Here is a 72,089-nt window from a genome sequence, read left to right as displayed (position 1 = left end):
TTTGAGCTGGATGGTTGTCTCTACTGCAAGATGTACAAGGCCTTCTAAGGTGGAAAGATTAGGATCTTTCTTTAAAATATTTTCTACATGGGCCACTTCTTTATGTAGTACTTCTAGATGTGGGGTGATAATAGACTATATTTGTATCAATTTGGCCTTAACATTAGCCTCTTCTGCTATTAATACAACTAACTCCTTCTAAGTGTGAAGCGTTGTAGCAAAATGCTTCTCACTTTGAGCTGGATCCTTAGGTAGCTGCATGTTAGATATCTTAAGGTTCCTTTCCAAGCTTAGTATTATCTGGCTAGTCTCTTGTGTGAAATATAAAGAGTCACACCGTTTTGAGTACAATGAGAATATGTTCTCAAGTACTATTTTCACCTTTTCTATCTTCTTGGCTAGTTCTACTTGTGATAGTGCTATCTCACTAGATATCTTCTCATTAACCTTCATTTGAAATTTCTTTTCAGACCATTCTAATAATTTAACATTAGTATCCAGGTCTTCATTTTGTACTTGGTCCACTATGTTAGACAGTTGCTCCATGATGGGCTTTGTTTCATTAGGTACTAGCAATCTAAATGCATCAAGGAATATGTCTTTGATTTCTACTAATGCTTGCCTCTGTCTATACTTATTTCTGAGTATCTCCTACTTCTTCTTTCTCTCCAGTGCCTCTTGCACTTCATTTATCTATGCTAGGTTCATTGTCTTGTAGTCATAACTTGGTATGACTATTTCTTCATCAAGTGTAGGGTCTCCATAGTAAAGTACCCTTGCCACCTTGGTGGATTTTGAGCCTAGTGCTGAAACTTGCAGTGGTACTACATCAGTGCTCGACTACTTGGTAGGAGTCCCTAAGGTAGGCAAATTCACCAATGTTTGTATTGCCTCTTGCCTCTTGCTCTCTTTCCTTAGGGGTTTTCTCCTCTTCCTTGTCCTCTTCTCTTATGCCTTGATCAATTATGATGATTTGAGGAGGTGCACCTTGGCTTTTTGCTATAGGAACCTTTTGTCCTATCTACTCCTTTGCTGACTCCTTGGTAGTTGTTGTTACAATCACTGTGGAATCAACCTTAGTAGTTGTGTCTTGTGTTGCTTTCTCTTTTGGTTGATCATCTATAGCTATGGGAGGTTGTGAAGGTGGTTCTTGTGTGTTCACCTTCTCCTTGGTAATTTCAACTACAGCCTTTTGTAACTCCTCTACACTCACCAAAATAGGATTTGTGCACAACTATGATTGCAATGTTGTTTGGTGAAGGATCTTTTTGAGATCCTCTATAGTTAATGGATTGGTGTTCTAACCTAAGGTGTTAAGAACATCCTTTACAATTATAGTTTTCACAGATGTAGGTGTTGTAGATGGAGGACTGGGTGGTGGCAATTGGGTGTCTTGGACACTCTATTCTTGTTGTTGCTCCTTAGTTATTGCCTCATCACTTTTATGTGTCTGTTCCTCCACTGTAACCTCTTCCTTCTCTTTCTCTCCTTCTTCATCCTTTTCATTCTCCTCTTCTTCCTCGTCATTTCTTCCCTCAAAGGGATCTTCTTGTCCTTCTTTGACTATTTGGAGTCCATATATAACTTTCCACATAAGAGTGGATTTCTTCACAACATCCTCAATTTGATTTTGTAGAATGCTAAAGGCTTTGTATTTGGGTGCAAATTTGTCCCCATATTTCTTGTTAACCTTGCTTATTTTACCTTTTGTAAGGTTTGGCATTACATGAGCTAGTGTTGACTCCCTTATTTCCTTCTCCATTATTAGGCAATAATGCCATTTATTTTCAACTATTGAGGTTAGCTCCTTAGGCATAGAATTATCTAGTTCAAGTGGAGTAGTCTTGAACTTGGCCATTATAGTGTAGATAGAATCTTCCACTATGTTTTTCTCTTCTCTACTTAACTTGTTAAAATCAATGCCTTTAAATCCAGTCAAATCTGCATTATCCCTAATGTTGTCACTAATGTTTTCAAGATCAAATTTGGTAGTGTGACTTACCACTTTGAATTTCTCATTGTCAGATTCTGTCCTTTCTTCATCTGACTCTGGGGGTGCAACATACTTTCTTCTTTTCTTTCCTTTTGGCCCTTCTTTCTCTATGGATTTTTTCTTTTCCTATCCTTTGCCGCTATTTTTTTAGCCCTTGTGTATGCCCTTGTAGTAGGCTTAGCTAGGCTCAGCTTTGTTATTGTTTTCTTCTTCCCTTTGGGCCATGCAGCAGGCTATTTTTGTGCCTTTCTCTTCTTAGGCTCTAGCTTCAATGCTTCCTACTCTACTCCTTCTTCTTCTACATCCTCACCCATACCTTGGGTTAATTTAGGTGGCCCTTGTGCTTGTTCATCTTCATCATCTTCTGCTTCTTCACCTTCTTCTTTAGCAGTTCCTTCACCAAATTTGGCCTTTACCTTCTTTACAAGTTTTTCCTTTTCCTTTAATGTGGAGGTAGTCTTCAACTCCATATCCACCTTTGATCTTACCACATCAAATGTCCCAAAATGTGGTGCACTTTTGTCCACTTCCTCTACTAATAGTGCACTTATAGCTGCAGATGCCTCATCTATATTTATTTCATAGCCAAGAGGTCTTAGCCATCTAACTCTTGGTGTAGCAGCTTGAATATAAGTATAGTCAATATCTACAAGAAAACATACATCATTTACATGTTGTTCTACTAATGAAACTAATATCCTTAGCCTTTGCTTCATGGTCTTCTTGAAATCTTCAAAATGACTTGTCAAAAGAGTTTCAAAATTAGCTCCCATTTGTTCTATATACTCATTGACTTGAGCTACTATGGACCTATTTTCTTTCCAGACAACTTTTCCAAAAGATTGAAATTCATTCTGTACATGGAAAAATATGCAAATCAAAATTGCTCCAAATTTGCATTGGGCTCCCTTGGTTCTCCTTATTGCTCCTAAGTTTTCATTAATTTGTTGCAATTGCAATTCTACAAGATCATAAGTATGATCCTTTTTCACTAGTTTGTAACCAACATCTACTACAATGCATGGTACATTGTTAAGTCTGCTAGATTGATAAAAGTTATGTGAAAAGACTCTAACAGAAAAGTCAACAAGAGGTCTTGGATAGTATCTATAGTCATTCCTCTCTTGTTCCATTTTTCACCTATGTTTTTCTCAATTGCTTCCTTAGAGTCACTTCTAAGGGTCTTTGGCCGATCTAGTAGTACCCTGTTACTATGTGCACGATCCTTTTTGTTATTTTTACTAGACCATCCTCTAGCCACAAATTTCCATCATGAATCTTGCTAAACACTATCTTGATCCATTCAGTTTTGAAAACAGTGGGGAATTCTAGGGCACGAGTCAAACCCTTCTTCTCAACAATTTGGTACTGTTCTTTTAAAACTCCATTTTCATACAATCTCTCATAGGCTTCCCTCATCTCCATATCTCCTATGGCTCCAATTTTGCAGTTGCAAAATCTCTTAACATCTTGGACCATAACTACTTTAGGTGGAATGACAGATAGGGCTCCGGCTGGGTCATTTTTATATGCTACTTCTGGGATTGGCTAGAAATCTGGTTATTTCACTTCATTTAACACAAGTTGGACCTCAAACAACTCTTTCTCTTGTAGTTTCCTAGAACTGGAAGCCATTTGTGCTAACTAGGGTTTTAAACACGATGAAATTTAAAACTGTGTAGCTCAGCACTAGTGTAAATACCTTTGAATCAATGAAGTCATTCTACACTCTTTTTCATCTTTGCTCTTTTTTTACGATGAAGAAAAATGGTTCAAAATGTGATAATAGACCCTATTTTCATAGCATTTAATGCTTAGTGCATTTACAGCTATCCACTCGGCTTCTTAAGCTTTTTTGCATTACTCGTCTTCCATTATTTTTCCACCACTTAGCATCCACTAAAGTATCCTTCACTTAGCTTCCAATACCAACTCGGCTACAACTAATCATTCGACTTTCATTGATTTTGGCAATCAACTCGGCATGTATTGGGATTTTACTTGGAATCTAAAGGCAACTTTTTCTAACTTAGCAACATTGATGAAAACTTGAAGTTTTAGCTTTGCATCTCCATTCATGTTGATCTTTCCTCTTTAGTACTTGCTTTCTTAGGAAGTGATGTATGATAAAGCTTTGTATATCAGTTCCATATGCCTTCTTGTGCTTAGTTAGATGAAGTCTGACCACTTGACCTTTTATGTGAAGTGATCTCTTCATCTGATGTGTTGCTCCCATCTTTCTTCTTCCATGTCTTATTCATTTCTCCTTTGATGTGTTCAACATCCACCTTTTCTTTTCCTTCGTTGGACTCTGGATTGGGTGCCTTTGACCTTGTTGGGAAATTTCTACTAATATGTATAGTCTTCAAACAATTGAAGCATGTAGTTTGGTTGAACCATCTACTATAGTTCCCACTGAAATATGCTCTTATGCAATTTTCAAGAATGTGTCCATATTCCTGATAGTAATGGTAGCTATACCTAGTGTTGTAGTCCCAATTATAGTGATGTCCATGATTATTTCCCTTTGCTAGCTGATTAGGTGTCCACATAGGTTTTGATTTGCACTCAAAAGCTCTATGTCCATACTACTTGCAATTATAGCAGTGACCTTCAAATCTTGGTGTTTTGATAGTCCTAGTCATGCAGGCATGTGCTTGATGTCCTTGCTTTTTGCACTTATGATAGTAACCCATGTTCTTAGGTTTGTCATGCTAATGGGAATTCTTGCTTCTGCATACATTAGAGATATGTCCCTTTTTACCATAGAAATGACAAGTAGGTTTAGTGTTCCTACCTTTGTTACTTCTTTCTTCTACAGTCTTGGATCACTCTCCTTGTTTAGTGGTGGTGTAACCTAGTCCTGAAGTATCATTGCTAGCTCCTGGTGATTTCAGTAGTTGTTCAAAGTACTTAATAGCATCATTGGGTTTGTTGAAGCTTTCTGCAATCTCCTTCTCTCTTTTTAGGTCATTTTTTAGTTGTTCATTTTGCATCTTCAATGTGGAGATCTCAATGTCTTTAACATTCAGTTCATGATGTGCATTCATCATCTGACTTAGGGTGTCTAGTTGCATGTTTAAAATTCTTGCAAGCTCAATTGACTTTTATTCTAGTTTGTTGGCAAGATTCCTCTTATCTTCTTCAAGCATAGCCTTATCTTCAATGGCTCTTTTCTTTTGTTCAGTTACTTCACAAAGCATCATGGCTTGTGATTCTTGTCTAATCTTGAGTGTTCTGATCTCTTCTACTTGGGCTCTATTCTTCTCCATTAGGTCTACTATTGCTACATCAAACTCTTTGGAATCTCCATTTGCAAATAATTTTGAGGTGTTAATCTCCTTGTATTGTGAATCATTCTCAGCTATGGTGATGTCTTTTCTTCTCTTCAAGGATTTTCTCTGTTCTTCTCTAGCTTCTTCCAAAGTTTGTAGAGCAATTTGTACATCAATCACCTAATTTTCTATGATCTTCCCAAGTTTGTTGTCTTCAATTTCTAGATCTTTTATCTAAGCTATAAATCTCCTCCTTGTGAGAACTTGGCTCTGATACCAATTGTTCGAATTTACAAGTGGGAAGGTTTACTTCTTGGGGGGGTGAATAAGAAGTAACTAACTTTAAACCTTTTAAAACTTTTAGCTGAGATCATTCACATGCATCTAACATATCTACTTAACATTAAAAATAAAGACATGCATGCAAATAGATGACACAAGATTTTGGTAACCTAGAAACCCTCCAAAATGAGAAGGTAAAACTAGGGTGGGGATGGCACCCACAAAGTATCACTGTAGCAATATGTAACTGTTTAAGGTTACAAAGTTTGACCACTTCCAGTGGTCTACCCTATGAAAGGCCTATCTTGTTAAAGACTTTACACCCTGTTAAAAGTTACTTGGTTAAAGGATTTACAAACACTCACTTGGAATGTTACCTTGTTAAAGATTTAGCACCTTGTTTAAAGGCTTACAACATGGCTATTAGACCAACCTATCATCATAGGATTTTCATTCCTAATATAATGGATAGAGAGTATTAGAAAGTCTTGACTTGATGACTTGCAATCTTCAATTACTTATTCTAGATCCTTGTTCTACTCTATCTATTATGACCTTTCCTTGATCTGATATGTCTCTCCTCGAAATGTTGATGCTCTATTCTAACTAACTGGATTCTGCAATATTTCTCTTCCCTCTAAGTCCTTATACCCCTTTGCATTTCTCTAGCATTCTCCCGTGAACTCTCACACATGCATGAATAATGGGGTTTCATTCTCCTTTTAAAGGTTTTGAAGACTTAGGGTTAGGTATGAATCTATGATCAGTATTCATTCTTCTTTTCCTGCTCAATTCTTTCACTTTTCCTATTGGTCACATGCTTTCTCCATTTTTCTTATTGGTTGCATAGGGAATGTAAAATATTCAATCTTATCTTCAAGATCCTTCAAGATTCATCCTGAGTTGTCTCAAAAATGGTTTACATCTGAGTTTGTGAAGGCACAAACTCATATGTTGATTATGTTACTTGACACTTACTAATTGTTGATGCTCGACACATATAGGAATTCTATCTCACTCGGCTCCTATAGTAATTATATTTAGCTAAGCATCTATACTTTTCTCAGCACCTATGGTGACTTGGCATCACTTATCACTCTACACTTGAATCTTGTTTGACACTTGAAGTTCATATGATACCTATTGAATGTTTGGCTTGACACATACTATGACTCGACATCTATATTATACTCAGCATCATCTTGAGAATTGGTTAAGTGTGTTGACACTCAATTGTCAAAACCAATCTAAGACAAACATAAAGGAAATCAAATAATTCTAACATCTAATGTAATCATGTGGAAAGCAACATCACAATGAGCATACATGAGCATAAATCAAATATCACAAGGAAAGCACAAGCAATGAAGCACCAAACTAAAAAATAACCATACTCGTTTCCTCCCAACCATAATGGCATCATGAGACCTCAAAGGCCCTAGCCATCCCCCAAGCATGAATCTCAAATTTCCAACAAGATAGTTGGAGTTGTCTTATGAGAACATTCTTACCAATAATCATCAACTAACATCATAAAAACAAGTACATCCAACATGCTAATCTACCAATGACATCACTAATCCAAAGTAGTGGTAAGAAACATCATCTAGTAATATGATACAATATAATAATAAAGGAATGCATCAAGTAACATACTAATCATCATCTAAACATGATATCAAATGCATCCAAAGTAAAACATAAATCACTAGAGAACTTACTCTGGATACACCAAGGTATCAAGTGAATATCCAACATCAGCCTCAAATTGGAAATAGACCATCTATGTACACTGGTCCATAGCAATGGTATAGGTAGCTATGCCTCCCAACCATGTGATATATGTAGGTCCACTCTTTCTATGTTGATGGAGATAATGATCTGACCACAATCACACAATACAGTCATCCATGGCTAAAACTCATGCCAAATAGTATAGAGGATTGAAACCAAGATCATGAGACAATGCAATACAACAGGTCCTGGTCAAATGCTTTATGGGTCTATTATGTAGGGACTCTGGTGGAGAGTAGATCACTTGGCATTGTGGAGCCCAAGCTAAACACTGTATGGAAAATCTCCCTCGAGAGGCCATCACACTATGTCCTCGGGTCAAACCTTACAAGTACTCACATTTTAATTATCTTAGTTTTATTACCCATAATTCATTTAGTTATCACTTATTTAGAAACTTATTCATGTCAACCTTGTCAGGAACATGACCTAGGGCTATGAGAGAAGCCCCTCCACTGGTCTACCCTACATACCCATGCTCATCACATGATGAGTGCTTGTAGGAAATGCAATTTCCCAACCTAGCCCCAATGAACATAACTCAACCGAAAGCAATTGAGAGTTTGGGTCTCGCAAGAACCCGAAAAATGTATGCTCATGTGCTCATGTGTGGGCACATGAACTACACAAAGATCATAAACAACAAGGGTTGGATGAGAAACAATCAAAATACCAAGCATAACAAGATCACTCAGCCGATCTAAATTTGAGAGTATGGATTGTACACAAATCCCAATGAACAATAAATCACCAAACATTGTGAACTTGCTCAACTAGCCTAAATTCAAGAATATGGATTCTACACGAATCCAAATGTCCATTAAGGGGAAACATAACATACAAGGAAACATGGAATACAATCCATTTCCACCATCCAAGGAGACAATGCCAAAATCCCAATAAAATATGGGCAACACACAAACTGGGGCAATAAAAAAAAGTCAAAAACTCAAAGTTATCAGATAACAATGAAACTGAAACCTTAATTCAATAATAGGGTCATAAAATGAAGGATCCAATAAAATTCACCACATAAGCATAGATTCCCAATTTCGAAATTTTGGCAAAGGACACAAGTCCACAAAATCCATTATGGAAGCACGAGTTTGGATCGGGAAATAAAATACTCTAGAATGTCCCATAACTATTCTTATTCCACAATCATAATCATTAAGGCAAGGGCTACAAGATCAAAACTCTAAATAAGCCAAACAAAGAAATGAGCTAAAATCCTGATGGCATGCAAAATGAGAAAATGCCAAAACTAAAACATCTTAGAATTTGACAGAATAAAAAACCCACTGATCAAATCTACCCAACATACACTTTTCAAATAAAATCATGGACCTAGACACTTCACAAAAATCCAGCAGTATAACAACGCCTAAACTTGCGTTTCTAATTTCCTATGAAATAGAAATGCTCACCCTCATCCAACAGGGTGATATGAATGGATAAAAATGGAGGGGAACACTAGTTCTCCACTCCTTAACATTTAGCAACATGAAGTAGAAGCTGAAACAGAGTAAAACCATTAAAACTCAAAATCCCTACCTCGCAACCAAGCAGGCAAAATGAGAAATACCACTGTAAAATAATGGGAATGTTGAATTGGATGAAACTTTTGGCATAGTGGAGCAATCCTGATACGAATCAAATGAGATTGACCTCGCAATGATTCATAGAGCCAAACTCCTGCAATGAGAAAAACATTGATTTCTCACAAGAGGATTTGGAGGGATTTTCTCCAAAATCCTCAAATAAAAAAGTGAGAAGTGAGAATAAACTCACTTTTAGCCAATATATGCACTTTTTTAAAGTGACATATAAATTAGATTATTTCAATTAAATAATATAATTGGCTCCCTTAACCCAAATTAAATCAAGTGATTCCAATTGAATTGGAATCCAACTATGACAAATTAACCGAAAATAAAATAAAGATTACATCAAATAATTAATCCCTTCAACCCATTAAACAACATTTAATTTAATATTTTATGTGACTATTGTGAAATCCTAAATGCATAAACATGTTCACAGGTCTAATCACATAATGCATGATGAATTCTGATTTACCAATACATAGAGGATTAAAATGATCGCCCTTACAAGGATGATATTGGCTCAACATGAAAGGTCTGATCAATAACTCCATGTGTCACTACTAGGAATATAATTCTTGCACAATAAATGAACACAATCAAGTGTAGATGCATGATAATAATAGCTGAAGCGACAATTATGTGAAATCATGTAATTAAAGAATTTAATTAATTTTATTTAAATAATCATTTAAATAGCCCATTTTGCATAAATTTTTGAAAAGAATAAGGTACTTATCCATAACACTATAACCAATGATCCAACATGGACAATTCATTTCTAATTATTTAAGCATTTGATCATGAAATTAATAACAGTTGTTAAACAATATAAAGAGGCACTTAACACATAAGTGAACATGGTCAAATACATGACTAACCACTACTATAGGAACCTCGTCAAGTGTAGCAGGATAATAATACATAGTGCAATCTCAACACACATCTTAGGGTAATCACGAAACAACATCATGATACCACATCAATCTTGGTAACCATTGGCACAAACCTCAGTGAAACCATCTAACACATCATAATCTCATAAATCAGTCATAAGCATAACCAATCCAACTAATACAATAATATTAATCTAATCACCTCTAGGGTGTAGACCACTCATGATCACTCACAAAGAAAGATCATCAAGGTTGCATCCATCAAGATGACTTACATAAATCGAATGGGAGAGGCACTACACACTAGTTTCTCATTGCATGTCTGATTTTAGGCCCTAACAGAAGGATAGTAAACTAGTTCCAAAGTTTCAAAATCATGAAGACAAAATACTACTTTAACTTATTGTCTAAATATAGTGATTTTTCTGTGGTGGAGTTGTGGTTAGAGAAGAGGGAGAGTTGAAGACTTTTAGAGGTACAACTTTGGTATAATCCCTAGCAAACTTATGAATGCACATCATCTATTGATCATAATGATGATGTGAAAGACTAATTCTTGACATGGTTTCACTTTTCAATGTGAATGAAGAGAATCTTTTAGTTTTTAACTAGTTCCTTTTAATGCAGAGAAATAAATTTTGAATCAACAAACTCAATCTCCTACCTTTTGTAATGCCCCCACTTTCTGATTAGGTTCAAATGTTGTAACTTGCAACCATTTGTTAGTACAATATCAAAAATTATATGTAAAACATATTAGAAATATTGGATTTAAGTAAATATTAATCTAAATACTACCCAAGCTACCCTTCCCAATCCTCTCCAATCACCTAACCCTCTGGTGAGAATTTAATCTCGATTAGGTAATTGTCATAGAGGGAGCTTCTCCCTTAGGCCTCTTTGGAATCTCTGGTAACACTACTTGGTAGAGATCTCACCTCTACCAAGTCTCTTATCTTTGACAATGCATATTTTTGACCACTATAATTTTAATATATATATATATAGTCTCTAAGAGATTCTCTACAAATCTCTCTCTAGGGTTCCCATTTGAAATCCTGACATTGGATTATGAATGCCCTTTAATCTCTGAGTTCTCTTTATAAGAACTCAACATTCCATAATTAGATGCCCTCTACCAAGATTAACTTGGTCTCTATAAGAACTATAAAGTTCTCTCATACATATAATTGGTAATCATTCTCTACATTGGGTATGTTAAGTTTGTATATATTAAATATTGCATTCCCCTTCAAGTTTGCAACCATGTATGCCCCTTCAATGTATATAGTCCCCTATCTTTAGATATTAATTATCAACTTTGTGGATTATTGAAACACATCTTGTAGGTGTACCTACTAAATATGAATTTGGTCTTTGGAGTCTTCTTCTCACTATATCTTTTATCACTTAACTGAAACCTATGTTTGGCTATCATTTAGGTTTTATTGTTTCTACTTAGAGGACTTGTTAGGTTGACATTGCCTTATTCCTTATCGAGTTCCCTCTTTCTTGAATCATTATTTGTTCCTCCAATCATCATGTATAGTTTTGAAGTAATTTTGATGTACTGAGGTCAATATGCTAATGAGCTATCTGTTTAATGTTTTTATTGAGACTTTACTATCATTATTCTTGTATTCAAATAGGGTTTATTGACAAGTTTAATGGTATATTGGGAATGTTGCCTCATGTTTTTTGTTGACCATGATAGTTATGTGACTTATGGTTCTTCCTTGTGACTGGTATCACTTAGTGCCTTTGCTAATTATTACCATTCCACTATTGTCGTCAACGACGAGTCTTGCATTATATTAGGTGAGGCCGCTAGAGTTTTCCAACTTCTTCTTTCTTTTCGTGAACACTGATATTGGATTATTTATTATAGTCTTGTCTTTCTTGAAGACCACCTTCTTTACTTGCCCATGGCTTAGTCCCAACATTGATAATTTTTATTCTTGTCATTTTTCTCTACCTATGTGATTGAAGGTCTAATGATAATATTCGAATCTTAATATCCACCTAGCAGGATCGAAGGTTTGTTTCACTATTTGTGTTGGGTTGTGAGGATGTATCTCCTCTTTGTTTTTGGTAATTATCCAATGAATTTCCTTCCACTTTCAATGATTGTCTCTTCATATCATCTGATGTTGTATAAGTCATTTTTGTCATATTGGCTCGTCACTAGAGTTGATTGGATTACAAGTTTATTTATTGCATAGGAGTGTCTGTCTATTTAACGATGTTTAGTACATTCGATACCTTTCGATGCAATTATTTCTTCTTTCATATGTGCCATTGAGTTTATTAAAAAAATTATTTGCCTTGTTCCATAATGTTTTAATCGATTGAATATATATCCCTTTTATGCTTTTTTTATTCCTCCTTTTTATATGCATGGGCTCGTGCATGCTAATTCTCTTTCATGGAGAGGGACGTGACTCTTAATTGGGTCCTTCCATTAATTTGATGTTAGTTTTTTATATATTAAAATATAATAATATTATTCTATATTATCATGTTTATTCCATGTATAATTTATATATATAATACAATTATCAATTATTTAAATAATATATGATATCATCAATATCAATCAATTAAATATTGTCTCTTACAAATAGATTTATATGTTTATATTTTGACTACTATGATAAAATTTCATTATTACAAGGGATATCACACCCTCTCAGACACAACGATTCACTTGGTGGAATAGGAGGTCACCTTTTTAGACTCCTTGTCAATCAATTGTCTTGAAGGAAACCAAAATGCCACTTCCAACTCGTGTAGATCTATGGGCACTACTTTCTCAATACATGTCTAAATTGAGGCCCTCAAAAAATAATAGTAAACTAGCTCCAAAAACACAAATCCAAATGTAGACTAAAAGTCACTTTAAGTTTTGGTACAACTCTAGTGATTTGCTATGGTGGGTTTGCAATTAGAGAAGGGGGAGAGGTGAAGACTTTTACAGGTACAAATATGTTATTAGACCTACTAAACTTTTGAAGTCACATCAATTTCTCTTTGTCATCATGATATGAATACTAGATTTGTTCTTGGCATGATTTCACTTTGTAATGTGAATGAAGAGAAAATGTTAGTTTTTAGCTAGTTGATGTAGAGGAAGCAATGTTGAATTAAAAAACTTAATCTCATACCCTCCTAGACACATAGATTCACTTGGTGGAATAGGTGGTCACCTTTTCCCACTCCTTATCAATCAATTATCTCAAAGGTAGTCAAAATGTCACTTCCATCTCATGTGGATCTATAAGCACTACTTTCTCACTATATATTTGAATTCAAGCCCTCACAAAAGGATAGTAAACTTTTCCTAAAGCTACAAACCCAAATACAAAAAAAATGCTAATTTAATTTATTTTATGACTCAGGTGTTCCTGTGGTGATAAATATTATCCCTGGTAAACTTATAAATGCACATTAGTTGTTGATCGTAATGATGATATGAAGACTAAATTTGTTCTTGACATGCTTTCACTTTGTAATGTGAATGAAAAGAAGTTGTTAGTTTTTAGCTAGTTCCTTTTGATGTAGAGTAAGAAATATTGAATAAACAAACTCAATATCCTTCCTTCCTAGACACATTTTCTAGCTTCAACAAAACTTCATACCATGTAGCATTTGGAGACTTGTGCTCTATGCATGGAACCCTATCTTTTTTGTGCATTGTTAAAAAATTTCCCTGCAACATGAATAAATTAGCCTTAGTAAGCTTGTGAAGGCATATTAGTTGTATAAATAATGTCTTTTGGGATTGTTATTATTTTTTATTGAATAAATATGTATGTGTGTGTGTGTGTGTGTGTGTGTGTGTGTGTGTGTATATATATCTACATATACATATACATATATATCTACATATACATATACATATACATATACATATACATATACATATGTATATGTATGTATGTATACATACATATGTATGTATGTATGTATGTATGTATGTATACATTATATATATATATATATATATATATATATATATATATATATATATATATATATATATATATATATACATATACATATATATATGTATATATGTATGTATGTATATATATATTATATATATGTATGTATGTATGTATGTATATATATTATATATATGTATGTATGTATGTATGTATATATATATATATATATGTATGTATATCTATGTATATATATATGTATGTATATATGTATATATATATATATATATATATATGTATGTATATATATATGTATGTATATATATATGTGTGTGTGTATATGTGTATATATGTATATATATATATATATATATATATATATATATATATATATATATATATATATATATATATATATGTATGTATGTATGTATGTATGTATGTATGTATGTATGTATGTATGTATGTATGTGTGTGTGTGTGTATATATATGTGTGTGTGTATATATATATGTGTGTGTGTGTGTGTGTGTGCACTATAACGAACACACACTATAGTCTGTTACCTCTATGGTGCATGCAAACTATGACTTGGCTTAGGCTTAAGAAATCTAAGCCATAGCAGTGCATGTTATAGTGCGCTCATGCTTTTTGTGGATCAAAAATATTTTTGGTATCATTTAGTCCCCCATCTTTGTACACATGCTCACAAATATGGTATATACTTGTGTCTTCCTTGTTTTTATTTATTGTGTGTTTTCTATTCTAAAGTATGTATGTTGTCTTGCAATTGTGTTATTTTGTTTTCCATATCAAATTTTAAAACTTCTCAATCCTACCAAGCCTTTCATCTATCATCCACATCACTATTATATTTGTTACAATTTTGACTTGCCCTTACAAAGATATGCTAACTACTTAACATTGATGACCTAACATATAGTTTGAATCTTTTGACATAACCAGTTCCCAACACTTGATATTTCTACTTGTGTTTTCACTTCACTCCTAATTTACCAATATATGTCATATTAGTTTTAGTAGCATTATTTCAGAATTGGTCCACTTTTAAAGTGTAATATTATTAGTATGGTCGTTATTTAAATTTTAAGTTGTGGGTGTATGCAATGGCCAACTTATTCCATTGAAGAATAATATAAATGAGAAAATGTTTGTGTTCATGATGATGATCTATAGTTAACTAAATACTTCTTCAAATTTGAGGATGAATAGTAGTGTTTGAGCACGAATATTGAAAGACAAATAACCTAGTGATTTCAAAGGGTGAAATCTTATAAATAGTATATTTGAACTTCTTTGAATGTGAACTTCAACCATTAATTGTACCCATTTGATTTTTCATTATTTTCAGCATGAATTCATATTCTTTCAAGATCATTTCAATATAATACCATCATTATTGTATTACATAAGAGAATGCAGATTACATTTGTGTTTGTTATTCATTACAATAAAAATGTTAGTTTGTTGTGACTGATCAAGAAAGTATTGTACATACTCCATAAGTATTATCTTTATCAAAATGATTTATGGCGGCCATTAGAAGGAAAATCCAAGAAACATGGAACGAACTTTGATAGATGAAAAGTGGGAAGTTTTGAATAGAAAGGTAATTGGAAGTATTTGAGTATGCCTAGCACAATCGGTGACATTTAACATTATATAAGCGAAGATGACATAAGAGTTTATTCAAATCCTAGCAAAGCTGTATGAAAAGCCCTCCACTTCAAATAAGATATTTCTCGTGAAGTGTTTATTTAATTTAAAGATGGAAAAAGGTGGATCTATTGCAGATCATTTAAATGAGTTTAATATAGTTACTACTCAATTATCTTCTATAAATGTTGATTTCGATGATGAAATTAGGGCTCTCTTGATTTTGAGTTCTTTGCTTGAAAGTTGGAATGGCTTGGTAATGGTTGTGAGTAATTTTGTTTCTAGATCTAATATCCTAAAATTTGATGATGTGATTGGTGTTATTCTTAGTGAGGAAACTTGTAGGAAAACCTTGGGTGGATTTGCATCAAGAAGTGCTTTGAATGCACAAAGTAGAGGTAAAATGATTGAGAGAGGAAGTAATTTTGGAAATTGTGGAAAATTAAAGGGGAAGAGGTCTCAATCTAGAGGACCAAGAGATTGTTGGTATTGTGGAAAACTAGGGGATAAGAAGAAATATTTTTAGACTCGAAAGAACAATGAAGGAGATAAACCAAAAGGGAACAAGGAGGAAAATGTAGTAAGTTACAAATCCAAAGAGCATGCTTTGCTTCTTTCCTTAGAAAGTATTGATGATTCTTGGGTTTTAGATTTAGGGGCTTCATTTCATGCTACCCCCCATAGAGGTTATTTCCTAGATTATGTCCAAGGAGATTTTGGGCTTGTTTATTTGTGGGATAATGAACCCTGTTAGATTGTTGGAAAGGGAAATATTAACATTAAGTTTAAGAAAGGGAATCATTGGCTAGTGCAAGAGGTAAGACACATTCCAAGGCTAAGTAAGAACTTAATTTCAGTAGGGAAACTGGATGACGATGGTTGTGTGGTTACTTTTAATGAAAAAAATTTGGAAGGTTTCAAAAGGTTCCCTTGTAGTAGCAAGAGGTATGAAAGTAGGCAACTTATATCTTTGTATAGGTCATATTATTCCTTCTACTTTTATTTTTTCAGAGAAAAATGAATGTTTAGGAACATTTACTATAGTTGAGCAGGGAGAACAAACATTTTTTGTAGATTCTAATACTGACACAGGCAATGGATGAGTAACTAAGGGCCAAAGGCTCACCCAGCTATCCAAACCATCCTGTAAGAGTTAACACAATGGAAGCCAACACAAAGAACAACAACCAAAGGAGGAAGAGGAGTGAAATACTTTTATTGATTTGTCAAAATATCTTCATACATGCCCAACTATAAGGCTTTCTGGGTTACGACCAAATACAAATACATTCACATTCAAAGATCCAACAAATTTGCACTTTCTAGTTCTGCTCTCAGAATTCCTCTTCTCCAAAAACTTGCCTAACTTTAAGCCTAAACACTCTATATATACTTGCCAAAATGGCTTACAGATCATTCTAGAACATTACATAAGAGGAAGGTCAACCCAACAATGGTTTGGACACATCCCAAGAAAAGATCTTAACATAAATGTCACGATCGAAATAAATCCCACAAGTCGGCTCATAGGAATTACATCCAAATGCTAACACTCGACATAAATAGGAAAACTCGACACATGAAGGGTCACTCGGCATACACTGGGTAACTCAGCATAGGTGAAGAGTCGCGTGGCATACACTGGGTAACTTGGCATCCACTAAGTGCTACAATAACATGAAAACTTGACACATGAAGGGTCACTTGGCATACACTGGGTAACTTGCCACAGGTGAAGAGTCACTCGGCATACACTGGGTAACTTGGCATCCACTAAGTGCTACAGTAACAAGAAAACTTGACACATGAAGGGTCACTCGGCATACACTGGGTAACTCGGCATAGGTGAAGAGTCACTTGGCATACACTAGGTAACTCGGCACCAACTAAGTGCCATAGTAACTCAGCACCAACTGAGTGCCATAGTAACTCAACGCCAACTGAGTGCTATAGTAACTCAACACCAACTGAGTGCTACAATAACTCAACACCAACTAAGTGCTACAGTAACTCGGCACCAATTGAGTGCTACAGTAACTTGGCTCCAACTGAGTGCTATAGTAACTTGACTCCAACTGAGTGCTACAATAACTCAACTCCAACTAAGTGCTATAGTAACTCAACATCAACTAAGTGCTATAGTAACTTGGCACCAACTGAGTGCTATAGTAACTCGACACCAACTAAGTGCTACAGTAACTTGGCACCAACTAGCAGAATGAACAAAAATGAGCAAGATAACAAGGTAACCCAGGATGCTCCTACATCAGACAATCGAGGTTGAAAGAAATGATTCTCCTGAATCATTGAGATGCCACAACCTGAGCTGAATCCAACTCAAATTGAGAAATCCATGAAGCATCTTCAATAGGTCTGTTCTTCCACTTCACCAAATATTCATAGTAATCTTTTACTCTTCTGCTCTTGCAAACTCTCTGATCCAATATTTGTTCAACTTCTTCAATCTGCTTCTTAGGATAATTATCTGATGCAACAACTTCATCATCTGACTCATGATACTTATATAAATCAGAAATATTGAATATAGAAGATATATTCATGTCATCAGGTAACTCAACTTCATAAGCATTACCACTGTCAAACTTTTTAAAGATCTTACAAGGTCCAAATTTCTTCATCTTCAACTTACTATATGTTCCAACTGAGAATCTTCCTTTCTTCAGATGAACCATCACCTCATCACCAACTTGAAAGTCATGGTGTCTTCTAGACTAATCAGCATTCTCCTTATACTTCTGATTACTTTGTTCCAACCTCAACTTCACTTCCTTATGCAAAGACTCCATAAAATCAGCAAATTCTTCTCTTGCAATGCTTCTCTTTTCTTCACTAGCAACATCTCTCAAATCTAATATACCTCTAGGATGCATTTTAGTAACAATCTCAAAAGGTGTCTTCCCTATACTCCTATTCACAGAATTATTATATGCAAATTTAGCTTGTGCCAATACCATCTCCCAATTACTTGGCTTATTCCTACCTAAACATCTTAGAAAATTATCCAAGCTTCTACTCACAACCTCTATTTGTTCATCTGTTTGTGGATGGAATGTAGAACTAAACTTTAATTCAGTACCCATCTTCTTCCATAAAGTCTTCCAAAAGTAACCAACAAACCTACTATCTCTATCAAAAATAATACTTCATGGTAATCCATGCAATCTCACAATCTCTTTAAAGAAAAGTTCAACAACATGCTCAACATTTGATATCTTCTTACATGGTATGAAATGAGCCATCTTAGAAAATTTGTCCACTACAACAAATATGGAATCATACCCTTTCATTGTCTTAGGCAGTCCAAGAACAAAATCCATACTGATGTAAGTCCAAGATTTCTCAGGAACACTAATAGTTGTATACAAACTAGTATTTTGACTCATCCCTTTTGCAACTTGACAAACTTCACAACTCTTTACAAATTTCTAAACATCCTTATACATTTGTGGCCAGTAATACTTCTCTTTCAACAAACTCAATGTCTTATCAATTGTAAAATTTCCAGCTAATCCATCACTATGTTTTTCCTTAATCAGAGTCAACCTCATAGAACTTCTAGGAATACACAACTGAATACCTTTGAACAACATACCTTCTTGAATGAAATACTCATCATACTTACTTATGTGATCTGTCAGATTTGGTGCTTTGCACTCTCTCCACGCCTCAAAAGAATTAGGATCAACATCATACAACTCTTTCATTTCATCAAAAGCAAGAACTTCAACCTTCATTTTAGTCAACAAAGAATGTCTTCTACTCAATGCATCAGCAACTCTGTTAATAACTCCACTCTTATGCTTGATCACAAATGTAAAACTCTGCAAATACTCAACCCACTTCATTTGTCTTTGATTCAATTTATGTTGACTTCTCAAGTATTGTAAAGATTTATCATCAATATACAACACAAACTCCTTAGGAATCAAATAATGTCTCCACTTCTTCAATGCTTGAACAATAGCATAAAACTCTTGATCATGCACAGAATACTTCCTTTTAACATCATTCAACTTTTCACTAAAGAAAGCAACATGCTTACCTTCTTGATTTAATATAGCTTCTATTGCATTACCACTTGCATCATATTCAACTTGAAATGTTTTGTTGAAATTAGGCAAAGCCAGTATAGGTAATTCAATAATTTTTTGTTTCAAAGTCTCAAAACTCTTATCAACTCCATGTGTCCACTTGAATTCCTTTTTATCTCCCCTCATTGTTTCAGTCATAGCATTACAAACAACACTAAAATTCTTTATAAACTTTTTGTATAAACTAGCCAAACCATGAAATGATCTTACCTCACCCATATTCTCAGGTGTAGGCTATTCCAAAATTGCTTTAACCTTCTCAGGATCCATCTTCAATCCATCAACTGAAATCACAAATCCAAAATACGTAAACTCCTCTTGCATAAAAGAACACTTTTTTAGATTAATCAGCAACTTTTCATCTTTCAACCTCTTCCATACTTGTCTAATATGCTCAAGATGTTCTTCCTTAGTTTTATTGAATATCTGAATATCATCCAAATAAACAATCATAAACTTACCCAAATATCTTGTCAGAACTTCATTCATCAACCTCATGAAAGTACTAGGTGCATTAGTCAAACCAAAAGGCATAACCAACCATTCATACAAACCATGTTTTGTCTTGAAAGTAGTCTTCCATTCATCACCTTCTCTAATTCTAACCTGATGATAGCCGCTCTTCAAATCAATCTTGGTAAAATACTTTGCTCCACTCAAACAATCCATTATGTCATCCATCCTCGGCATAGGAAACCTATATTTCACTTTGATCTTGTTAATAACTCTGGAATCAGTACATATTCTCCATTCTCCATTCTTTTTAGGTGCTAATACAACAGGTACAACACATGGACTCAAGATTTCTCTGATCAAACCTTTTTGCAACAACTCATGCACTTGTCTATTAAGTTCTTCATTCTTTGTAGGTGTTAACCTATATGGTGCTTTGTTCGAAAAACTAGCTCTAGGAATCAAATCCATACAATGACTTATGTTTCTCATTGGTAGTAAACCCTCAAGAATATCATTAGTAATAATGTCTTTATACTTATTCAGTAATTCAGTAATTTCTACTAGTATTCGGCTATCACTATCTGTTGTCACTCGATCATTACCAGCTTCTGCTACTCAGTCATTACTACCAACACTTAGTCCTCTAGGAACTATGACAAAATAGACTTGATTCTTCTTCACTTCCTTTTCAAATTGTTGCCCATTAACCATGCAAACTTTAATTGTAGTACAACTGACTTCATTTGGACTTTCAATCAAAGGCAACAATATTTGTTTCTTCCCATTTACCCAAAGAGTAAATTGATTCAATCTTCCATCATGCATAGCATATCTATCATATTGCCAAGGTCTACCCAACAAAATATGACAATAATCCATAGGCATAATATCACACAAAACTTCATCAAAGTAATGTCCAATCTTGAACTTTACAAGGCATTGCACACTTACCAGTATCTTATGCTCATCTTTGATCCATGAAACATGATAGGGTTTAGGATGTTTCAGCGTCTGCAATTACAACTTTTTAACTAGCTTGTCTAATGCCAAATTTTTAGAACTTCCACTATCAATGATTACTTTGCAGCCATCTTACATCTTGTCTTGAAAAGATTTCTCCTTAAAATAGGTTCCTAATCACTTCCCTTATTACATAAGGTTCTTCTCACCATCAGATTTTCTCCAACCTTAGGTCCACTTGGTGAACCCTCATCATCTCCTTGAATCACAACACTTTTGTTACCTTGCCCACGTTTAAAGGATCTACATTCAAAAGATCTATGTCCCTCTTTACCACATTTGAAACAATTACCATGAAATCCACCTCTAGAATAAGAATTACCTCTTCCTCGGTAAGAATTAGTACCTCCTTGGTAAAAATTACCACTTTTCCATTTGGTCTTGCCTTTTTCATCATTCCTCCATTCATATTTGCCTTTATCCTACACAAAACTTTCAGATCTACCACTTTCACCATAAGATCTACCTCTGCCTCTCTGGAATCTACCACCTTTACCTCTTTCTCTTTGTTCATGCTTCTTTGCTAAGAGCTCCTCAGCTTTCAAGGCATATTGGTATGCTTCTTCTACACTTTCCAACTTCACAAAACTTATTTCATCTTGAATTCTAGATATCAATCCATTTATGTACCTTGCAATTTTCTCAACATCATCATCCACATGTCCAGATTTGATGTCCAATCTATAGAATTCTTTAGTATACTCTTTCACAATCATGTCTTTTTGTTTCAAATTTTGCATTTTTCTCAACAAGCTAACTTGGTAATCAGTAGGAAGGAATTTGTTCTTTACCTTGTTCACCATCTTAGGCCAAGTTTTGATCTTCTCCTTTCCTCTCCTTTGTCTATCAGTTTGCAAGTGCTCCCACCATAGTGATGCATGACCTTTCAACCTAGTAACTGCAATCTTCACCTTTCTATTATTAGGAGTGTTTTCATACTCAAAGAATATCTCCATATCAGAGATCCAATCCAACACAACATTGGTATCCAATTTTTCGTCATAAGGAACAACTTCTACAACAAGCTTTGAATTTTTCCTAGACAACACTTGCAACAATCTTTCCTCATCTTGATCTTCTTTAGGTTCTGGACTATGGTTTGGTGTTGCTGCTTCATCATCACTTACATCATCAAGCTGTGCTCCTCTCCTCTTGACTATCACTATAGCATCTAATCTGGCTGTAATTTGTCTCAACTGATCCAATATAGCATTATCAACATTATTTCCTCTATCACAAACCATCTTTACAAATTAGGTTCCTGCAAGATCATAACCCTTTGCAAGTTATAGCTCAAATCCGCAGATCTACAACCCTACAACCAAATCTGAATTAGAGTTCTACATGATCCAATCTTCACAAGGACGAACCTCAAGCTTTGATACCAACTGACATAGGCAATGGATGAGTAACTAAGGGCCAAAGGCTCACCCAACTATCCAAACCACCCTGCAAGAGTTAACAAAATGGAAGCCAACACAAAGGACAACAACCAAAGGAAGAAGAGGAGTGAAATACTTTTATTAATTTGTCAAAAAATCTTCATACATGCCCAGCTGTAGGGCCTTCTAGGTTACGACCAAATACAAATGGTATTGCTCCACCAATAGTATTTGCAGATAGAAAACTATTTCAAGGAATCCATATGAAAATGGAGTGGTTGAATGCATAAACATGGCAATAATTGAGTGTGCAAGAAGCATTAGGTTGCATACTAGGCTGCCCCTAAACACGTGGGTGGAGGTTGTCAATACTACTATATATTTGATTAATAGAGGTCCCTCTACTCCTTTGGGTTGTGGTATTCTAGAGGAAGCATAGACTTGTAAGAAGGCGAGTCACTCTTTTCTCAAAACCTTTGGTTGAGAAGCTTTTGCACATATAGATTTTGAAAGTAGAACCAAGCTAGAAGCTAAGTCAAAGAAATATATATTTGTTGAGTATGACATTGATGAATTTGGTTATAGGCTTGGGATTTTGAAAATCATAAAATTGTAAGAAGTAGGGATGTCATATTCAATGAGAAAGTGTTATGCAAATATATGTTGCAGTAGCATGAGAATAAAGAAAATGATTATGTAGTATTGGATTAAACTCCAAAAGACAATGTTCTAGTTGTTCCTCATGCTCTGCAACAAATACCACACACCCCAATGAATGTTTGATGGCCAACAAGGCTAAGTAGACCTCCAAAAATATTTTCTCCCTCTTTGTACTCTATTTTACTAACCAATGTTGGTGAACTTGAATGTTATGATGAAGCTATGCAGGTGGATACTAAGATTCAGTGGGAGTATGTGATGATAGAAGAAATGGACTCCTTGTTGAGAAATTGGACTTGAGATTTATGTAAGTTGCCTATAGGTAAAAGGTCTTTATAAAATAAACGGGTTTACATGTTGAAAGAAGAGGATAAAGGTAAGAAATGATTTAAAGCCAAGTTAGTTGTAAAAGGATTTACATGGAAAAGGGCATTGATTTTGATGAGATATTCTCTCCTGTTATTAAAGTGATTTCTATTCACATATTTTTAAGTATTGTGATTGTTGAAAATTTGCATTTGGAGTAGCTTTCAATGTTAAAACAACCTTTCTTCATGGTGATTTAGATGAAGAGATATATATGACACAACCACATGGATTTGAGGTCAAAGGTAAGGAACATTTAGTGTGCGGATTGAAGAAAAGTTCATATGGCTTGAACCAAGCACCTCAGAAATGGTATCTAAAATTTGAAGGTTTTATCCATGAGCATGGTTAAACTCGATGTCATTCAAACCACTATGTTTATTTTAAGAGGTTGGATGAGATAGCTACATTATTTTATGTTTATATGTCGATGATATGCTTGTACTTGGGTTTAACATGGATCACATTAAGGGGTTAAAACAACAGTTAGCACATTCATTTACTATGAAGGATTTTGAGGTGGGAAAACAAATCCTTGGCATGAAAATTTGCAGAGATAGAAAAATCATAAATTGACATTATCTCAAGCTGATTATATTGAGAAGGTGTTGCAATATTTCTCTGTGGAGAATGCTAAAGTTGCCAGCACACCTTTAGCTGGTAATTTAAAGTTGACTAAGGAGCTATGTCCAAAGACACTAGAAGAGGAGGATATGATGTCCAAGGTACCTTACGCTTCAACTATAGTAAGCTTGATGTATGCTATGGTATGTACGAGGCCAGGTATTGCCCATGTAGTGGGAGTTGTTAGCAAGTATATGAGTCATCCTAGAATTGAGCATTGGAATGCAGTCAAATGGATTCTCAGATATTTGAGAGGAACATGTAGTAAGTGTTCACATTTTGGGGGCTCTACTACTAACTTATAGGGTTATGTTGCCTCAGATTTGACAGGGGATATTGATACCGAGTGGAGTACTACAAGTTATGTATTTTTTCTTGGTGGGGCAGTAGTGAGTTGGGTTTCTCGGTTATAGAAGATGAATGATTTATCCACTACAGAGGTAGAGAATGTTGATGCTACATAGGTAGCCAATGAGATGATATGGCTTCAATTCTTCTTGGAAGAATTGGGACACCCACAGAGGGATAATTATTTGTTTACAGATAGCCAGAGTGTCATTCATCTTGCAAAGAAATTTTCTTGCATTCAAAGAAAAATATATGTAGTTGCGATACCATTTCATTTGGTCAATTTTGGATGATGGATAGTTAAAGATGGATACGATACATATAGATGACAATCTAGAAAATATGTTTACAAAGGTAGTGACAAGGGAGAAGTTGAACTCCTCTTCAACTTCACTTGGTCTTCTTGATTGAACATAATAAAGGTACGACTGAGTCTAGGATTGTTTAATCTAGTGGGAGTCTCATGGAGTAGCGACATTGCTACAAGACTAGTCTCCAAGTGGGAGATTGTTGTTCATTGTAGAGGCTAATCAATCCTCAAGTGGGAGATTGTTAGTTTGTGGTGATTGATTAGGGAAGTATTGTACATACTCCATAATTCCTTGGTGGGGTTTGGGGCTAGGTTGGGCCCCAAGCGGGGGTTTGGGGGTGGCAACCCCCAATATAGTTGTGGTCAATAAGCCATGACTATTGGGGGTTCGGGGTTGTAGCCATTGAGAAATTTTTTGTGGGGGCTATTTTATTGACTTTTTGGGCCAGAATGTTATAACTAATTTTAACCCTAAAGCGGAAAAAAAACTTGTATAAAATGGCTTAGGGTTAGGGATTTCATAAGGTGTGATGCAATAATTGCTTCTTGTGGTAGTATTGAGCTATAAGGGATTATAAATTGTAATCAGGTTGTAATCACTAGATAATAATAATATTGGACTCAATGTTTGGTGGACATAGCCCAGTCATTGGGTGAACCACGTTAAATCTTTGTGTCTTGTGTTCTCTTCTGTGTGATTTATTATTTTCTAATATTCTTGATATTTGCATGTAAATGTTAATTATTGTCTATGGTTAATCCTAATAAAGAAGATTAAGTGCCATTGTCTATTATACTATGATATAAAAATTAATATATTATATTGGTTCAATTCTAATTTTCCTAAGATCTTATTAAAAAATAGGGCTTAATAGTGTTGATATTCAAGAAAGTATTATTTCTAAAAGGTTAAGAATCAAATTTAGATTATTGTTTTGACCCAAGACACTATCAACATTATTTGGGAACTTACTAGACAATGTTTTATCTTCTTTTGCTAAAATGCTTGAATCAATCTTTTTAAAACAACATTGATTAAAATATAGTCGACAAGCATGTAATATACCTAAGATATTTCTAATAATGTAATTAAGATGATCTATGATGTTTTTTATTGAAGATAATAACAATTAATTCCAAAAAAATCTTAAATACTCTGTGTGCTAGCATGCAATTAAAACCAGTTCAAATTTTAGCTAGTTCATGATGGATAATAAGGGAAGAAAAGATCAACTCAATTAAAACATTTGAAATTAAAAGTTTAAGTTTCAAATCTATACTTCTAGAAGTGATTCATGCCAATTCCACCCTTGTAGAGAGATACAAAACAAGGTAATGACGGTGGAGATATAAAGTCAAATTTGAATCCTAGAGAGGAGTAATAAGCATAGACTAGGATAATTTTATTTGTGACGTGGTGTCATGACAATGTGATGGTTAATTTGTGACATTGTTATTCTTGGCACTCAATAATACCCAAATGTTGAATTTGACTAGAGTGTTATTGTATAGTGTTCATATTGAAAGAATAATAAATACATTCCCAAAAATATAAAAAAGAGTAACATATTTTTTCCACTTACCTTTTCTATAATTTTTTGTAATATTATTCTTTACAATTAATAATAAAGACACTTGTTAATAAAAATACATCTTTACCAATTAATCTTTTTTTACAACTACAACACTATTCAATTAATCATTTATAACAATATGTCATACCACAAAATGACATACATAACTATCATAATTCAATTAATCAAATATACAAATATTATATTCTTAAATCAATATACAAAATCTTAAATCAAACAAATAAAAAAACTAAAGAAATAATCTCAAATCATAATTATATTAAAACTATCCTATTTAAATAAACCAACTTTCATAAATCTTACAACTTTGCTAGTTTTAAATATCACACAAATTAATGTTTTAAAATTTAGGTTTCAAATTATGGTTGCAAAATGATATGAGCCAATTCAATATTTAAAATATAAACCAAGGAAACTAGGATAAGTAACCAGAATGAATTTGAATAGCATTATTTGTAAACTTTTACACAAAAATATATCAATTTATATAATCATCAATTTATAAAATAGTTACTAATGTCATTAGATTACCAATCCATTCAAAATCACGGCTAAAAATTTCACAGTCCATAAAGAATAGTAACTAGTGTTTGTCAAACTAAAAATATTATTAATAATTTTTTATATTACACTTACTCATTAATCTAATATAATAAAAATATTCCCCTATATAGTATTTTAATCAAACATCAAAGAAAAGAAAAAGGAGCCTAACATAAAAAATAAATCAGCGAACCCTATCAATTCCCAAAACAATACGCTTTTCAACAACAATAATCAATTCTTACCAATTTTCTTTGGCAGGGGAGAATAATCTTGTTAAATATGATGAAGATGACTTGTGCCTAATATATGCTGTCTTCTTTTTAGATGTTAATTCTGCTTTTGGGAAAAAAAAGCAGCAGCTTATTTAGTCTACCCATAAAGGAGATGAAGAAAAAAAAAATGCGCAAGTTTGGCATATTCTTGTCTTACATAAGTGGTAACACAGATTTTTCTTGCTCACTGCACCATCATTTCAGGTCTATTTTGAGATGCAAATATACTTGAGGTGGGTAATATATTATATCACATTGTTTGCCTTGTGAGATGAGGAACATTCATGTCAGAAATCTTTAAGCCATCTCAACTTAAATGCTTTAAGAATTTCAGAAAATTGGTTAGTATGCTTTACAAAACTAAAGATGATTTCATTATTAAATGCTAAAATGCAAAACTATATGATCCAAATCATTTTCCCAACTATCTTGAATCTGTCATTGCAAGGCTGTAAGATTTATAAGATCTTGACGAGTCAGGGATTACATGCATCCATGTATATTTATGTAAAGCTCTCTGACTTTGTCTCTCTTGCTGCTTAAAAAAATTCTCTGTACTCCCATGGAAGATAACATGGTTATTATAATAAACCAGCAACCCATCCCAACAAAAGCTTGAAAATATAAGCTTCATTAAAAATATGACAAGACTGATGATATGCACTAAAACTAAAGCTAAAGAATGGGATCTGTGCATAGCAAACTATTTTCTCATTATTTTAAAATATCTGGATGGTAAGGATTATTATTCTCAGGCCTGCAGCTAATTCAATATTGCTTCAAGATATCTTCTTAGATCTCCTATAAATCTTCCTCAATAAAATAAGAAGAGAAAGACAACCATGAATATCTAGAAAATAATGCAGCGAGGACATCCACAAATTATAATTTTCTTTTACAAATGGTTTTAACAAATTCTGTTGGCCTGTAGAATCTTGAAGTATGCAAACTGCCATGTAAAATATAATCTGCTAACTGTCATGTAAAATTTAATCTATAGATATTATGATAAATATGAGATGAGTATGATGATAATTGCAGGTGTATGAGATGAATATGGACGTTTAAGGAGGGTTATTAAAATAATTACAATTATAATAATATTTGAGCAGAAAGCATTTTTACATCAGATCTTTAATTTTGTTTCCCCTAAGCATGTGATGCTTTGTGGGCCCTTTTGGCTGGTGTTCTTAGCTTTGCAATCAAGATATAAATAGAAAGGGCAAATGACAGTCGCTGTCCGATATGACCGGGAGAATTATAATTATTATAGAATTAAGCAAAATTACAAGGAAACGTAGCTGCAACTAAATCGATCAAACGCTCTAGTAATACCAGCGGAAGATTTCTTTTCGATATCGTCTCATCGATTACCCCGTAAACCTTTTCTTACGTCAATCGCGAAGATGAAACGTTTTTCTTCATCTTATCGATTCGTTTAATACTGGAGTCTTGTGGAAGATATTTGTCTTTGGATTTGCGAGGAGAGAGGAATGTGTTTTGATTGCTCAGGCTGATCATCTGTAAGTTTTCTGCAGGGCCATATATGTCTTTTTCCTTCTCATTTTGGTGTGATTGTGCTTAAATCGTGTGTTTTTTTTATCTGGTTGACTAGATGCCATTAGTATTCTCTTAAGTTATTTCCCACATCAAGTCTGTTGCAGTATGAAGTATTACCCAGATGATGGTTCTAGTAAATTTTGAGCCCTAAGTCGAGTTGTGTGCATCTTGGTTGGTTTTATGAGAATACAGTTAAACGTTTACAGGCTTTAATGCGTTTTCGCTCGACTTTTTTAGTGGCCGTTAGGTATCAGTTTTAATTGTGGAGCGAAGGGTAATTGTTGTTTGATGAAGCCCAATTTGGCGGAAAATCATGGATTTATTTAGTGACGAGAACTTCTTGCAGTGATGATTCTTACAAGGCTATTTTGTTGGTTTTGGGGAAATTAGGTGGTATACATAATAGTGGAATCCAAGTTCTGTCCTGTGAAGTTGTGTATGCCTATGATATCTTGATGTCTGATGGTTTTTGGTGTTCAACGTTTGTTTTGTTCTTTTCGCTTCGCAGATTCTGGGCAAGTTTATTGCCTTATTTTTCAACATGGCGTGAGCAGGCTTGAGCTTATTCTTAATATTTGGAAACCTGTGTCACGCCATAATCTTGTTGCATAAATTATATTACCGTGGCAGTGAATTGAACTCGGGTCATCCTCTTACAAACGCACCTCGTTACCATTAGACCAGAGCTCCCTGGACGAATTTTACTGTTTTTTATTGTAGCCCATGTGGGCATTGAGGTTTTCCAGGTTGTCCCTCTGGATTTGAATACTTCGTTTAGCCCAATGAAATTTGTTCCAATTTAGTGTGCTTCACCCTGGCCAGAAATATCATTTACCATTCTATTTCCAAGATCTATTGATTTCAGATACCATTCCGTGTTTATTTAATTGTCTCGGTGGAGAAATTCCTTTGACAATCCCTGTAATTATGTCAGTAGAAAAACTTTCACAACACAGAATATGAAAGTGATGTTTTTTTCCCTTATGGATAAACAGAACTTTCCGTGCATCCGACAAGCTTGGGGATACAAACGGGGTTCTCTTTCCCTGGGTTTGTTGGAAAACATGCTTAAGACACACGAGGGTCTATTTTCTCACAGGGAGCTGTCCCAACACTTGTTATGTGGGATTTGAACCCTGGTCTTCAATGGTCATCATGATAATCAGTCTGTCTCACCAGTCATACCTACCGGGAAATTGATAGTAATAGTTATGTTCAAACAAGTTTAAGGAATCTTTAGAAATGGATAATGATTTGTAGAATAAATTCAAAACTCGTATGTTGACAGGCCTTTAACAGAACCTGATACAGATTCTGACAATTCAACTCGTTTTTTGTATTCACGACATGGTCATGTGTATTCAAGGACCTTTAATTAGATTCGGCAGGATGCTACAGTGAAACTTACGTTCCAGTATGCAGTCATATAAGATATAGAAAAATTTAAATCATTCACAGTGATAATGTACATATAGACTGCTGATTTGATATGGCATGGGAAACTAGAGTTGAAAATGTTAGTGATTGCCATTTGTTGCAACAAATTTTTTTGCTGCTTTTTATCTCTGATTTTTCTCGACATGTCAATTCTGTATTTAATCTCTGGGATGATCAAACATGGAGATTTAATCTCAGAAACAACTTTACCTACTGATGATCTAGTATTTGCCAGTATTGAACCATTTAGAATAAAGAACAACCCATACCTTGTTAGTATTGAACTGCCCCTGTAGAAAAACAAAACTGCAGCCTAGGAGTAAATTCACATTGCTATTCAGGACCTGTTATTGATAGAATGTTTGCTTCCCATAGGCTCTGGATTCCATCTGTCACTTCTACACAAACATGTTTAAAATATATCCCATCCATATGTACTTGTGATTACCCTTGTAAAACTACAAAGTCCAAACCATCTCACTTGACAAGTGAAATGGTTTAGCAAAGCCTGTGTAATTTTTGTTTGGAAGTTAAGGATGATGTATAAAGTTGCTAGTTTATAAACATCTCCGTCTTTTGGGGATAATTGAAATGTGGGCAGGTATACAACTTTTGACCCTTATATTGTTTACTTTGTTCAGGTGGCCCCTTCCATGATTTCGCAGTTATTGGATAGTCTCTCCATCTCATCTGTAATTTTGGCTCTTGTGGTTAGTTCAGTCCCTCTCATATGTTTTAGTCTCGTCTTTTAGCATTTGGCAAAAATGTCTTTTATCTTTATATAGGCAGCTTTGTACTTCCCCTGCCTCATTTGGAAAGAATTATGCTTACAGCTTACTATTTACTATATGGAGAAGTGTTTTGTAGTGTATCCTTGAATTTTATAAATTTATTGTGATTATTGCACTAATTTTGGCAAGTATTCTGCTTTAATTTTAGCAATACACACTTGGAGCATAATATTGACATCGCAGTGACTAAAGCTTTGTGAAATTTTGACAATCAATGCCCTCTTCCTTTTTCTTGACAATGTAAAATTCTATTTATTATAATGGGTTACTTTCCGTAGGGCTTAACAATCGTAGCCTGAAAGGCAATTGATCTTATGGAGGCTTCACATCACAAAAACATAGACATGAGCATCACTTCACCCAGCCAGGAAAAGCTTATGAAGCTGTTTGGCTTATAAGTTTATAACAAATAATCCCTCAACACGGTGCTTTCGAGGTTCTCATTTAGTGAGAATCTTCCCTTATGAAGCAATTTAAAGGAAGACCTTAGCTTTAGGAATGGTTTTATTTGTCCATAACCTGCTCCACAGTTTGGAGAGATGGAAAAATTGGGAAGCTTCAGGAGAAAATCACACATGCTAAATTTTCCCCCAATCCTTTCTGGGGCAACCTTAAGGAGTCATCTCTATCATTTAAAGGGACTCAAGCTTACTAGTCTACCAGAGTTTTTGGAACTTGGTTCAATTACTGGATTATATACAATGCTAAATATTTTACTTCAACACATATTTCTTTACCCTTATGTTCTGCCCTGTAACAAAATTACATCCAGATATAAGTCTAAAGTTGATGTAACTTCAGATGCTTGGAATGGGTAGCCTCTGATTGATGAATTTAATGAAGAATTAATTTTTCCCTGTTTACCATTTCTGGAACAGTGCCTGCCGAAGAAGGCATGTAACATACCACAAATTGTTACAAATGGTGGGACCCTTTGGGAGGTTGTATTTGCTAGAATTTCAAAATCCTTTCTGAGACATTGCTATCCAAATATTTCCTGCATTATTTCCAACTTCATCTTCTATTTCTTCCCTTCTAGATGTGCCATGGAACTTTCACATTGAGAGAAATATTTGTAAACTAGCAGGGAGGCAAATACCATTGGCATTCCAGGCTCACCAAAGGGAAGTTCTTTTGTTCATTTACCACTTAATGAAGGAAGGCACACCTGATATTTTTCATCTACTTCACAATCTTTGTGGGAGCATGGAGAGTTGAGAACTGAAAAAGTGTGAGAGAAATAGTCCATTGATTTCAGTGGCACAAAACTCTTCTGCCTGTGGACAGCCATCTACTTTTCAAGCTAAACTGCTTACTTTTTAATTTGTCATGCATATTAATTACATTAATCAAAATATATTACAAATAAATTCTCTCAAATTTACCTTATAAATTTCAAATTTTCCAGCATGCAATTTCAATATCAGAGGTGCAAACCAATAGTCACACTAATTCCTTTTATGTGGACTGTTCAACTTTTTCTGTTCAGGTTGGTTATCTTCTGTCCTGTGTGCTTAAAGTTAGGACACAAGATCATCCTTGGCACTCAGGCATGGGAATATATCTTAGCAGCCCAAAGACAGAAAAGGTGTCAGAAGATGGAGAAAATGATCGGATTAAATATGGTGTGTCAAATATGCAAGGGTGGCGTGCCAGCATGGAAGATGCGGTGAGGATTAATATCATACATGTTTGCTCATTGGCTTCTGGTTCTAACTTTTTATATGTCAGCTATGTTGCTTTTATGGCATGTTTTGGTGTTTGCATTTGTAATGAATATCATAAAAAAATTAAGTAGACAAAGTCATCTTATTGCAAACTATTGTTTGGGTGTAGAAATGCAAATTGTGTTAATTATAAACCCAAATCTCCATAGAAGGTATGTATTTTTTATTAGAACCTGCATGATTTATTAAATATCAGTCAATTCATTTTCCATGGCAAGAAATATTTTTTAGATTTTGAGTTGTTTATCTTGTTCTGATGAATAAATCTGACTATATGAACACATTTGTGCAACGGCATGTTGAAATGTATAGTCTGTTCTGTTTGTTCAATTGATATATGCTAGGGCAATAAAATGTATCAGTGCCTTGTAAATGGTTCATAAATTCCATCTTTGACCAATGGAGGTGCATTTGGCATTGGCTTAATTTATGTTTTGAATAGAATTTAAACAATGTGAAACCTGTTTCTTGCATAGCCAGAGAGGTGAAAAAGCACCCATTAGCATGGTAGTTTAAAAAGTGCGTAAAGAATAGTTCATTTGACAGTGGATGAAGGGAAAGAAGTGTTGTATGAGGTTGAATCCATTGTTAGCCTTGGAAGCCAAAGCCAATGAAGTTTCTTACTAAAAGGTAAATTGCACCTTTGACTGGAAGTGAAGAATCATTCTTGGCTTGTCACAAAGAAATGCTAAGATCCACCAACATCTGGCTGTTTACAAATTACAGAAGGACATTTTTGCCTACCAAGGTGGTTGGTTGGACACATCCAGATGTTAAAACTAGCATTCCCATGGCTCTGCATGCAAGCAATGTTTAATCATACCATATACTTTACGTGTCATAGTTTTATGTGTCAATAGTAAACTATTTGTGTCATTTGGATGTTTGGCAAATACAATTGCCTTTATGATATACAAGCTCTGTAGATCCTAAAACTACCTCATGTTGTATGATTTTGTCTTCTAATTTAAGGGTTTAAACCTTGCAGTAACATAGCATTTCAATACAAAGCTTTTATGAAATAGAATGTCCCATGAAAATAATATTTTATACATGTGCTGCTTTCTGGAAGTGCTGGCTGGCTGCAGGCCCCAGTTTACAATTTTTGTTTTACATAGGAGGCTACAAACCAGAAGAGGTGTAAATTTAACTGGTTGTTCTTATCGAGAATATGCATTGATAGGGAGACAAGGCATGGTGTGGATACTTTTCACCCATTCCTAGATGGGCATATCTACATAGTGGCTATGGGATGATACAGCTTGCAAATAAGCTAGATATCATGTATGGACGTATGTGAATACAAGCCCTTATCTGGGCTACATTCAACAAATCCAGATGTGGTATCAGGATATGGCAATTAGGAATTTTCAAAAAATGCAATAAAAAAGAAACGTTGATTTTTTTGGATATAAAAAATAAAATACAATCACTAAAAATATAAATAGTTGTTATGGAATAGAATAGATGTATATAATGATTATTTTTCTAATCTAATTCTATAACATTTATTTTTATAATTATTTACATTGTTTTCTCATCATCTATTGTGTGTGTGTGTGTTTTCTATGGCCCAAGATTAAACTTTTATGGATGCTGCATTGAATTGTAACTGTATAATAAATATTTAAAAAGTCATTATCCTGTATCTAATATCAAAGTTGTGTGAACATGCATATAGATACAGATATGGATATGGTATCAGATATGGATACAGCTATTTCTTAAAATCCCCCAATATGGATACAGATGGATACAATATTCATAAAAAACACATAAACAAATTTCTAAGTTATTAGAGGATTTTTCTTACTATAAAAGCAATATAGACACACAATTGCTACATAAATAAGTTGATTTAACAATTTACAATATGCAAAAATAGTAGAGTGTCATTAGAAGATGACTCAAAAAAATAGGTCACTGCAACAGAAAAATATTTCATGTCTTCCTTATTTGCTCTAGGCTTTGTTTGTACCAAACAAATTGCTTGACTGAAGCTTTTGAAATCAAGTTTAGGAACATTTACATCAAATTTTAAAAAGATAAATCAGTCTTTGACATGGTTGGAAAATCATGGTTTTTTGGGCATGTGGTTATGCTACCTGATATGTATCTGCACTATATTCATGTCAGATATGGAAGGCAGAGGAATCTCGGGCTACTCTGTCTTATATGGTGTCCATTTCCATGTAACCCTATGTAAATTATCTTTTACTATTTCTGAATTCTTCAGTTGCTGAAACTTGACAATTTCTGTGAGATTTTGTACCTCTTTTGGTTTCTAGTAACTATTGAAATATGTTTTGCAAAAAGTTGAATATATACTTTTTCCTCCAAGTGCTTTCCAAGCACATAATTTAACCATGTGAGCTTTTATTAATCGAGGGTGAACCCTAAACTGGAAAAATAAATTGTAGTGCAATTAAGGTGCGAAGGAAGATTGTCTAATCATATGAGTGCCTTGAACCACTTGTTAACACCTAAGAATGGCAGTTCTTTTGCTAACCCTAAACAGAAAAAGTCTATAATGCAATTTAGGTGTAAAGGAAGATTGTCTAATGACATCAGTGCCTTCAACACTTTGTTAGCCTCTAAAAATAGCATTTCTTTTGCTAGATATATATTTATTCATCAATATTGGTCTAGTACTTGCTAAGCACAGAAACATCCCAACTCTAGGGGTTGCTTGGAGCCACTCTAAGACCATTGCCCTTTGAGGCTCATGTATTGTTATTTTTTTCATATCATTCTTCTTTTCTGCATTTTCTTATATAAGCTTATAACCATTTCCTTCTGCTTTGCCTGATCTGTAATAGCCCTGATCCAACCAACTTCTTTGTTCTGGACGAAAAGTATCTCCGGGAAAATTAATTGAAAATGGTGTTATTGTAGCTATACCTTAAGGTACTTGATTTTACACAGACAGCTGTAATGAAGGCACAGAGCTGCTGGTCAGCATCCATTTCGACAATTATGATTTTAATTCTTATGTGTTCAGATCTCCAGTAATGAAGCCAAGTGCAAAATTGAAGCAAGATTGTGATTACATTTTATTAGCCATTATATCTTGTATATGTACAAAATCCTACATATATAATGTATTTGTTTTCTTAAATGCTGACTAATGTTTATAGGACAAGCAGACTCTGTCAAGTTTCCAAAAGTAGGTGGCAGATGCATAAAGGTCTAATTTTATCTCAGACTTCATACACCCATTGGTGACCAGGGAAGCACTGGAATAGTGTTGTTATCTGCTGTATAATTGTTTTGCTATGTTCCAGTTCAGGTTACATGATTGATAATCTCCATAAGAATAGGGGACAAACAAAAAATCTAGCATCTCTGTTAACTATCTCTTTTTAGCAGATGGAAATAAATGATTTTGTATCTGTAGTAATTTTTTGATAAATCTTTAATGACAGACATTACTAGACAGTACGGTTTATGGGTATTATATGCTGTAATTCTACTTATGTTAGTTTCTTGATGGGTGCCAGATCTTGCTTGAGAAAAGAAAATTCTTGTTAGGACTTTTATTGATTGTCGGTCACCGTAAAATATATATAATATATGAACTCTCTAATTAACATGAAATTTGTTTTGGATGCTTTTGTGCAGCATGCTGCTGTCCCAGATTTTGACGATGGCATGTCTTTCTTTGGTGTTTATGATGGTCATGGAGGTATTCAATTATTATTTTAACGCAATTTAATTGAAGTTTAATAAGTCAAATGAAATTTATTATTTGATTTTTAAAGATCACAATCATGGATCTCAATAACAAATAAGGATTTTACAGCTACAAATATAACTTAATAATCTTTACATTTTGTTGAACTTATAATTTGCTCCTCAATGGAATTCGTGCGCGTACTTTTTACTTAGGATGGCATATTGTTTCTGTTTTGGAATTGCAATCGTTCTTTATATTTCCCAAATGAAGGATATCCCAGCAATAGTTTGGCCTGAAATCTGACCTTGTTACTCATCTTTACTATTTTTTCATGCTCATTAAAGGTGTCCTTGTTGATGTGAGTTTTATTCCACTACAACAGGAAGAACTGAACACTTAATATTCCGAATGAAATACCAACTTTTCAACCCTCTCTTGAATAAAGACACCTTATATGCTAAAGATTGCAAAGAAAGATTACTATGGTAATCCAAGGTTCCTTCAAATGATGCACTCAGAAGTAATAATGTGATATGGTGGTATCTCGAGGGGACTTACATTGTTTATCAAAGTTTATCATCTTGACTTTGAATGTTATGGCTTCACAATGTGCAATGAAAATATAATGATTTCTCACTTGCTATGAATTTGAACTTACGAATCTAGACTATTTTCTACTTCTATGCTACGATGTGATGGTTTGTGAATATCTTCGCAACTCTATTAGGTGTATTCCTGTCTTCAACTCCACCCACCTAGTGCAATATTCTAAGGTATACTTGAAAGATGTTCAAATTACTATCATTTCATTGATTCCATCTATGAATGCAAATCAATGAGCGAAGAACTCTGAAATTAAGCTTATGGTTTTATTCCATTTGACCACGCAAGGTGTACTTACAAGCAGCAAATAGTTAGTGCTCTTGTCTAAACAAGTGCACCAAAGATGATTCCACAATAAGTTTTATCTAATCTAAACTAATTGAAGCAAATTCTAACTAAGTGTTTCAAAGAAAATCCTATTCTAATTGAGAGATGTAAAAGAACCATGCAATACTTTAAAATGATCATGGATATCCACCACGCAAATACAACAATGAATAAAGAGCAATTTCAGTAGTATTTTGGCAAGAATTCTCCAACATAATGCTTTTACAAATGAATAGAGCAATCTTTTATACAAGGAGCTCTATTACAACGAATGGCCGAGATTAAATCAGAGTCAATGGCTCAAATCAATCCACAAGAGACCTAATTAGGGTTCCCATAACCACTGCTAACAAATAATAAATGCTTACCCAATTACAATCAAGCAGCACCATGTGTGCCAATAGAAATATTATGTTGTTTTTTAAGTACCAATGAGAAAATAGAATAGGCATAACCATTAGATAAATTGCACCAATCAATGGGTTAATCAAAATGAAGCACCACCTTGTGGGCCAATGAGAAAATTACAATGCCTTTATTGGCCAATAAGAAAACAGATTAGGTAGAAGCTTGCGAGAGAAAGCAACCATCAATGGTCCAATGAAAAAATTACATGGCCTTTATCAAACAATCAAAAAAGAGTGTAGGTAGAAGCTTGTAGAAGAAGGAAAGCAGTAGGAGAAGGCACTATTTAATAAACCAATAAGATTGTGCCACTTGTATTTACACCACTTCATCTTTGAGAATATCCTTTCCTTATCTTTTTCTTCTTTGACATATTCAATGAATCTAGACATGATATGATGAAGCTCTTCCCTTGGGACACTTGGCACGTCTCAATTGGTTAAAGGTGGATCGGTTCCATCTCAGCATGTCCATTCCATAGACTTAATAAATACCTCTTGGTGATGAAACAATATCTCTTGATATTCAACATTATCAAGCCTTAGATCGATTTTGGATGCCCACATTATTTCCTCTTCATAAGCTTCTCCTCTTGAAAATCTTCTCATTCCCTTGTTTGAACTCACATTTGTTCTTGAAATCTTGATGTGTTCATGATGTCTTGTCCTGGGTATAACACTTGTAGAAGTGCTGTAAGTGTGGCACATGGTTGGACTACCCTATTGAACTTGGATTCTGAGGGAAATTCAAGTCTATGAAACTCCTGATTTGTTGGCTAGTTCATTTCCCTTGTTCCTTCCTCTTTGGATCCATCTTGACCTCCTACTTGAACTTGAAGTCTTCATGTTGTACTTGAATTTGTCCTATTTTTAGCCCCTTCAGTTTTCACTTTGAGCCTTTCACCTTACGAAAAAATATCCTTTTGTCAACTATCTGTGTTTCATATTTTTCAAACCAAAGGCTATTACTTAAAAATCCAAGCTTGATAAGGTTGTTCTCCTAGATAGTTGTTATGATCATTCTATTATTGAGATCTGATTTCACCTAAACAATGAAGATTTCAAACCTAAACAATTTAGCTCTTCATTCAAAATCTTGTTGAAAAAAATGCAAACACAAACCCTCTACTATCCATGGATTACCAGTTTTACCTTTCTGTGTATGATAAGTTCTGAATTTTGATGCCTGAATCTGGAAGTGTTTCAGATTCTGGGAGGACTGATTTATTTCCAGAATTATGGATTTTCAAAATAACTCTGTTATTTGAATGTTTGGGCCTGGTTTATTGGGATGAATTCTGGGCTTATTACAATGTGCGATCAGGATCCTTTGATGTCGCCAACTCTGAAATGTACTTGCTGTTATATTTGGATGCCTTCTTAGCAGCGTTGATTTGCCAAAAATAGCTCAATGCATTTGAACTTGACCTGCTACATTTTGATCTGCTGTTCAATATCTTTCAAACCTTAATTGCCTCTGTCCAAGTCACTGCCTTTGCTGAAGGGATTCACCCTGATATTCCTCTAATTCGATCTGCATTGGATCTTTGTTTAAAATTGGGTGTTGAAGTGGCTTTAACACCCAATCATATCTATGGCCATATATGACAAAAGGCGTGTCTTCCTAATAAGGCTGGTTTGGTCGCTTAGAGATAAAATTAAATTAATACTTCTCTTCATTCCATTCGTGGCCCTTCGTTTTAAATATTTGTTTGCCATTAATTGATATATGCACCTCAATAGAATTGATCTCCATTCAATGACTGTTTGTATGTTGACATTTAATGCTTGCTTTTCCTTCAAGGCCGACCCAGCCTCTTAAATTTTTCGTTGAATTTACTGGTCTGTGCAATGAAGGTTGAGGCCATACATTTGATTCTGAGGCCTTATCCTTAAATTAGCCCCCACAGGATGCACCTATCTTATGAATTTGGAATTGGACCAGATTTAGCCTTTAGGCCGTGCCTTATTAAGTTTGGAACCCACGAATTGAACTTTGGGCCATACCTTGGGGTAATGAGACAACATGGTTGGTTTTAGGCCATATGTTTGGATTTTGAGGCTTATATGACTACAGGGTCAGATGCTTCAGGTTTACTGCCCCATTTAGGCTTGATTTCATTGAGTTCATACCCAGATTTAGGTCTGCCTTACGGAATTAAGGTCCATATGTTACCCATTTAAGCCTTGAATTTTGAGTTTAAGACTCTATCTTTTAAATTAATGCAGATATATTTGAGATTTGAGGCCTGCTTATTCGTACCAAGGCCATACATCATCAATTATAGGCCCATGCGTTAGAGATGAAGGCCATGCTGATTGAATCCAAGGCCTGTTCGGTCGGCTTTAAGACCCCATGATTGGTTTTGGACCCCTTTATGAATAAATCCATTCCTCCATTTCAATTCATTTCCTGCTTTTATTAACTCATAACCTCTATTTTCAAATCAGCCCCCTCATTTAATTACGTTTTTCTCTCTTCATATAATTTGCACCATTGCCATTTGACTCTTGCTTTATTTAAAAAGTTGATTCCACCGTTGAGTTATGCTAAACCCCAGTCAACAAGTGGAAACCACTACCAAGTTAGGCGAACCTTCTATGCATGAAGTGGAAACCATCCATGACTTAGGCCAAATTACACAATTGCTTGGTGGAAATATATGCCAACTTAGGCAAGGTGCAACCATTGTGCAGTGGAAATCAATGGTGACTTAGGCAAGGAGCAACTGATGTGTATTGGAAATCAAGGGTGACTTAGGCAAGGTGCAACTAATGTGCAATGGAAATCAAGGGTGACTTAGGCAAGGACATGTATATTGAAGTGGAAATGGACATGGTCTTAGCCTCTTAGGTGAAGAACTTGAAGCATATGGTGGGAATCCATTTCAACTTAGGCAAAGTCCATCTCAGTTCAACATATCTTCCTCATGACAGAATTTTATATCCCTTCGCTGATTGTCACCAATTTTTCTGAAAATTTACATAATCAAGGTACTACCATGTCTGATTACACTTCGTTCAGCCTGATTTTACTAATACCATGTCTGATTACACTTTGTTAAGCCCGATTTCAGTAAGTTTGCTTTTGTCAATGCCCAGAATGTTTTTCAACCGACTTGCTAATACCTACTGAAAACTAAACTAGCACCTGCTAAAAGGCATGAAAAAAGAGGGGTTCCCAATGTTTCATGGGGCAAGCGAATACCTCACAATACTAACCATGCTGACTCAAACTTTCCAAGAACAAGAGGATAATCTGGCACAGCATAATCTTAACATTGTCTTTAGAAGTTGGAACTATCCCAAGGTAAAATCTTGCCTAAAAATGGCACAGATAGAAAATCTAATTATTCAGCTTATGACATTTCTTTAAATTGCTGCCGCAGTTTAAAAACTTGTTACTCAGTAAAACTCAGTAGATCCAAGTTCGACACTGATTCAGCAACTTGGTAAAACTTGGCGATAATTCCTAACATAAAAAACACATGTTTACAAGTTAATTTTCTGGAGTATAAGAGGATGTGAGAGGTAGTAACTGTACGACCTTCCCTTCTGATAAGAAATACCTACTGGATTTTCATTTGAGTCTTCCACTATTGACATTAATCTGGATAGTTTTAATTAATTTCTAGATATCTCTATTCATTAGTTGTGGTGGATCAACAATATGATTTCTATCATAGTTGAGTTTAATCCAGCCCATTTTCTAAATTTTGCCCCTTGAACAATATTCTGGAAGCTATCTTGTGCCTACTCCTTGTTTTGGAAGTTTATGACTCAAGATTGACCTATTCTTGGACCATTTTTTGGTTTTTGGTGTGTTTTGTCAGTGAATGCATAATAATATCTCTAAAGAAAGTATAGTGTATATTCGATTCAGTATTCATGGATAATTTTGGACATATTGAAACTTGGCGCTGTTTTGGCAAACTGATTATCTTCTGAATATTTTCAAGTGTATGATTATAACCTAATTTATGCATTCTGAATTAATGTTAAGGTACGATCATAGATAGCAAAGTTGCCTTTCAATAGCTTGTTTGTAGACAAATACACACAACTGCACCAATCCAGTAAAGATATGAGCTACCTATAAACCAGAAGATAAACTTTCTATAAGAGATGTGATAATATTACAATGAATTGTTTGCATAGAGGGGGTAAAGTCATAAATACATTAAGTCTGTATTGAATCTTGATATCGCAGAAACCACTTTTGTAACTACGTTTACTAGATTCAGTGAATTACTAGTAGCTTTTTACGTAAACTACCTAAGTAACAATATTAAGAGTGGTAGCCACCTACACAATTAGTTGTATTCCCTAATGGTGTGTCTTACCACCATTTTCATGAACACTTCCATGTGACAAACTATGAGTTGTATGCAAAGTAACTAATTTAGACTACATAAATTATTTCTTGTATTTGCTTGGTTCCAGTACTTGAGGAAAAAGCGCAAGCTCTCTCATTCATCATCTCCTATCTTTGGCTCTTTTTTCAATGTATCTTGATGATAATATCCAGCCACTTGTATGAGTAGAAACATTGAAATTAATCATTTTATTTTAATGTGGATATTTAAAATGTTATAAGGATCTATGGATGGTTCAAACAAAATATCATAAACCATCTTCAACATGTGAAACGCTTTGCAGAAAAATTACAGAGCTGTTACAAATGGGAGGACAAAATAAATATGATTATCAATTGAGACAAAATCCTTCAAAGGATAATTTTTGACACAGCGTCTTTTGCTTCTTATTATCGACTATTCTTAAGGATCTCTTCCTTAACATTTTTTATTATAAGATCTTATTTAGAAAGAAAACTTGACCCATTAGAGAAGAATTGCAGGATCTAATTCGTCTCTTGTGCATCATCTACAGAGTAAATTTATCATATTAAGGAATGTAATCACAATATATAGATGGCCAAAATAATTTTCAGCATAAGGGTCTATGAAAAAGAAGATCAAATAAATATCCTCATTTAATAAGAAAAGAACCACATATAGTTCAATGTTGTCATCCTCCAAATCTAGTCATGCATCTATTTGTTTTACATATTTCCATTTCATAGCTGAATTAATAATTAATTTTACATATTTCCATTTCATATCTGAATTAATAATTAATATATTAAAAAAGTAACCAAATGCATTCCACTCCCTTTTAGTACTTGGTTTCTAACCTTTTTTAAACTTTTGACTTTCTCCTTTTCTGCAACATTTTTTCTGGGCAGAGATTTGAGATTGAAAGTAAATCTAAGATTTCAGAGCTTGTTCATTAGAACACATAAATTTTTATTGTATCTGTTATCGAACCCACAAAAAGAAATACTGTACCTTGATTTAAACACTAGCTGCAAAGTTATCCTTGATGCAAGTTAGGATGCCAAAGAAACTGTTATTCAAAGCTGGCTAAGATCACTTAATTGCTTCAGTGTTGATGAGTACATCCTCTTCGGAAATATCCCATAGTTCACTTTTCAAAAACAAGATTAATGATTAATCTCAATTTGACACTCCATCAAAATGTTATGGGTCCTCTTCAATACAAGTCCTTTTTCCTCTGTGTATTGTCACTGAAGTAGAATGGCTGCAGCTACACAAAATGAATAAATATGTGCTCCCCTGTACACTAGAATTGTATTACACTCACCCTTTCAAGTCTCCATGAGAGGAAAAATTCTCTCACTGTAAGATGTAATAGAGACATAAGATTATGTTAAAATGAAAATGGTTTCTTAACTAGGAAGAATTAACCTTTGTTTATATCAAATCCTGTAGCTTCTCACACAAACCACCTACATAACTACATCAGTAGATTCAGTGTGTAGCATTTTGCACAAGCCACATCTACATAGAAACATTGTAAATTTGCAAGTGAACCTACATGAAGTAATTAGTAATCGATACCACTACTTACCATCATTTATATGAATTAAATCATGTGACAAAATACAGGCTTAATAGCACAGTATATCATTTATATTACATAGCAAATCATCATGTTGAGGAACACTATATATTTTTCAAAAAGCTTTTGATTGCAACAAATGGAAGTTCAAAAATTTACAATATTACCAACTCTTTTGAGAATCTTGTGCATAAGTGTGTTCTTTTGTTAAACAATCAATCCTCGGATTAGTTCCCTCAGTGTCTTACCTCAACATTGAGAGGCTTTTAGATCTTTCTTATGACAATTAATAATCTCCACTGTTTTTAAAATCAAGTAATCTATTGTTTCAGGAAAAACGTTCTTGAATCATAAACAAGAATTCTGATTCTTATTTGAAAATTATGTTGCTTCTATATATTAAAATTGTTTGTAAATTTTCTCCTTTTTTAATATTGTTTCCTCACTGGGCTTCATTTAGATTGCTTGTGAGAACCTTTTTCTGACATGAGTTATTGTGCAGGTAAAGTTGTGTCTAAGTTTTGTGCCAAGTTTCTACATCAAGTTGTGAAAGCTGAGAATCATAAAAAGGGCGATACATGTGAAAGCCTTCAAGCAGCATTTTTCAGGTTCTTTACTTTTCATCATTCTGCAATTAATTGATAACACAAGTTTTTGTATAGTAGAATTGGAGAGAGATTTTTCATTTCTTGATATGCTTTTATTCAGATCTGAACTGCTTAAGGTTATGATGGTTTGATCATCCAAATTCAACTTCTCTACAGTGAAAAGTGTATAAACTGAATTTCATTGATAGTATCTTTTAATTATTGTTTGGACTGTGGTGTGGAGACTCCTAGGTTAAAACCTCTACCAGCTTAGCCGAAATTGCAATTCAACCAAGCTCCTATGTCCTAATCTACTCCACCAGTGTTTGCCAAACCAGAAGATTTTTATTTGTTCAGGCCGATCTTATGCATTTCTCTATTTGGAGCTTCTATATATAGCGCATTAAAAATATTAAGAATCAAAACTTTCAATGTGGCAAATCTAGAAGCTCCTGATCTAAAAAATTATATTGTGAGCTACAAATAAGGGCAAATGCTAAATGATGCAGACAAGATTGGGGTATCTTATCAAAGTACGCAATCTTGCAGCCTTAACATATTGTTCAACCTAGTATATAAAAACAAAACAAAAATGTATCTTGATTAAAACTTTTATTTGTACATTTATACAACATGGTACCTGAAGAACGATTGCACACATCAAGGATTTACATAAGAAACAAATTGCAGAATTTTTACAAAGGTTTCTAGACATCTCATACCTGGATGTCTTTAAATCCTCGTGCCTTCAAACCTTCTTGACTTCAATCATCTTTTCAAATTTGATTTTTTTCTTTATCCTATAACTCTCATGGCTGTCTTGAACATCTGCAACACACCTGCAAAACACTTTTTCTTCTTCTATTTCTCTTCTCCTCACAAGCTGATTTACTACACTCTTCCTTATGAAACTCACAAGATAAATCTGCAATTTCTCTCTCCAACCTTGCTGCCATTGGTTGCTGCTTCTTAACACCATGAAAGGCCTCATTTTATAGAGGTTAAAATGTTTGTGAGACAAAGAGAGACGACAATCTGCTCCTTCATTTCCCATAATATGGCCTTTGAATCTTTCAAAAACAATGACATAAAAATATAGTTTTCTTCCAAAATGTGTGTTATGTTGCTTCATATCAAATTCCTTACTGCTGTAGATGCCCTTAGAAAATGAACAAAATACTAGACCAAGTTGTGCTACTTTGGTAATGGAAGAGTCATTAATTATTTTGCCTAAAATCAGTATCTTTTCCTTCCTTTTTAAGCATCCAAATTGAATGAATAAGACAAGAATTGAATGCCAAAATTCACTTGTCTCATGAACACTTTTATAGGCATCAAAATTGAGAAAATCATAAAAACAAATATTAAGTCTTCTTTACAAGTTTCCTCTAACTTGCCAATGGACCCCTATAGCCTTTCAAATCTTGAAATTGTGTAATATATTCACGTTAAACAACCTAGTTGCCTTTGATTTTTGAGATGGAAAGCCAAGTTTTGTCAAAAAGAAGATTTTGTCCTTACAACACTCCACAAGATGCTCTTGAAATCACAACCTATACAAAAGATGCAAAACATGAACATGAGAAGAAAATTGTTTTTTGGTGATGTAGGATTGCTTGCCAGCCCGGACTCTCTTGCATCACTAAACAATACTAACATATTTCATGTATTGGTATCAACTACAAGGAGTTAAAGAAAGTGGGTGAAAATGAGTTGGGTTAGTTTTGGTTAAGTTATTTGTGTTTTTGCTACAGATTAATGCTTAAAATGCCAAGTTCTGCCTAGGAACAGCATCAATAACAGGGCACTGAATTAAAGTTTCCATTGATGCCACCCATGAATCATAATATAACTGTTTGGGTTCAACTGTACTTCCAAATCTGTTCTTATCAACAGCTTTTCACCATGATACTTGTCTCATCACAATCTCAGTATGTCCAATTATGGATCCGAAACCTTGAATGATAGGAGTTAGTCCTTATGTGCACATTGTTAATGGCTAGATATTGTTTAGCAGTGTCATGGTATGGAAGTTGGGTGAGCTTGACATCATCCACGGCATACAATAAGTGCTACCATGGTGGAGTTGACAGTTGATCTGCCAAATCCTTCTTTTCCTTTTGATTGCCATGTGACAAGACCTATTAAGGATGCATAACAATTGAAACTAGCCCCTTCTTTAATTGTATCCATAGTGTGAAGGGAAAGTATATGGGTAGGGAATCTAGTCATCCACTTTAAATTTGAGCAACCATATATTGATATCTTTTAACATTAAGAAAATACAACTAATGTCTTGGTAGATTAAATGAGTTGAAATTCTGTGGCTAGCAACAACAATCTCTTATCAGCAGATGGGTCCTGTTATTCGCTATTCGGTTAAGACTATAAATTTTAAAAGCTTGAAACATGTTTCTACAATAACATTCATGACACCCTATGTACAGATTTCCGGTGGGCCAAGGTTGATCTATAAGGCTTGAGCATAATTATTCATCTGAAATTCTGAATTAGTAAGCTATTTCACCTCGAGACACAATTTCCCTTCAAATGTTAAGTACTTTTTAATAGATCAACGATGTGGTATTTACCTGTTATTTTTGGGCCATTGCCCAAAAAATACTGCCAGTCTTAGAAGACTAGATATGGGATTAATTATTTTTGGTTTGAACATGTGACTCTTGGACTCTTACTCATTTGGATTTACATATCATTAAAGAGTTGAGCTGTGAGAGATTTTTATTACGGTGTTATCTTATTTAGTAATATACTATTACAATCTTTATTACCTGATTGACATTAAATTTGTTTTGAAAGCTCTATTTTTATCACATGTAATTATGGTCAGTGAGAGTTGTTCAGCAATGCCGCTGTCCTACCTCTTGCAGTGTTCTGAAACCTTCTGTTGTGAAATGAACATATACCTTTGAAATTACATTTGCTTGTTTACCTTTTGCGTATATTAAGAAAGTACACATAAAGTGATGCTTGATAAAAATGAATTTGCAAAATAATTCTGGATTGTGAATTGGATAATCTCTCCATTGGTTTGGTTTGGTTTGTTAAAGCAGATTTGTAGTTGCAATGGAGTAATAGCATTCTTAGAGGTTGGCCCGAAACAAAAGCATAATCATACTTTGGATGTAACTCGCTCAAAAATTCTTTTCTATTTAAAATCTAAGATCGTTCTTCATCAAATTTGAAATTCCTCATTTTATTTGAAATGTGATGCATAAGGAGAAAGTCTTTCCACACATTGAGCATTTTGAGTCTTGACCCTGCATTTCTAGTTTTCATTTGTCCCTTTTCTTTTCTCCAGAAACTTTACTTCAAGATTATTATTACATTTATCAAGTATATTAATAATTCTATAAAATTGTTTTTTCTGAATTAATTTAATTTGTTGTTGATGCACCATCCTATTTGTACTGTATATAGTTTGTGGTTGTGTAGGCTTTAGTCATTTCTTAGTTTATGATGTATACAGGATGGATGAGATGATGTGTGGAGAAAGAGGGTGGAGAGAGTTAGCCATATTAGGAGACAAGCAAAATAAAATCAGTGGCTTGCTGGATGGAATCATGTGGTCTCCAAGAAGTGCAGCAAATAGATCTGATGTAAATGAAGATGATTGGGCATCTGAGCAAGTACTTCTTTCCTCTTCAATAATCTTGTAGCATTAGTCTTTCATATATTATAGCCTGTGTGGTCAATCTGCATCCAAACATTTTTGGTACCGTGCATTTTAAATATTTTGTGTTCAATGGAATCAGTTGTTTGTTATGCATGAGGTAGTCTTTGAATGCATATCATGGGTACTTGGGGAAAATCGGTGTACATGTTGAATGCATTATTACCTTTATCAAAAATTATTTTAACTATTTGGAGAATAAAAACTTGTGGCATATCTTGAACTTAAGGTAAAGTGCCAAGCTTTCTAAAATATTTCCAATCCAATAAGTTAATAAATATAAATTATACTTAGGGTTTGGACTGGTGGGCACTTTTGAAGTGCCTAAACTTGATTTGATAAATAAGAATTGGAAATAGACGTATATTTACTGAGGGTATTCAGATGCATGCATAATACCTTGATAAATGCACATCTGTTTGGTTTCTCTCTTTGCTGCATCATGATCCCTACGCACAACAACAAAATACAAAGACTTGAAATTGGCTGGTAAATTGTGAGTAAATAAACGAAAAATATGCCCAAAGGCTTTTGTTGTCTTTCTTTGCTTCAGAGCTTTCAATTACTTGAAAAAATTGTCATGTATGAATGAATGGCTCAAATTCTATCGCTCAAAGGCAAGAATGATCTTAAACCATAATTAATAATAAATAATAAATATTTAATAATACATAATAGTAAGATTTCAAAATCTATGCTTGAACTTGGCACAAAGGCCTTGGTGTGCAAATAGTTCATTCACCTTATGGTGATGGCCCACCCAACAATATGTTCTGCAGTTCTGATGAATAAGAGATGGAAAATAAATTCATGTAGTTGTGATTCTAGTTATAGCAAGTCCACTAGACAAACTAAAAATATGTATCCAGCTATAGAGATTCCTCTCCCTCTCTCCCCTCCATCCTTTCTCACTCTTTTTAGTTGGTTGTTTATGTAACTTGAACCATTTTTCTCCTATGCTCTCTATCGTCCTTTTGATGGATCACAAAGTGTGATCTGAAACATTGATGCTAACACAATTGCATTCAGAAGCAACATAATGATTAACTCGTGGATTGTGGAGATATACTCACTCTGTATAAAAGCAGTTCAAACTTGGGACAGAACCTCATTGGACCGGTTAGTTTAAGTAGATATTGAATGCCATCATTCTTTTGAAAGCAATGCAACTAGATTACATTACAGAAGCAAGGATATTCGATGAGTGCCTCCGAGGCTTCACTGCTACATGATTTTGGTGCTCTTGTTCACCTTTCATTGCTATTTATATTGCTAGTTTTTAGTGGCGAAGTGCTTTATTTTGTCTTATGTGATTTTATTTTGAGAAATCTCTCTTCGTAGAACCTTTTACTGTCAGTTACTGTCTCTTCGAGTCCCATTGATCTGCTTTTGGTCATCTGTGGGCATTGAATAATTTCTTTCTTTCTTTCTCCAGAATAAAAAAAACCTAATTTGAACAGCATAATGGCTATGAATTTATGTAATGGGTCATAATATTTGGCTTTCTTTCAAATTACAATCATAAGGATTTGTTGTTCAGAGTTCAGACGTAGTATTTATTTTTGTAATTCAAGTTACTATTTGTTGACCAAGTGAATTCCTTGACAACATAAGGAGTTTGTTTTCTTGTCCTTTGAAGTACAGTCCATATGGTTTAGGGCTTCTCCATGCTTCTGCCTAAATGATTATATCTCGTGTTATGTAGCTCATTGACATCCTTTGAGTGGCATAAGATTTTTATGTTGGGTGAATGCGCATGCACAATTCTTCATCCTTGAGCTGTCAAAGTCTTATTCAAATCAAGTTTGTCTATAATTCTTCCTGAGTCTGTTTGCGTGTCATTTAGATGATTACATCCTTAATATGTCATAGTTAGTGATTGTGTTTTAGATTAATCATGGTTTGAAAACTTAGATTCACCTTGTACTTGGCAGCTGAAATTTTTGACTTGACTCAGCAAAAAAATGAAATTAATACATTCAGAGAATATAGAAGTCTAATTTGACTGTCAGTTTGTCACAATTCAAACTTTGCAGATGTCATATGATCCTCAATCTATCACAATTTGAAATTTCATAGTTTCAAAGTTGGATAATACATTATAATACAACAATTATATAAATAATAAATGTATAATAGCATTGAAATGTTTGCATATGATGATGTGTCAAAAACCCAAAAAAACAACCAAATACAGTTTACATCTTCCTCTTTCCCCACTATTTTAATTTACTTTTGAAACCTCAAACTAGAATGCAATTCAGTATCAAAACAATGATGGATCCTTTCTTCAAATGTGTGAATGTTCTAAAAAAGGCTCCAATTGCATTCATACAAGGCTGGGACAAAATACAAACAGCTAGTCTTTGAAGGTTTGCTTGCTAGCACCTTTATTCTCCCACTTAAAATGTGCAAAATATATTAGAGAAAATTTAAAATAAATTAAAAAATATATAAGAATCAAGTTTCTAATTTCTACTTGTAGAGTTGAAATGTTTTTTTTTATATGTTTGTTGGGTTCTCTCCTTTGAATTGCTTGAGATAAATAAAAGAACCTTGCCTCTATGACCTTGTAAACTTTGAATGGATAGATAAAATATAGCATGTATGTAAATGGATGGTTTTGGAGAGTCAACATTGCCAAATTCATAAATAAGATTATGCCTCAAACTTATCAAGAACTCTCTCTCATATCTCAACTTTTGTCACCATCTTATCAATGTGTGAAATAAAACACACCAAGACCTCCTCATCATCCTTAAATGTATCAAAGAAGTAGAAGTATTTAGCTTCAAGTAATAGGCAAAGGCATGTTCTTGATGGTGGAGTTGGTTTGTCCATCTACGATCAATGATGCAATGCAACAAATGGTTTTGTATATATATTTTTGTTTGCACCAAGGTAATGTTAAATGACCTCTTTGGTTTTATCCATGGTCTGATAGATGAAACCTAAGTTACCAATTTGGGTTCGGATGTGAGAAGCAGGTGTGCGATTTTTTGAGATGAGGATGTGTGTGTGTGTGTGTGTGTATATGTATATGCAAAGAAATGAAAGAAATATACAAAATTAAAACATTTGATAGTATGATACCTTTAACTTTACCAATATATATTCAAATATTCAATATGATTATAAACCATATCATATACATCTATGTTCACGATTCTAATGCAAATCAGAAAATCATCACAATTCAAAATCAAAATATAGCTCATGATTCAATGTTCATCAAATCCGAATCTGAATCATATGGATTCACAAAAAATCCCTCATCATCTCCAACTCCTCCAATTGCTACGAGTTCAAGATCATTTGAATCGAAAATAGTTCCACTTGTGCTAGATGGACCATGTGTCATGATGTCATCAGCATCATCATCTATTAATTTAGTAAGATCTTGAATTCATTGCATTCAAGTTTGCACACTCAGGTTCTACATCCCAAAGCTTGCCTGTCCCTTCCCTATAGTGATCCTCCTTACGCAACAAAAGATGCAAGTTGGTATGAATGTAAACCAACTCTTCACCTTTTCAAGAGCCCAATTGGTTACGCTTCACTAATTGGATTAATGAGTATGTACTCCAATAATGTTCGGCAATAGAAGAATTTGCAACTTGGACAATGTTCACAATTACAAAGTTAATTATTAAAGTAAAACATAAAAATGAAAAGCAATTTAAAGACTTGTAGGATACAAGTGGCAAACAAAAAATAAATAAAACTTGTGAGAGGATTTTGATTGTGAGAGGTTCTAGATTCTTAAATGGTTGATCATAGAGGTACCACCATGAGATAGCTCCCATGTCACATTGGCCCTTTATTGCAAGTGGACTAAGTTTGGCTTCCAAAGAAAATAAACCAAATTTTGTTCTAACTTTTTTGTGAATGTCCTCATCTAGGAAGAGTCTTGCAAAAGCTCGTAGAATCCACTAGCATCTCCTTCATCTGCATATGGTGCTACTCTATCTAGCATAACTATTACTTCCTCTCTATAGTACCTTAGAGATAAGGCATATGCAAGGAGGTGCAATGGGGTAGTCATCTTTTTCCAACGATGATGAATGATTGTTTCTAGTTGATTGAATAAGGCATTACAGTTTGTGGGGTCATTCTCATGTGTTTGTATTGAAAGGTTTTACCTTTTATACCATTGTATCCATGGCATCATAAACATCTCTCAAACAAGGTTGATTTGTATCACCAAAGCAGAGCATAGTTATGATAGGGTCCGTGAAATCTAATACAAATTGCACACTAGCCCACCAATTGCCATCCAAGATCAATGCTTTGACCTTTTGTGCCCTCTCTGAATTTGAAGCTTTCCATCTGCCCCACTGGCTAGAAATAACACTTTGGCATAATGCCCCTTGTTTCTTGACAAGTTGTCTCATAACAATAGTATGAGATGCAAATCAGGTTTTGGATACCTAAGTAAATCATAACAATATGTCAAAAAATATTAAGAAACGTTATATAAACTGTGATAATTGAACATGACATACCTATGAATGGGTGTTTTGGGGTTTAACCCTCTCCTCCTCTGCTTAATACGGTTTTTTGGGAAATACCTAAAGAAGGGTTGTGGAAATGTAATTTTGATGGGGCCTCAAAGGGGAACCCTAGCCCTTGTTGCATGTGGAGAAGTGTCTTGTGGATGGAACAAACAATGTGGCGGAAGTTGAAGTTGCTCTCTTGACAATCATAGCATCCAAGAAGTTAGTGGCTAGGGAATTGCATGTGGAAGGTGACTCACAAATTATTATAAATGCCATCATCAAAGGTGACATGGGAGGTTAGTACCTACAGAACCACAGTCCAAATTAATGATGAATTGGCATCTCTCGCAAATTTCAAATTATCACACATTAGAATGCAAGCAAATAAAGAGGCTGACACCATGTCCAGTTGGGCATTAATCCTAAACATGTTTGAAGTTGAGGATCTTCAAAATGTCAGATTTGAGGAATGAAATCCCATTTAATTCCAATATTCATCCTCAAATGCATTGTGCCTGCCACCATACCTCCCCATAAATGTGACATGTAGGTGACGACCCTAATGTGATGGTTTTCGTGTGAGTACAAAGTCGGATGTGACATGTCTTTATTACCAGCCCCATCGACAATCATGTTAGAAGGTTGAGATGTATGCCCTCCATATCAAAAAAGAATTGCAAATGATAGAGATAAAACAATTAAGTGTTTGGTTTGGTTTTGAGTAGAGATGGAATCAGCATTCACATTCACCTACTGTAAACAACAAAATCCATTTCATGGACACAACAAGACGGTGAGAATGGACAAAATGTTTAATTTTGTCCATCACAAACTCACCATGATCATTAACGTGCTGCTAGGAGAGATGTTTTACAAGGTGGAAAGTTGTCATTGAAGAAACACAAACATTTATTATGCAATGATCATGGTGTGGGCTTTGCAACTTGGAGAAGGTAAGGACATTGTGTGATTTATGATTGTAAAACTAGTTGCACCAGAGGCTCTACAAGGCATGGATGAAATTCTGGAGGCTTCAATCCTAGGAATTGGGATAAATTTGGGAAATAAACAAAGTGGATTTGAGAAGATACCCGGGACAAAGTACACACCCTTTGTGTGGCACTTTGACGAGCAATCCAGGAACAAAAGATTTAGGGAGGCTGGTAATGAGATAAATCATTGATAACAGCATTGAAAAAATGAAAGCTAGGGCAGGTTGGACGATAAAAGATGAGGAAAATTTGCAGGAGCTGATGCATGCATGGGCGGAGGTAGACAGAAGAGGATTTCTCAAAGGCTCACATTAATGCATTGCTGCGAGAAAGAATTCAAGGCTTTGTTCCACAAGCCCTTCGTTGAATTTTGTGCTACCTTATCTTCCTTTATCTGCTTTGGGTTTCTTTCTCTGAAGGTTGGGTTTGGTAAACTCTTTCTTTTGGGGTTTTTATATAAACAATGTAAAATTTTGGTTTGGCGGTGGGGTTGAAAAAGAAAGATGTTAGTAATTGTCTGAATTTTTTAAGACACATCTTTCTTCCACAACATGACTGCAAGTATCATTTTGATTGTAATTACAGCATGGTCTTTGGTCTGGTTTGCAGGGGCTGGTAAGGGCACGGTTGGAAGCCCAACTTTGATGTCAATTAATTGGTTTGAATTGTAAAATCCTTTTGTAATGACCAAGGAAGGTCTCTTGGGGTTGGGATGTTTTTGGCTCAAGAATAGTTGATGAGAGTTCGAGCTAGTGAAGTTATGGTTCTTTCTGCAAATTTTAATGGTACTTTATCTTTATTAAAATCAACAAATTATTACCAAGAAAAAAAGACAATTGAACATGACATAAAATATATTCAAATCAAATAAATTAATTAAATTTATTAATTACAATTTACCTTCAACAACTCCAATTTGGAGAATGATCTAAATATCGATTGTGACATGTGATTGTTTATAAAAAACATTCGTATCTCCTCCCCCTCTTGGTAAATTTGCTTCACCCCTATTTGAATGCCAATTTGTTGCATGACCAAGTTTAGGGAGTGTACAGTGGTGGTGTCCAAGAAATATGGTCATAACGGCCCTCAACCAACTTGCACACTCACAATTTATGGCATTATCTATAATCACATGGACTACATTCTCTTACCCACCATCTTTATGTCCTCAATGAGAATTTTGGAGATGAATTGTGAATCTTTCACTTCCCCTTCACAATTAACTACCTTAAAAAATATTGCCCCTTTGGGTGACAGTGCAATCACATTAATCAATGGTCGTTTTTTCATATCTTTCCATCCCTCTGAAACAATAGAAAACGCCTAAAGGTTTCCATGAATTTCTAATTGGTTGACTAGATTTCTCTACACAAGCCTTTGTGTTTTGCAATAGAGTGGTACACATGTTTTCATACCTGAGGCTTGTGCAATCAGTCAGTGCTTTATTTATAGTTGCCAGCCTGCCACCATTTCCTTCCAATATGGTGATCTTGCCACGTTGAAAGGAAGACCGTTGGCATGGAGGCAACGTGCAATGGCTTGATCAACAAGCTTTCTTGCCTTCATTTTAAATGTTGTGTCCAATGGACCTCTTTTGTGGGCAGTAGTTTCTACTTCTTCCGCTTCCCCTCCTAGTATAGGTACTTGCAAAAATGGATGTTTGGAAGATACAATAAATTCAATGGGTAATTACATTGTTTTGTTTCCGGATAGAGTTTGTTAAAACCTAGTTTTGATCTTTTAGCCAATTTATCATCAGCTTCTTGTTATTTTACTGATAAAGCTATATGTGCATTAGATATCCCCTTCCCATTTGTGCCTTCGCACATGGAAAATCCTTTACCAACAGGGCCCATAAAATGAAGTTTGACCCGTGAATATGAGATATTGAATGCTTTGCCTTTGTTACTTTGACAATATTTACAATTCCAAAGATATAAACCACCTCTAGAAACCTAGGAGATTCGTGTGTATGTCTCCTTATAAAGGAGATTCTACATCAATTTTAAAACTATCAACTCCTTGCCCTCCCACTAAACTTTGACTATGAGTGGCTGCCATTCTTGCACGATACAATCTAATTTGTTGCTATGCCTATAATAAAAAATTAAATAAATTTAAAGTAGAAAAATACTATGAACGTCAAGCATACAAGTGCAAAAACATTGATATAAAACTACTAAAGTAGATAGCTAAACTTGTTTCTTTATTTCTTTTCTTTTTAAATAAAAAAGCTTGAAATTTTTCTTCACAAACTTGAAATCATTTATTAAAGAACTCAAGAATGGGATCAAATAATCACCTTGTCTTCAAAATTCCAAAATGGAGACCAAATGAGAAGAGAGTCTAGCTGCAAACACAATGAGATGAAGAATGGTTGTATGGCCTCTTTTAAGTCCTTTTAAGGATTAGGGGCACAAAACAGGTTTTAAAACTCTTATTTACATGTGCTGAATTAAGAGTTAAGTGGCAAAAAGCAATAAAAAAACTTTTTTGGGAGCCTGGGCCCAGAAAGGCTTTTGGAAGCATCTGGATGCCCATGATAAGCTTCCACTCAACTCCGGATGCCTAAGAAGCACTTCTGGGTGACTTCCATTGGCATCCGCTTTCGCATCCCACCCTAGGATGCCCACATCGGTGTCTAAGGATGAAACCAATTAACATTGAAAAATCCTAACCCATGGTTATGTCACCAAAAAAATCGAAAGCAAAAATGAACTTATTATAGAATTAACCCTGCAACAAGAAGCAAAGATAATATTTTATAAAATTAATGTTTATATTGGTGACTACATCTATTAACTCCTCCCAATTCCTCTCCATTTATGATGAATGATTAATCAAAAACTATGATTTTAGTCTTCTTCCCTTCAACCTTTGTGGAAAATCAACCAAGAATTGGACACAAACGTTTCCTTGAGATTGATGAATTGCAGCAAGAATGCTTTGCAAAGTGAGGAAGTGGCTAGCAAATTGTGTCACTCATGGTTACACAAGCTGCTTTCCATTTGTGTGTTTTCCCATCAAAGACAGCGCCTATAGATAAATTTAATCAATTGTTTAACATCCTCAACTGCACATTTAACCCATCCAATCTTTCCAGTGTCCCTTAATAGCAAATCTAGCCTTGTGCAACATAAGGAGTCCAATAAATAGTAGGATGCCTCTCCATAATAAGTATCTTTATGGCTAGATATGTTATTTTGTTGTCTGTGATAAATCGGACAACATTCTCAATCCCAGCATTCTCAATATTATTTACTTATGGAAAGGATCTATAGAATTCAAGCAACCTATGTGCCATTAGAAGCCACTAAAATGGTAAGGAGAGTCCTATTCCACCCTTTGTCCATCCATCTGAGAAGATGTTGCAGCCATGTTTCTTCTATATATTCTTTTGATCATCAACCACAAGCCATGTATTTTTTATGGCTTCCTCTAGTATTGACGTACTCAATTTTCTAGTTTTCAGAGCCTTAAAGCCCTTAATAGTAATAGTAATACATTCACCGACCATTCCCAATATGTGTTTTTCACCACATTTATGGGCAAATTATTATAGCCCAAAAGTTTGATGATGTCAGTTTTTTTCCTTTTTTAAATTGGCATCTGAATTAAAAGTCGTCTTCTTGAAACATTGCATGTAGTAAGGAATTTTGGTGACAGTGGAGGAAAGTGGCTAAAAATAAAACCCTCGAGAGTCTCACCAATAGAGAAATGTGGATGATGAATATGGGTAACAAAGGTATCCATAGATACATTTTGATTCATCGTTGATGCAATTGCTTCCTTTGTCTTCTGACTTTCTACCTTTTTCATTTCAAATACAACAACAGGGCATTCATCTCTCTTGTAACCTCTTCAAATAGCCTTCACATTTTGTCCAGGCATTTTAGCAAAGTGGTATTTTAACCTATTAATTCCTTGTCATTGGCTGCATGTGTTCATGACAATGACTTGACACCTAGTAGCTCCTGATGTCCCATTCTTCCTATATAGGATCTTTTCTACCACTCAATTGTGTTGAAATTGATATTGTTCTTTGTAACAAGGAAAAAAAATCACCAAGGTTCGGCAAAAAAGTTAACAATAAGCAAAAGTATAATCATTTATTTAAAAGAAAATATAATAGTAGGCATGAGTTTTCCACAACCATGTAGTATGCACAAGTGTTCCTGGAAACAGTTGTATATGCTTCCAGAATTAACATTTCAGATTGCACATAGCAATCAATCATCAGGAAGAGGAAAAGTGAAGATATGGATTGCAGACAAAGACTTAAAAGAACTAGTGAAGATAGAAGTGAAGAAGAGGAAAAAGAGTGAGAAAGGATGAGGCATGAACAAAAACTACAAACAAAAAAGTTTACAAAATGATTAGGTTAATTAGCTAGGTTTGTTTTAAGACAGTGGGAATCAGGTATAGCAACCCCTATAAACTGCATTCCGTTGGGTAAACTTTTTAATGTGACCAGTGATGTTGGTGCGACATCCTCTGGTACCATGTGTGCTGGGGGGAGACTGAACTTCATGACCTTGTGCATAAGCTAGATGTTTGTTAATAAGAGAAAAAAAAAAGCAGCAGGACAAAATTCCTGCAAACACTATTTGGGTGTGAGCTAGTGTAGGTGACAATACACAGTAGTTTATTTTGTTGCATTGGTTGGGTGGGCTTGTGGTGATTTCTTCAGTGTGGTAGGCTGTAGTGAGTTTTCTTTCGTTTAGCTTGGTTGTGACAATGACCATCAAGGTCATTCGGGTATGTATTATTGTGTAGTATTGCACAAAAATTATAATATTTTGCAGGTAAGAGCCCCTATAGAACGTGAACTTGATGGGATGCACATATGAAATCAAACAAGGAACAAAACAGATTAGATCATTCACTCAATCCATTTAAAGAATGCAATCTTTAAGATAATAAAATCAGAATATGATGATTTGGATTGTTAATAGATTAAATTTTGATAATGTCTGTTAGGGTTTAGTCTTCAGTGTACTGTGAAGTTGCAATGTGACGATGACCTAAATCTAGTACTTGTATGCAAATTGTTTTCTTTTCAATTGGGTTTGCTTTATGTGCCAGTTGTAGGTTTTCAGTTATCAGTCCGTCTTAGCCGAATCTTCCTCTTAATTGCAATCGATTAATTACTTATTTATTTTCTGGAGCCAGTTGAAGATAACTCAAAATGTATGAAGAAGTATATGGATCTTGGTCACAAATTAGTAAATTACATGTTATTTCCTTTCATTTGTAGAATCTGTAAATATCTCAATAATAGCATTGTTCCTGTAAAGTTTATCTTTATCTAGAATGGCTGTAGCCATTTTGAGTACAGTATTGCTCTTTATCACAAAATGACATCCCATTTTTCAAACTGAATTGTCCTGTTACTTTTGTTATGAACTTATTAGGGATCCCATGAAGATTTTTCTGGACCAACCTCTGGAAGCACAGCATGTGTTGCAGTTATACAAAACAACAAACTCATTGTGGCAAATGCTGGGGATTCCCGTTGTGTCCTTTCGAGGAAGGGTCAGGTACTTTTAGATGGTGAATTTCTGATGTAATGTCCTTATCTTAAATTATTCATGGGAATGGTTCTGGCTTTACAAAGGGAGTTTCAAGTCTAACAGTTATTTATTATTTCTGATATTTATTTCTCATTCAAAAAATTCTGCTGAGGTACGTAGTCCTTGTCCCAATCACAGGCATATAATTTGTCAAGGGATCACAAGCCAGACCTTGAGAATGAAAGAGAGAGAATTATTCAAGCTGGAGGCTTCATACATGCTGGGCGTGTGAATGGAAGTTTGAATCTGGCAAGGGCAATTGGTATAAATAAAGCTTGTGCATTTCTCTTAATTTTTTTATCATAACTTTAATGGGAGCTAATTTTTCTGTTTGTCAAATTTTAATCAAGAAAAATCTGATGTCATGTTTGCTTTCCCCTCTGCCTTTTTGTTCAATTGATTCAGGAGATATGGAGTTGAAGCAGAACAAGAACCTACCTCCTGAAAAGCAAATTTTGACTGCTTGTCCCGACATAAATGTTGTATGTATTCTGCATGCCCTGGATCAAACACTATTTTAAGATGTTCAGGAAACCCACTTTGATGTGTAGTTGAATGTATTAGTTGAAGTTCTGAAGCACCTTTGAAGAGATCTGACATAAAATTGGTACGCTTAAGCTAATTTTGTGTTGCCTTCTATTGTAGGTGGAACTTTGTGAAGATGATGAATTTGTTGTCCTTGCATGTGATGGGATTTGGTATGGCATTGTTTTGGAGCATTATTTTTCTTCACACAGTTTTATGAAATTCAGGAAGCAATATGTTTTTTCTTGGATAGTTCTATTCTAAGTAATTTGCCGAGGGCATTTATAAAAACCTAGGTGTTCTAGGACAATACAATATGATAAAACTTACAAGAGATAAAATAAGTACTAAATCCAACACAAAAATTTCATCCTTGTATTGTGGATCATATGTTGCCATCTCTTTTTGGGGCTAAATCATTTAAGTCCAATATAACTCCATGAAATCCTGAAGAGCATGCGAGAAACTTAGTTTCATCCCACTTTTGGATGCATTTGCCTACCATTTAAATCCTGGGAAGCCAAGAATTGCACATCTGTGTAACTCTAAAACAAACGAACCATGTAATACACAAAACTTGTAATTGACAACACATAATCCATAGAAACACCATAATTAACAACCCAAGAACTCATTTATTGTCCATAGAAACACTTATACCTATTAACACTTGAATTGAACAGCATGTAGTTTGATTTATTTTCAATTATTTAAAGTAAATCAACTTTCATTGCATGCGCTGAAAATTTTAAGTTTTCATATGTAGATTTCTTATTTTGTGTTTGAGAGGTTTTCCAAATGTCCTTACAAATGAAGTAAGGACTAAGATTCTAGAGATAACATTTTCCTTGGTTGTAAGGGTACAATTACTTGGGGAAGTGCCCTGTTTCATCATTTGCAAAGCACTAGTCTGTAAACAAATATATTTCTTTATTATTTAAGCTTTTTTCTTTTGTACTCTGATAATGTGGGCAAACATTTTTGGCCGACACACACTGTCCCATCTGTGATGCTAATTCTCTTGTGTGGTTTCTGCCAGGGATGTCATGTCCAGTCAACAAGCTGTTGACTTCATACACGAACACATCAAATCAGTGAGTGATTAAAATTTAAGAAAATATTAAGTTCAATGATAAAATAATTATGTTCTGTTCCAATCAGAAATAGAGTTATACCATCGTTTCTGTGTATTGCAACATAAGCTTTGTCTGCACCAGTAACCCTTTGTATTCATGTCAGCTGTTTCAGATATTGGTTGTGTTGTGCATGGACTGTAAAACAGTTGTTTGCATGTGACTGAATGTTGGCATAGTGGGGGCTAATTTAGTTGCATATAATGTTACCGGTTACAATGTTCTGATTAGCAATTTTCTTAACAATTTACAGGAGAATAATCTCTCAGCAGTGTGTGAGAAGGTTCTTGACAGATGCCTTGCTCCAACAACATCCTTAGGGGAAGGTTGTGATAACATGACCATTATCATAGTCCAGCTCAGGAACTGTACTGAAGCCAAATGCAACGATTAACATTGTAGCTTGAACAACAATTGGCTTAAAGTTTTCTGGCTTGTGCAACAATATAGTTGTACATCTTCATATGAAATGTGGGCTGACAGAGTATATTGTTTTTCATATCCTGCGCTTTATGTATTTGTCAGGAGCAGGTTATCACGGCTGGTTATTGTCTACAGATTGTTAATTCAAAACAATAACCATTAGAAGAATGCTTCATTTCTCAATGGCCATTCAAGCTCTAGCAAATGTTACAGGTGCATTACAGTCTGCACTGAAGTTTTTACCCCCAATGTTAATAGATTGTAGATTTAATATACATTTCATTAAGGTTACTGAAATCTAATATCTACATGAAATTCATGTCAGAAATTAAGAGTATACGAGAATCAAGGTGATGCTGTTTTTGTCCTTCGACAGAATAAACTTCTAGTTTGCGTATGGTCTGCAATGATGCAAAGTGATTTGCTTAACATATGTAAGGCATAAATGATGATTTAACTGGAAGGCTTTCTTTTATCTTTCATGGTATTATATCCCTACAGTATCTCATTAACCTTTATGCACAATGTGGCAATGAATTTATAATGATAAATTTAAAGAGATTTTCTTTCTGGACCCAACTTTATTGCATATAATTTCTGTAATAAAGTAAATAATTAAAAAATAATAGGCAAATGAGAACACACAAATCATACAGAAATAGAGACAAGATTTAACATGGTTCAAGAATTTGGCTACCTCCACTAGAGAGCAGATCATGAATCTTATTCAGTCATTGTAGCGTGGATAGAGAGGGCTTTGCCCTTGTATTTATACAACAGTCTTCAAGAGATGTCAAATGGTCAAACAAGAAATGAACAGTTGGACTTCACATCCAACAATCTCCCACTTAAAATTAAACAAATGCTGCAACCTCAGATCTGGACAACCTCCTACTTAAACTCTGCTTTCCCTTACCAAATCCTATAGTAATAAATTGCCAATAGACAATCATCACAGTTGGAATAGAAATGGCAACTGGTCACAACATTCTTAATTACATCCAACTAACCATACACCATCAGTAGATTTATGCTGAAATGTCCTACCCATACAATCACCATGTAAAAGATACTATCTTAGAACAAAACACACCAAAAAATCATTGATGTGCAAAAAGCCAGAAGACCATTATAGAGCAATCCAAATTTCATGAGCAATCTCAAAGTTGACTCAATCTACAAACAACACATAAAATGTGGGGAAATAACTCTACATGATCAACAAACTGCAACCAACCTGCTGCAAAATCTCACATGACATCTTCCAGGTCCTCATGAAAAGACCCATATTGTAGTTAAAAAACAATTAAGTACACCAACAATAAATGCCCTCAAAAAACTCTTAGATTAGAAGGGACACCCATGCAAATCATAACTCATCCTTCTGCCGACACCACCAAGTGCTCATCTAAGACAAGTATGATCTCCTTTACCTCCCCAAATGAGAGCATTTACAACACCCAAACACCATGGATAAAAGCCCTTATAAACAAGAGGATCAAACTCAAAAAACATTCCAAAATAGGGACAATCTCAACCATCTCCAAAACTCAAATGCACAAGGAGATAACTATGCCAAGTAGACCAAGAGTGGGGAGTGTGATTGCTCCTCTAGGATGCATCAAGTCACAATGACTCTTCTGCAAGAACAATCTCCTTTAGGTCCATAATGAACTCGTGTCCATTCATAGGTGTAGGCTTGTTGGGCTTCTTGCTGAAACCTAATAAGAGAAACCATCTAAACAAAGAAGAAGATTGTAGCCTCACCCAAGCTTCTTAGTTTTCAAGAGCACCTCCATGGTCAATCCACCAATGTACTTGATACCAAGAGCACTAACAAGATCAATTGTCAAAGCTCCCATTGCACGTTTGTATTACTTGGGAATACAACATGAACACTCGATCTTCACAAATCAAAATGTCATGTTCCAAAGTGAGAAATCCTATCAAGAGAACCTATATCATGCCAACGCTCTAATCTAGAATCAAGAGCCCACAGTGGCATAATAACAAACATCTCTAATCATGTGGAGGGAACCATCTCATTAAAACAAAATTCTTATTACCAATACAAAACTCCCACTGCAGTGTGACACCAAACTATTCATGGTATCAAAAAAAAAAATTGAAAAAAAATCTCACATTGAACAGTTATACTTGTAGCTGCAAACACTTTGTCACGATCAAATTCCCAACACCTACAATAATAAGAAACAAATGAAATCTCCTCACCCTCTGAGACAAATGGATAAGGGTCCTCCATACTTCGTCTTATTGTCATTATCTAACCAAAACTTGCTGCCAAGAATTATCGTTGTTGCATCATGTCTTAACAACCAAGAGAATTTACATCTTTAGCTTTCGGCAAACACTTGTGGAAAGTTTTACTATTTCATTTGAACGTTTTTCAATAGAAGGAAAATAGTCTTCATCTCGTGTGTCCAATTCCATTTTGAAATTTAATGAAGCCCTAATTTCTATTCAAATAAAAAAACAAAAACATTGTAGAGCAGATGGATTTTAAAAATGAATATTTTATTAGATTTGAGGGCAAATAGATTCCTTGTGTACTACTTTCATTGTTCTTGAAACACATATAGGAGCAAATATAGTACACCATAATTGTCTTCAAAGATATACAAAAAAATTTATTGAACTTGTATGCCTCCTTAACTTGATCACACTACTTGCCTTCTGCAAGCTTGTTAGAGTCTTGATAGGCTTATGTACCTCTTAACCAACCTACTCTTGTGGGATCTTTCATAGGCTAGAGGGTTTTGCCCTTATATTGGCTACCTTATTATCCTCGAATTTTATATGCACCAGGGGAAATGACCTAGTAGTTGCCTATGCTAACTTTGCACACCTATAGTTCCTAATCTGTATGTCAAAATTTACCAATTTTTTGGTAAATCTTCATAGGTGAGTTAAGAGCTTAAAGCTAAGCTTTTTGCTTTCCCACATTTACAGAGCTCTTTGTAGAACTTGCAGAGTGCGAGGTGGTCTAAAAGTGTCATTTTAAAACATTCGCCTAAACCCCGGCACTAAGACCCCCCAATAGTTGCTCACCTAAAAATAGTGCTTTTTGCACAAATGGACCAATCAGCAACCAAGAAAACTAAAAAAAGACCAAAAGTGAGCTAACAGTAATGTGGCAACATTGCATGCATGGGTGACAATTGGCTTGTTTCCCCTAATACCAATTGTGAAAATAATAGACAAATTGAGATCATACAAATAGAGACAAGATTTAATGTGGTTCATAAATTTGGCTACATTCATCAGAGAGCAGATTGTCAATCTTTATTCAATCATAGAAGAAGAAATAAATAGTTCTACATCTAATAAATAAATGAATATAGGACAAATCTATGAGGTTTTGGAGATTCTTCAGATGGAGAAAGCTACATTTTTAATTGTTGATAAGAACCAAGAAACTTTGATCAATTATATTTTCATCTTGGTTCTTGGAATCCTAATAAGAGGTTGAATTCTAACTTATTGTCAGGATTGGGAGTCCTTTAAAAATTTTGACCTTAGGGCTACTCTTTGTTAAATTATACCAATACCGCACCCCTGGCCACCCCCCCTCCCATCGCCCCCTCCAACAATTCATATTTCATGTTTCAAAAATTACTTTCAAGGCTTAGAAGTTTTTTCTTCAGCCTAGTTTGCATTCTTAGTTGATTTAAATTTCTCGTCAACATTTGAGTTCTTATTGTCATTTTACTAATGTAGTTATTTCATTTAAGATTTCAATTGAATAACACCTTTCATCCTCAATATGCATCACCTTTCACCAACTTGGAGAGGAATTTTGCATTGAATTGCCCCTAAATTTAGGCAAAATTTCACTACACGTTATGATTTTTCTAGGGCGAAAGGGTGGAATTATGTGTTATCTTGAGATTTAAAATCCCAAGACATGATTGAATTCTAACCTAGTGTAAGGATTTGAAATCTTGAGAGGTTGTCAAAATCCAACCTCCTCTATGGATTTCTTTTCTTGATTAATCTTCTCTCTTATTCACTTTTTTTCAATCAATTTGCACTTGAATATCATTTTCTTATTGCTTGGAAATTATGTAGACTTGGGTAGGATTTTGGGGTTTGTCAAGATTTGGAATCCTAAGATAGTCGAGTTTTGACCTACCCTAGGGATTTTTTTATTTTGGAAGCTAACTCTCAATGCTTCAATTTCTTCAACTTGAAGGGTGAGATAATTTATAGAAAATATAACATTTAAGTTATATTTTATATTAGTATTGTTAGGAAGTTTGAGAGTGATTTTAGGTTCATAGGAGTTATAATAACAAATTAAAATTTTGACTCTCTAAAAAAATCATAACTAGCCAAATTTTTGAATTGAACACACCTCCATCGATGCTATCTCCCACAACTTTCCTCAATCTTCTAAGATGAAATTGGAATTAGAATAAGAACTTTCAAAAGATTCTAATTCATTTCATCCTCAAATCCTTTGGTTTCAACTTCACCTCCCGAACAAGGATGGATGCATCCCCATCTCCACTGTCTCTGACAATCTCGACCATGGACATCCTCAGATCACCAGACACCACAACTTGTGACTGTACAGAATTTGGTAAAGACTGCAGTCGCTCTAACTCCATGGTCACCTTAGCCAAATGAAACTGTGACTCCTCGAAAGCCAACTGTGTACTCTCAAGAATCTCAGAAGTCACCTCGAGCTGCTGAGTAAGCTCACTCACCTCATCATCCTTGGCCAATAATGCTTCGTATGCTGTACTCCTCCACTCCATAAGATAATCTCTATCGGCTACCAATTGCATATAATTCTGTCTCAAAATCCGAATAGCCTCCCATAAAGAGTGGATCTCCGTCAAGGAAAGATAACTGCCTCCCTGCTCATTACTAGTAGGAGAACCCCATCCATAAACTGCTAACAACTGACGAGTAGCATCGAAATGCTCGCAAATGATAGCAATGTCTCACTCACTAACTCTCAGCTGACTAGACACATGATTGTGCTGGCTGGTCAAACTCCTATACTCTACCCCTCGTACACTGTCCAAAGGAGTAACCTCATAATAGCTATCGTCTATAATACTGCCATCCAAATTCTGCAGTCCAACTGCTGAACTTGTATCATCAAATGGAGTGACTGAAGCATCAACATAAACCTCCGTATCAAAGGAAACTGTTGAGGAGACTAAGTCCTCAAAACTATCCACAACATCCCCCTAGGTGTCATCTGTAATAATCAGATCCTGGGACTCTTCTGTAAACTTTTTCATATCTGAGAGATCATTAACCCATTCCAACAAGAATGGTCGAATGGATACATGAACAATGCCCAACAAAGGTGTGTAAAAACTAATTCCAACATCAAACAAGCTGTTGGCATGGATGAGAACTACACCTGGCAAACTACTAATCAAGTCCATGATGGTGCAACAGATACTACTACCAAAAAATGATAAATATCTCCGGTCAAAACGATCCCAAGTACTAAGATAAGGATCCCAACATCTAATCCATGAACGAAAACCAACTGGCAATTCAAGTAAACTTCTCACCTGAGTAATGTGAACAATACCAACTAAATTCACGAACTTGTCTACAGTCTCTGAATCCGGAGTGTGAATGCTAGACGTAGTCATATCATCATCAACATGTGACCCGACTGTAAAAGGAAACTGAGCCCCTGCTATATGTGCTAACTCCCGAACTGAACTCACCTCAAGACAATGCTTGTCCACATGTCTCTCAGAATCCTGGAGAGCCAACTTCATTGCCTCCATGCCTTCCTTGATCTGCTGTAAGTCGTCACAAGAAGAACCTGTTGTGACTCCTTTTTGTCTCTCTTGCAGTTAAATCATCCAAATGTGATTCTCAATCAATCCATGTATCCTATCATGATGGGATAAAGTCGTGACAATATTCTTGTCCCTTGTCTTCAGCTGGCTTGCCAAACCAAGTAAAGAGCTACTAGCCTCTATCTCATGTGAAGAAGCATCCAACTGTGCCTGATACTCACTTTTTGCAAAGTCCTGAATGCTCACTTTCTGATCAACTGTACTATCCTCAAACATGACAATATCCTCAACTGTTGTAACTTCATCTAGCCCAACTGTACTGGAATCACTATCTATGTCAATCACACAATCCGGTGTGCCTGTGATATCACCTTCTAATGCAACTGGCTCAACCTGCACAACATCTATAACCCCTTCTACCTGTGAAGATGATGCAGATAAACCATTACCTGAAGATGTGCTGAAGTCTCCCTGTATCGAATCTGCATGTCTGTTAAACTCCTCATACAAGTTTTTGCCTATCATAGGGAAGGTATGATCCTTAGGCCTATCAAAGCGTTCAATCAGTCTCTCTGTAAACTCCACATATGAGGTAATGTGTGCATGGCCCATAGTGACCATACCATGATGCCACCACTTGTGTGCTAACCCATCCAGGTGAATTGCTGCATACTTAATGGCTTCTTCCTCAGGCATAAGGTTCAATTGAAAGTATGTGTCAAGCTTTTGAACCCAAGCTCTTGCTGTAGACTTCCTCGAGCCATCATAATATGGTAACTAAAGTTTTCCTACTTTCTTTTGTAGCTCATAGCTCTGGTTCCTGTCATGTCCACGTGGCATATGCTTCATCCGCACATCTATATACTCCCTAAAGGTAATTGCAACAATAAAATCTGGACCTCCAGCTTCTCAATCTCTCCTCAGCTGGTACTGTATATTAGTGATCTGGGGCTCTGGTACGGGCTGCTCTGGAGCTCTAGGAGGAAATGTGGGAATAATGGACCTCGAACTAACTGTCCTAGTTTGTTGGGGTGCATGACTGAAATTGTTCCCAACTTGTTTGCCTCCATTATGTGTCCCATCTTGATTATTACTACTCTAGTTATTACCATTCTAATTATTTCCTCCACCCACATTAGCATTCAACCCCATTTGACGAGCCATCATCTGCATCATAAGCTCCAATCTCTAACTCTGTTCCTGTGCTCTTTGCTCTGCTAATCACTGTCCCTGTGCTAAGTGTCTAATAACTGTAAGAATCTTTCCTCTCCCTGATCTGGACTGGTATACATTTTGTCAAACTCTTTCCCTTTATCTCGTTGTTTCAAATTCCCTATAAGAACTCCACAGGATGGCAGGACTAATAGCTCTGATACCACTGTAATAACCCCAATAGGTTATAACTTCTTCAAACACCAAAAAACTTTATACTTCAGTTGTTTGACATTTCGTCAAACACTTTGCAAGCAAGCTCTGATACCACTGCAATAACCCTCCTCAAATCTGCCCTAAAAAATGCTGATGAAAGCTCAAAGAATTTCATCAAACAATTCACATGCAAGGGACGTATGATTGATATAGTATTTTAGCTAGCTTCAAATGACCTTTTTACAATTTTCCTCAATGAAAATCTTGTGCTAGAAGACTACAATGGACTACACAAATGACCTAACATGAGTGTGCTACTAATTTTGACAATATTCAATGCATATATATGATCTAAGCATGAGAAATGAACACCTACAGCCAACTGGCATTTTTATAAACGGTTGGTATGCAAACTAACTAGCTGATAAATAATAATATTAAATTGTTTAAATGACACCAACAACTATTATCTTCTTAATTGCAATGAAAATTACAATGCTCATGAAATATGGCCAAGACTTTGGCATTTACATGGATTACAAAATGATAATGCTGGTATAATGCACACTTACAGTTGAAAGCTTATAACACCCTAAAAACAATACTAACAAAAGAACCTGGTTGTAGATGGCTGAAATAATTTCCTTCTATGCTGCCCCTTCTGCTTTGCTTTTTTCGAACTGCTTTTTCAGCCTGCTTTTTCGTACCCATTTTTTCAGCCTGCTTTTTTGGTTTCGCTTTTTTCGGGTTGCTTTTTCGTATCTGCTTTTTTCAGACTGCTACTATGTTGAATCTCAAGACCATATCTTTCAATGACATCAAGATTTCCAGCTTGAAGGGATTTCGTCCTTCAAACTATTGAGATATAATCTCCAAAAAAATTCTCCAATTTCTTTGATATTTCCAAGCCTGCTTAAATGAGAGCTATCCTCTTTCTTTTAATCCCTTCCTCACTTGCTCCACGTTTCCATCTTGCCAATGTGGGATAATACATGAGTTTTAATATTACTTCTTTTTTTCCTTTTACAAAGTTCATGTATGTACTCAAAAGGGGAACTCTTGATTTTTTTTTAATAAAGTGACTTTATAAAATATTTTATAATTCAAGTCACTTTATTAAATTAATTAAATATAAAGTTACCTTTTAATATTTATTTATTTGATAACTTTATAAATAATTAACTTAATACCACTTATTTATTTAATTAAAATGATTAATTAGTCATCCTCATAAAATATTCATTATTTTGGACAACCTAATTAATTAAATTAATTAAATCAAATTGCCTCCAAAATGGGGACATGACAGTCCGCCCTTCCTGAAATTGCTTGTCCCCAAGCAATGGCTAAACAATAAACCAATCAATCTGCTTGGATCCCAAATGTAGTCATGAACTATACCATTGTTAATTAACATAGGCTCCTGCAATATCTTCTGCAATATAACCAAGAGGAATCCATAATCAAACTGACAATTACAGCTCAACCAAACTCCAAAATCACAACTACCACAGTCAGAAACCCACGAGACACAAACTCTTAGAACATCAGAACCCAAATAAAGTGGGCAAATCAAGCTGCCAACACAGTAAATACCAACAACGCATCCCACTGGCCTATACAGAATGTATAATCCAACTCTGCAACAATGGTGAATGCTCCCGAATGAAATTGTACCAAGTATGGAGAATCCACACACTGTACAACTCCTACAGTCAACACAACTCTGCAGATCACCGACCACTGTCTCATAACCATAACTCCCATGCACTGCTGATGGTGAAAAGTCATCACAATATAAACAGCAAGAAATGGAACCCAAACCAAATTTGCCTGCCATCAACTCCTCAACACAAGGATCAAATGCTAACTGATGTACATACCTTGCAGTATAATGCTAATAAAAAGAACTAGCCTCAATCAACAGCTCACCATGAACAAGTGATACAACCCACTGTGACTGATCACCAGCTAAGTCAGGAGATGTCATAGCCAAAGGAGTAGAATCAATAACAACAACCGCTGAAGCATCACTCCCAAACTCCTGCTCTAAGCCATGTATTATCAAGCTGTCAACTGCAGAACCTATCGCCATGTCATGCCCATCACAACTCTCATCCTGTGGCGTCAAACCATCCCATAACTGATGACAAGCACTAGGAATCAAAGTATATCTCTGTATCATCATCTCATCAACATGGTCATCAAAGGTAAATTGATCATCCTTTCTGTCTCTCTTGCAGTTGAATAATCCAAATGTGATTCTCAATCAATCCATGTATCCTATCATGATGGGATAAAGCCATGACAATATTCTTGTCCCTTGTCTTCAGCTGGCTTGCCAAACCAAGTAAAGAGCTACTAGCCTCTATCTCATGTGAAGAAGCATCCAACTGTGCTTGATACTCACTTTCTGCAAAGTCTTGAATGCTCACTTTTTGATCATCTATACTATCCTCAAACATGATAGTATCCTCAACTGTTGTAACTTCATCTAGCCCAACTATACTGGAATCACTATCTGTGTCAATCACACAATCCGGTGTGCCTGTGATATCACCTTCTGATGCAATTGGCTCAACCTGCACAACATCTATAACCCCTTCTGCCTGTGAAGATGATGCAGATAAACCATTACTTGAAGATGTGCTAAAGTCTCCCTGTATCGAATCTGCATGTCTGTTAAACTCCTCATACAAGTTTTTGCCTGTCATAGGGAAGGTATGATCCTTAGGCCTATCAAAGCGTTCAATCAGTCTTTCTGTAAACTCCACATATGAGGTAATGTGTGCATGGCCCATAGTGACCATACCATGATGCCACCACTTGTGTGCTAACCCATCCAGGTGAATTGTTGCATACTTAATGGCTTCTTCCTCAGGCATAAGGTTCAACTGAAAGTATGTGTCAAGCTTTTGAACCCAAGCTCTTGCTGTAGACTTCCCTGAGCCATCATAATGTGGTAACTAAAGTTTCCCTACTTTCTTTTGTAGCTCATAGCTCTGGTTCCTGTCATGTCCACGTGGCATATGCTTCATCCGCACATCTATATTCTCCCTAAAGGTAATTGCAGCAATAAAATTTGGACCTCCAGCTTCCCAATCTCTCCTTAGCTGGTACTCTATATCAGTGATCTGGGGCTCTGGTACAGGCTGCTCTAGAGCTCTAGGAGGAAATGTGGGAATAATTGGCCTCGAACTCACTGTCCTAGTTTGTTAGGGTGCATGACTGAAATTGTTCCCAACTTGTTCGCCTCCATTATGTGTCCCATCTTGATTATTACCACTCTGGTTATTACCATTCTGATTATTTCCTCCACCCACATTAGCATTCAACCCCATTTGACGAGCCATCATCTGCATCATAAGCTCCAATCTCTGACTTTGTTCCTGTGCTCTTTGCTCTGCTAATCGCTGTCCCTATGCTAAGGTGTCTAATAACTGTAAGAATCTTTCCTCTCCCTGATCTAGACTGGTATACATTTTGTCAAACTCTTTCCCTTTATCTCGTTGTTCCAAATTCCCTATAAGAACTCCACAGGATGGCAGGACTAATAGCTCTGATACCACTGTAATAACCCCAATAGGTTATAACTTCTTCAAACACCAAAAAATCTTTATACTTCAGTTGTTTGACATTTCGTCAAACACTTTGCAAGCAAGCTCTGATACCACTGTAATAACTCTCCTCAAATCTGCCCTAAAAAATGTTGATGAAAGCTCAAGGAATTTCATCAAACAATTCACATGCAAGGGACGTATGACTGATATAGTATTTCAACTATCTTCAAATGACTTTTTTACAATTTGCCTTAATGAAAATCTTGTGCTAGAAGACTACAATGGACTACACAAATGACCTAACATGAGTGTGCTACTAATTTTGACAATATTCT

The 72,089-nt window shown here is 35.0% G+C and overlaps 1 protein-coding gene across 5 annotated transcripts; it reads left to right on the top strand.

Moving 5' to 3' along the window:
- The first annotated feature begins 27,212 nt into the window (after positions 1–27,212).
- Positions 27,213–61,325, top strand: LOC149553383 (putative protein phosphatase 2C 60). Of its 5 annotated transcripts, none has more exons than XM_089788845.1 (12): positions 27,213–27,388; positions 30,794–30,862; positions 32,433–32,612; positions 36,292–36,355; positions 44,105–44,210; positions 47,677–47,836; positions 58,789–58,914; positions 59,086–59,209; positions 59,353–59,429; positions 59,593–59,645; positions 60,512–60,566; positions 60,859–61,325. In XM_089788845.1, exons 2-12 carry the CDS (start codon positions 30,806–30,808, stop codon positions 60,997–60,999), a joined length of 1,143 nt encoding a protein of 380 aa, XP_089644971.1. In that variant the 5' UTR covers positions 27,213–27,388; positions 30,794–30,805; the 3' UTR covers positions 61,000–61,325. The 5 variants fall into 5 exon arrangements, with proteins under 5 accessions (XP_089644971.1, XP_089644974.1, XP_089644972.1 ...); XM_089788844.1 differs by lacking the exon at positions 27,213–27,388 and adding an exon at positions 28,513–28,678; XM_089788848.1 differs by lacking the exon at positions 30,794–30,862 and having other exon boundaries at positions 27,330–27,388.
- Positions 61,326–72,089: the final 10,764 nt, after the last annotated feature.

The sequence above is a fragment of the Cupressus sempervirens genome, chromosome 6 (assembly GCF_028749045.1).
Source record: "Cupressus sempervirens isolate cs-2001-9-10 chromosome 6, ASM2874904v1, whole genome shotgun sequence".
NCBI classification, from domain to species: domain Eukaryota; kingdom Viridiplantae; phylum Streptophyta; class Pinopsida; order Cupressales; family Cupressaceae; genus Cupressus; species Cupressus sempervirens.
Note: the sequence above shows the minus strand (reverse complement) of the source record. Positions and strands in the feature narration are given on the sequence as shown.

Bases quoted from the DNA above. Each gene is read 5' to 3' on its own strand.
- LOC149553383 (XM_089788845.1), top strand. From the start codon at position 30,806: ATGATTTCGCAGTTATTGGATAGTCTCTCCATCTCATCTGTAATTTTG. The intron at 59,430-59,592 runs GTATGTATTCTG...CTTCTATTGTAG, and splicing joins CTTGTCCCGACATAAATGTT to GTGGAACTTTGTGAAGATGA. The intron at 60,567-60,858 runs GTGAGTGATTAA...AACAATTTACAG, and splicing joins TACACGAACACATCAAATCA to GAGAATAATCTCTCAGCAGT.